Source organism: Rhinolophus sinicus, linkage group LG03, assembly GCF_036562045.2.
Source record: "Rhinolophus sinicus isolate RSC01 linkage group LG03, ASM3656204v1, whole genome shotgun sequence".
NCBI classification, from domain to species: Eukaryota; Metazoa; Chordata; class Mammalia; order Chiroptera; family Rhinolophidae; genus Rhinolophus; species Rhinolophus sinicus.
Window position 1 is genome coordinate 135,650,005 of NC_133753.1, and position 72,089 is coordinate 135,722,093.

Consider the following 72,089-nt stretch of genomic DNA (forward strand, 5'->3'; position numbering starts at 1 on the left):
CTCACTTGTACAAAACCATACGGGTAGGAACACTTGTGTTCACTTTGAAAGACAATGAATGCATAAATCAAAGGATTGGATTTGGCAAAGGAATAATTGAACGTAAAGTTGCAAACATGGTTAGAGGAGGGCTTAAGGAGAGCTAAAAGTTTGTATCTTATTTTGGAGGTCTAAAATTGAAAGGGAATTATCAGGAGCTTCACCTAATATATGGATGTTTTGTTTTGTCTATATAGTGTTTTTATATATTTGAACCAATCTGTCAAAATGCAGTTTCTCTTGAAAAAAAAATCAGAAGATCTGGCAACACTAGCCCAGTGTTGCTCTCACCTTAAAGAATATGAGTACCCCGGTTTTTCAGTTTCAAACTCTTCTTACTGACTTATGTCTGTCTCGTTTCATTTGTTTTTGCTACAGCAATATAGAAACTTCTCTCAGATCATTGAAGCCATCATGCTGTCATTCGTGTCTAGGCCTTCACACACACACACACACACACACACACACACACACACACACTCACACACTCATCATCCAACTACAGCCTGGCATCTCCTACCTATCCTTTAGGGATAACATTAAATATGCCCTCTTCCAAGTAGCCTTCCATGATGTGCCAAATTTGAATCAGACATTTCCATAGCATTCTGTACCTTCCTGGCATTTATCCATTAACAAACATTTATTGAGTATGTATAGTGCCAATTACTATCCTGGGTGCTGGGAATACAAAATTACGTCCCAGTTCTCTTGCAGCTTAAATTCTAATGGAGGGTGACAAATATTAAGTTAATAAACAAGTAAATAAGTCGTATGTAAGATAGTGACAAGTGTTATAGCGAAAAGTAAATCATGATAAGGGGGCTGAGTGCTACTTCTGTAAAGTGTTTAGGGCAGGCCTCAATGATAACGTCAAATTTGAGCAGAGACCTAGAGAAAGTAAGGGAGCAAGTCATGTGGACGTCTGGGAGAAGACTGCCAGGCAGAGAGGAGAACAGGGGCAAAGGCTCTGAGGTGGGCGTGTGTTTGGTGTCTGAGGTCAGGGTGGCTGGAGCAACGTAGGAAAGGTGGAATGTGGTCGCAGAAAAGGAGGAAAGGTGGTCAGATCTAGGCCTGGTGGGGCCATGTCAGAACTCCAGCTTTACCCTGAGTGACACGGAAAGTTACTGGCGAGTTACAAATGAGCGGAGTGCTGTGATCCGACTCATTTTTAATAGGATCATGTTGGCTGTTGTGTTGAGGGCAGACTGTGGCAGGCGATCAAAGGACAGAAAGAGGGAGATGCATTAGAATGTTGCTTTGGTATTTTAAATAAAAATTGTGTTGACTTGGGCTAGAGCAGTAGCAATGGGAATGAAGAAGAGGAATGGAGAGGTTTGAGAGGTCTGAGATAGAATTAATCAGATGGGACAGGTGACTTGGTGTGAGGAATAAGGAAGGAGAAGTCCAGGAGAGCACTAATAAGCTCTGGGTGGTAGCATCATAACTGCTGTCTATGTCTCTAAATCCTTCGTAAGACAGAAGCTCAAGGAAGCAAACACAATCTTTTTTTTTTTTAATTTATTGGGGTGACAATTGTTAGTAAAATTATATAGACTTCAGGTGTACAATTCTGTATTATATCATCTATAAATTCCATTGTGTGTTCACCACCCAGAGTCAGTTCTCCTTCCATCACCATATATTTGATCCCCCTTACCCTCATCTCCCACCCCCCCACCCCCCTTACCCTCTGGTAACCACTAAACTATTGTCTGTGTCTATGAGTTTCTGTTTCTCATTTGTTTGTCTTCTTCTTTTGTTGTTTTTGGTTTATATACCACATATCAGTGAAATCATATGGTTCTCTGCTTTATGTCTGACTTATTTCGCTCAGCATTACACTCTCAAGATCCATCCATGTTGTCACAAATGTTCCTATATCATCTTTTCTTACCGCCGAATAGTATTCCATTGTATATATATATACCACAACTTCTTTATCCATTCATCTATCGAAGGACATTTTGGTTGTTTCCATGTGCAAACACAATCTTGTTTACAATTTTATCCCTAGCACCTAGTGCCGAGTGGGCCCTCAAATGTCTGAGTAAATTAATAAATGAAATATTATTAAAAAAAGATTTTGGAACCAAGATGAATTTGGAAGACAGAATGCAGAACGATAGGCTTAATTATCTTGGAAAAGTTGAATGTTAAACCGTCTGGATTTTCAAGTGATGAGTGTGAGTGCTGGGGAGTTTTTACATATCACTACATACTTTAAGAGATTTTGCCTCCAGGAAAACCTGTAAGGAAATAAAGATTTTCATCAGAGCATGGATCACAAAATGGCAGTCCAGCTCAGTATGTTTGGCTCACTAGATACTGGTCCCCACAAAGCTTTAAAATGTTCAATTTAGTGACCAGCATTTAAATCACTAGAATTCTTGTAAATATGTATGTTTCTAGTTTCTTTTGAAAAAATCAAGGTCTGACCATATTGGCCTCTTATTCCTTCCTGGCAAATGCTGGCTGAGCTAAGTCCCATCCACCATGTGTAGTGGGACTGAGTTATCCTTTGTCCAGGTCATCAGATTTGCCCTCGCTCTCTGGTATCCTCCAAACACCATGAATGTGGGAAGGTTCCCTTCTGTCATCGTATGCTTGCTCTTTTCACTCATTTAGTTATGTTTTCTGTTTTGGACCCAGAGGGAATTGTTGTTGTCAGTTGTATCTGCTCAGTGAGCTTGCTCTGTACTCAATGTCACTTCCCCACCTGCCTCCCTTTCCTCAGCCTTCGGAAGCCAGTGGCCTCAGCCTTCCTTTCTTTCATCAGTAATGGAGACGTGACGACCTCCAACCAGACAGAGGCTTTGCCATCATGGGCCTTAAAGTAGCAGAAGAAGAAAATAACAAATCAACAAATAAATGATTACAATTATGGTCAAAGCTATGGAGACAAAGAGAGTTTTCAACAAGAGAGCAGATATGAAGGGAAGATACAATTTAAGTAAATTGTTCAAAGGAGGCCTCTCTGAGGAGGTGACAGTTTAGCTTTGTGAAAAGCCAGGGAGGGAGGGTTGTGAGCTAAGGGAAGAGCATGACAGACCTCCTGAAGCAGAGAGGAACCTGGTATTTTTGAAGCATTAATAAAAGGAGGCCAGGGCTGCTGGGAGACTCTCGGGGGAGAGAGCCTGAGAAGATTAGAAGGGAGGCAGGCAAATCAAATCCTGTAGGACGTTATGGGCTATGGGAAGAGTTTTTGCTTTATTTTCAGTGTCATTTATTTTCAGGTACCCACCTGATCTATAATCGGTCCATAATAACCATCAACAGTTGTTTTCAAGAAAGGATCTGTTAAGGAACAGAGTTAGTGGAACTGTAACAGCTGTATAAGATGGCAGAGGGGCAGTAGAGTGGGGGAGGGGAGTTATCACTTTGTGAGGGGTATAAATGTCTAACTATTACATTGTTTTGTCCACCTGAAACAAATAATAATAAAAAAAAATAAAGAAAGAAAAGAAAAGAAAAGAAAGGATGTGGAATGTTTTCGTATTTAACTAAACTCACTGGTGGGAGTGAACATGTTACCTCTCTTGGTGGAGGTGAAATTTTAATCAAAACTTTTAATTAAAAGAATAAATTAACTATGGCAAAATGAAATGAATCAGCAGAACTCACAGAGATTGAAACATGAAGACTGATAATCCCTGAAATGATATATTTGGATAAAAGAGGTTTGACCTTGGAAAATGTTTGGCACAGGATTAAATTCAAACAGTAAAAAGTGAGCTTGAAAATATCATCAGGCTATACTTATTTATTATTTACACCAGCACCCCACTTATTCAGAGGTCATTTATTGGGAAAATTTTGACAAAACTCATCAAACTGGGAATGAAAAAGAAAATGGCTCAGAAATTTTAAAGGAAGCTGCTAAAATCAGGTACTTTGACAGGGAACAAGAATGATAGCTGACAGTCTTGCAACAAGGGTAGAGAAAGGAAAATATTAAAAGTAGTGGCAGGAGTTTCGCAGGTTTATCCACCTGGAGCCATAAGAAGTGGGCAGACAGCTTCAAGGGGCTCCCTCGCTCCTGAGGAGGTCAGTGTCTGGATAGCTGTGCTTTATTTATTTATTTTTCATAGTGACAACCCTGACAGGAGGAGGTAATACTGAGACATGCTATAGAAAGTCAGTTTTAGAAATTGGAGAAGGGTGAAAACTATGAAAGAAGGACTCCTTTCTGGAATGATTATATAGAATCAGTAGCGTAAGTGGCAGGCTTTGTTAATTCCATCCGCAAATAGTCAGAACTGCTTTCCACATGTTCCAGTAGCAGAGAGACAGAAACCCCCGCCTCACAGAGCTAACATCGGCATGTCACCTGTAGAAGGCGTTGAAAGCCATATGACGGGACGAAAACCTCAAGCTTCAGATCTGGGATGTTTGTTTACGTGGCATGTACATTTTCAGCGGATGCTGGGCAGGAGGGCCACCAATCAGGTGTCTGTATTTGCATCTAAAAGTTTGCATAGAGAGGCAAGACGCTCCTTAATTTTTACAACCAAGTAGAAGATGTATTACCTTCTTATTCTGGTATCATCGCCTCAAATGAAACGCTTTTAATTACTAGAACAATGGTGTCAAGGTTTATTATCTGTATCTCTGTATAAACAACTCGATCTTATTTCCAGAGGTTATTTATAGTTTGCCTTAAATGAAAGTCACCTATTGGCCACTCTGATTATTTCTGATAGCACCTAATCACTGAGAATGAGGCTTCCATGATTCATTTTTTAATGCACAATTTCTCTTCTATAAAAAAGAAATTTCCTCTTCTGTTTATTCTTTACAGAAGTTGGAGACAGCGTTGCCTGTACGCGAGCCAGGACAGCGCTTACTCAAGGACATGCTGCAGGACAGGAGGCCTAAAGCCCTGCTGGCTGTGTTTGGTCATATTTCAGTCGTTCAGGTTCCAGGGGTGGCTTTCTTGCCATATTCTTGGATTCTTGTTTAACATGTATTATTGTCATGTGCCTGTCTTATTCTTTTCTTATATCTTTATTTCAATTGACTCACTTTTTCAGCCTAAAATCATTTAGAAAGGACAATTTATATGACTATCACAAATGGAAACTTAGCATCAATGATCACTAATACAGGATACCAATAAAATAAATGCTCTGTTGCTTGCCAAAGCCTCTGAGTCAAATGCCCGCTTTCACTTTATTGGCAAACGAGATTAGCAGGAGTTTTAAAAGCATACTAGCACCAAACTGAGCCATTCTTGATGGTATCACAAGGCTAAAACAGAAACTACATCTCTTTAAGATTCAATATTCTTTAATTCGGGGATTGGTGAATCACCTAAAACCATTTCAATTGCCACTGGTAAAACACTTGAGAAATAGGGAGATTTTTCTAAGAAACAATGTCTATTTAGTTTACCATGGAAAGGGACTGATCTCCCAGTGTTTTGTGTGTTCCATCAGGCTCAACACAGAACTAGGTATAGGACAGACACCTCGTAATTACCAGCTTGATGTGGAGAACGATGACTCCACCCCTGCCTCTGCCAGACATCCACAACATTGCTTCTTATGGTTACAAGGATTTGGACATGGTGAGATGGCTGAATTCCTGGGTAATTAACTCATAGTGCTAGAATATTTGACAGTGAATCACCAACACCACTTTTGTATGATGATGACACAAAAGTAGCAATATAGTATTTGCAAAGGAAAATTCACTTTGGACCTAGGTTCAAATCTAAGCTTAGGAGCTGACTAGTTTCAGACCTCGGCCAGGTTATTTCATCTCTCTGGCTTTGGTTTCCTTGTCTGTAATATGGATCTGGTAATACCTTTCTCATAGGGATGTTATCAGGAAATGAGGTAACATGGCATATGGCTGTAATTTATAACACAGAGATAGGCTACACTAGCTCTAAGGCCTTATATTGCAGTTGAGAAAGAAGTAAGATATCTATTAGGAGAGGTAGGCAAACTTTAAAAAAAATCATTTCTATAGATACAAATTAAAGAGAAATGTTGAGAAAATTGTGCAGGCATTCCAGATCAAAACTCCAGCTCATTAGAACTAACCAAGGCCAGTTTATGTTAGTTTGTTTTTGTCTTGATTCATCTCGATGGTTTTCTAAATTCTTCTCTCTTTTGAAGCATGGATACATCTGTAGTATGAAGCAACAGATGTGCCACTTTACCCATCCGTGTTTTAAGGATGTTCTGCAAATTGCAGGATTATTTTTAGATTTAAGGTTTTCACTTGATGCCAAAGCATTTCTTCTGATTAGATCAATATACCAAAACTTGTGACTGAGTCTAGTTACCTGAAAGGCCAATGAATCACACCCCATGTACACTTGGGAAACAGTTACTCACGCAGACATCAACTGCATATTGCCAACCCGGAGTGGCTCAGACTATCATGGTCGATAGAAAACCACACTTGAGTCTCCTCTAACGGCGCTTTACAGCGATCCCCAAAATACCTCCTGTAGCTACTTTAACACATTATTGTGATATAGTCACAATTTCCATTTTCCTTTTTACTCTGTTTCACTCTTGATTTCATGAAGAAATTCAATTCCCTTAAATGGAATTCAAATTCACAGTTTCCTTTACTTACAGACCTCTCTAAAAGCAATCTGTTAAGCTTCACTGTACATAGGTAGTAGTGAAATAAAGTTAATCTGGAAAATAACTTTGTAGACCAATTGTAAATCATATTGTTTACATATTTTCCTCAAGGGCAATTAATGACTCTGCCTGAGTCAGAACCAGTAGGATTCAAAATTGAATTTACCTATACACATTATGGTGAAAATTAACAGAAAAACAAATATTCCATTGACATTTTCTAAATAGCTGATTCTGATGTGTTTTGAGGTTCAGAAACAATGACTTTGAGGAACTGCTTTTCATCATACCATGCAAGCTCATTTTTCTGTATTCATTCTCCCTTAACAGAAATAAACAGGATTGTCTGGGTTTTTTGTTTTTTGTTTTCTTTATAATTGTTGGGGGTCATGTTTCTTGATTGGCTGAAGTCATTCCTTAGCTACTTGGAATTTCTGTGACAGGATTTCTAAAGAGGCATCAATTGCCTTACTTTCTTTCATTTAGTCATTCATTTAACATTTATTAAGAACTTGGTAGTGCTCAGCACTGAGTTAGATCCTTGGAGGTGATACATGGGCGGCAGGTGGTACACAAGGGTGTATGAGACTAGGTCCCCGGCTTCCAGGGGTTTACAATCTAAGATTATATAGAATTGATATAAGTAATTAAAACTATATGACAGAAGGAAATGAGAGATGCCCTATAGTGCTGTAGAGAAATTGTGGAATAATCGGAGGAGAGGACATAGGTCAGATTTTGGAGGATGGGCAGAACGTCAGCAAAGGAAGATGGTATAGAAGGAGGGCCTCAGAAGAGAACTTGCTTAGTATTAACTCATTCATTTTAGTCTGATGATATCCTTTACTGAGCAACTGCTAAGGGCAAGACACCTAAAACACTGAGAGATAAAAGTATGAATATGAAATAATCCCTGCCTATAAGCATGACGTCCACGAGGTCCAGCATCCAAATTATAGAACTTCCAAGAATAGAGAACACGCAATACTGGTTAAACAAATGAGTTTCTGGATTGTCCTTCAGATTTCCTGAACGTGAGTTTCCAGATTGAAAGACACACTAAGTGTCCGACACAATGAATGAAGCAGACTGAAGTACACCACTGTGAAATTTTGGAACACTGTGGGAAATTTAAGATCTCCAGAAAGAAAATCAAGAAAACAGGATTCGTGGTAACTTTGAACTTCTCGACAAAACTTCTGGCAACAGTTAAGACTTCAGAGCGATGTTTACAATATACCAAGAAAAATTATTTTTCCAACATGGAATGCACATCCTACTAAATTTTTGATTAAATATGAGGGTAGATTTAAGACATTTTCAGATATGTGCCCTTTCTCAGGATTCTATTAAAAGGTGTGCTTTATGAAAGGGAAAAATAGCAAGAGGGTAAAAAATATAGGATCCAGGAAATTGGCTCAAACTCAAAAGGGTGGTGAAGAGAATCCCTGATGACGGAGCACAAAAGTGTATGAAGAGGGTCCTGTCCAGACAGGACAAGCCAGAAGCCTCTGGGAGAATGTCCTGAGGAAGACGAGAATGATGGATCTGATTGGATGGATCAGTATGGATACATTTGAATTAACAGGAGATTCAGACAAATGGGTGAGAATTCAGAGATGAATTGGTGATAAATATACAGAAAACTAAGAACACACATGACTAAGTGTATAAAAGGAGGGAAGTAGTCATAGTAGACAATATGCCTCAGGAGTGAATAGATGTTACATGGTCTAATCATAGAAAACACTGACTATATGTTTGAGTAGCTTAGTGATATAACTGTATGAAGAGACAGAAGTTACTATGTATGGCTAGAGCACAATGGTGGTTAAAGAGAGTGAGATGCTGTTAGGTTAGACAACGCCTAAAGCTGAAAAACATCAAGGAGAGGGAAATATTTAGAGATATAGAAATAAAATGAAGGTAGAATACTGAAAGCTAAGAAAGTAGACAGGGTTGTGTTAGAAGAGCTGGAAATAGGAGAGACGAAGGAAGGCAGAGGACTGTTGCTTTTCATAATACGCCTATCAGAAGTGGGTTATCTAATTATGTATATAGCGATACAAATAAAACACCAGGTGTTTTTAAAGGTACTCTTTTTCTTTACCATTTACCCAGGGAGTCTAGGTTTAGGGAATAGTTGTACTTTTTAATGGCATATGATCCAACTAAGCAGCAACCAGAAATGCCTTTGAAGTTCTCTGCTGGCCTACCTTTTCTGATCTGTGATGATGCGATCTTTGTGTCCCAATGTCTTAGACCAGAGTCCTCCCTCACGTGACTGTGACTATTTGAACTAGCTCTTGATATTTAGAGGTTTTGGGTTGATCTTCCTGACAGGAAGTAAACCCACAAAGAGCTTCGAGAGTTTAAACACTGACAGAGACACATCCAACCATGCACAGCTTGTTCTGATCTGAAAAGGCAGCAAACAGCAGAAGCATCTTATAGTTCCAAGCATCTGTAACAGTCAATAGAGGGCAGAGAAACTGTTCTCCTAGCAGCTGGCACAGTGCTTGATACTTGGTAAAAGCATAATAACATTTACTGAATGAACGAATGAATGAATGAATGAATGAAATATAGAAAATTACTTTTTGAACAGCTGATAGGACAGTCTGTATATGCCAGTGTAAAACATTTGGTTACTTGCTTTCCCGTCTCCTTTAAATCCAGCAAGGCAAGGATTTAGAAAAAGTCAAAAGCCCAAAGGGACATTATTAGAAACATTTTATGCACAAATTTCCTGTTCCTGGAGTTAATCCTAGGCCTTTAAGATTTATAGCCCACATACCGGTTAATACATTTTCTGTAACACACCCAGTGTGGCAATGAGTAGAGCAATAGCTTTCAAAATGGTTTTCTTTATAAGGACACTTCAATTCTGTGAAAATCCTCGAGACAGATGTCCTGCGCTGATTCCTGGTCCCTCATCTCTGCTCAGACAGAATGGCCCTGGTTTTATCTTTTTTTACATATGAGAATTCCATCCAGAATGACATCTCTACCACTTACAATGTTTAAAAATCACCGATGTAGGAATGTGCTGTGTGTCTAGCAGAGCTGGGTTCTACTTCTTGTTGCCTATTTTCTGGAGATATTGGGAAGGATATTGGGTCTCACCACACAGTGGACAACATTTGAGCCAATTTAATTAGAATCTCAAAGGACAGGGCCCCTCAGCTGACATCTAAGTTTTATATACATGTGTGCATGTGTGTGCAGCATGTGTGCTACACACATGCTACACACACACACACACACAACTGAGTAAGCATCCACTGGGTAAAATATGCTTTTATTGTTCTATAAATGTAATTCATAACATAAATCACATTTCCTTCTATAAACAGAAAACTTGATCAAGTTTTCTCAAGTAAGCTCAGTAAAATTATTGCTCAGTTATTTTAATTTCAAACTTAGGCAATGTTAAGGTTTTGCCCTTCTTTATTTTTTCCCCCAATGACATTTAAATTCCAAAGAGGGTTTGTGCAGGTGTGTGCCTGTTGGGTATATGTGATCAACAGGCATTCTTCGTTCTCTGCTGCTATTTAAGTTGTCTTTCCTAACCTTTGAAAACTGGCTTTTATGCCCCCTACTTCTGAGGTCCTCACATGGGTTCAAGCTTCTCAGAGTCCACTGGTGTCCTCAGCCACTTCCAAGCCCCGTTAAGGCTGCACAGTTTCAGCTATCACCACACTACTGGAAGCCTGAGAGAAACTCAAAGGGGTGTTTCATGCTTTCTCATGCCCTGACTCATATTATTCCTCCCTTGCCACTGTCCTGGGAAACATGTATGCAAGGCTGCCAGCACTCTGAATTCTCATATGGGAATCAGGCATCTCTCTCCAGGCCTGTTAATCAGCCAAAATGGACTAGAATGATCATTTAGATTGATTGGGAATCTCTTCTAATTGGTCAATACTTGTGCTGTTCTGGTTGTTACATATTTAGAATGATGACTCTATTCTCAATCCCCCAAATGACAGAAAGCTCAGTCACCCCTTCTCTCTCCTAGATGTTGGTCTGATGGGCACAGGAGCTAAAGTTCCGTGCACATAATCCACTGGTGCTTTGGCTTCGCGGTAACTCTTTTCCCTTAGCGTAGGCAACCTTGAGCTAGTCTCCAGAATAGGAAACCATGGCTCTTCACCTATTCTCTTTCAATTCTACTGTTTATAGCACAAACGTTATGCCTGACTTCCTTTGGGGCTTGGCCTCTTGTAGCTTAAAAGAAACTGGATCTTGAATATCAATACTCTTGACTTTATAGATTACCTTCGCTTCGTGAGGTTTAAATTTTATTTTCAGAGATACAAAAGCTGAGCACTGACTGCTTGTTTTCTTTTTGAATTCTTGGTATAAAACCCCACATCTTCTCTGAAGTAATGCTTGCTACTGACTAAATAGGAGAGGAGGTTGGGAGCCCTGGCTAATATCTCAAAATTCCCTCCTGCCATACTCATAAGGTGATGTGCCTGTCCAATCCCTCCTTTTTTCAAACCCAGAAGAAAGCCCAGAAATTACAGAGAAGCAACTGGCCATCGTACTCTTCAAAGTCATGTTAGCAGTAAAACAGTTTGTAATGCAACCCAGGGTCATGAACAAACAATTTTTGTACCAAAATAAGTCAAGTTAACAGTAGGAAGATGGGTTTCTTAGGTAGACTGAATGAGGGGTTCGGTCAGGGAGGTAATCCTATAAGTTCTTGGATGTTCTTTTGTACACAAAATTGCAATTCCAAACAGAGTCCCAGAATCCCTCACCTCTGCCCCGGCTGCACACACAGCAATGGGACCTGGGCACATCTTTCCTCATAACCCAGCATCAAAAGGGCAGAAATAAGAACGCGAGATCTGCAGAAAAAGCAGAAGGCTGAGGACACTTATAACACAAAGACCAAACTGGGAACTTGAGAATTCCAGAGTATGGAGATGACATGTTCCCAAAATAGAGAGAATGGAAATTTGGGTAAAGAGATAGAATTTAAAAGAGGGATGGACAATAAAAAGTAGAGAGGAAAGGTAAAGTTAAAGAAATAGAGATGATTATAAGTGACAGCCCTTAGAGGTCTAGTGAGAATTCAAAGGGACCCACTGATTGTCTGGGCACTAAGGCCAGTTCTCTCCTGCAAGTTAAGGTAGCTACACAGTCTTTGTTTTTCAATTCTCCACCAACCTCACTCTGCATGTTTTGAATTTATCACCAGAAACCTGTATATGTGCTCAGTCTAGGGACCCAGTGGCCAAGGCAGTTGTATCCACAGGAAAGGAAGAGTTTCCTCCTCCACGGACAACAGTAAATGTTTTCATAGTGGAGTTTAGGCCTATAGAGGATAATCCACAGGAATGGGGAAACTGATAATATTGTGTCCAGGACACCAATGCAATCCCTAAGGAGAGTCAGAGACACGCTCCTTGAGATTTCAAAACAGAGAATTTCATGCGGGTTATGGATACATGTGTCTTCTTATTTTACAGAAATTGAATCATATAGTATAAACTTTGCTTGTTAATCCTATAAAATGCTGTAGCCAGACCTGCTTATGGAGAGAGCTATTAAATGCACATAAATGGAAGGTTCCCATAATTCAGTTGTAAAATAAAGTACATCACACAAGTATGTCACATTAAGCATCTCTTGACCCAGAACCTGGAGAAAACTAGGTGTCAGGATTGTTGTGTTGCAAAATTATTACCTTACCAGCTAGAATAGGTTGTTTCTGGGCAATGAAACAAAACACTCTTTGACTGATCACTCTTTGCCCTGGGCCTCTCAGATGTGTCAGATTTATGGCCTGCTCAAGCTGCTGACCACGGATGTGTCCCTGGGGGAAGAAGAGGAGGCTATTCTTGGTCAGGGGCATCCCTGCCAATATTGTTCTCACACCCTTTTGCTGCTTCATACAGCTGGTGAAGAGAACTCATCAGTGCCTATAAGTTCTATTTCCGTCATTTTTGAACCCAATTACAGTTTTCTCAAATCCAGGCCAAAGACAGTGTGGCCTTGGACAAATTGCTTAATCTCTCTAAATCTCAGTTTCCTGGTGTATAAAATGGATACTAACAGTAGCTTCCTTGTAGAACTTTTGTTGTGTGATATTATATGAAAAAATCCATGAGGGTACTTAGCAGACGGGTGGGGACAGAGAAAGTACTTAGTCAGCTACTATCATTAATGTTATTAACCTGTCATTTTCCACATGGAAATTGATGTATTGCCATGTGGAAAAACTATTGATTTGCATAATTTTAAATAATTGAATAGTTTTCCATTGTATGAGTGCTCTATGGTTTATTTAACTAATCAAATATTGGGGTCATTCAGATTGTGTCTATTTGTTTGTCTATTATACTTTCAGGTAAAATTAGTTGATGAAGTATATGGTCTATGTTACTCCCTCCCAAATCCCCTCAAAAATTACAGTGAAGGGATTTTTTTAAAAGGCATAACCTCATAGAATGGGGAGGACAGGAGTGGAAGCACTAGCCATAAAATTGTGGAAGCAGAAAAACATCATTTAGCAGAATCAAAAAAATTGAATCTTAAGCCAGCAGCAGGGAAAGCAAAGAACTAATCCTTTCTACATCTCAGAATTCCCTTGAGCCATAGGAACTGGAAGCACCACATAGCTCTGGAAGCTGGGATGAAAAGAGATACCAAAACAAACAAACAAAAAGATTACTTGAAAATCTGCTTCAGAAGCAACCACACCCTAAATCCCCTCATCACTCTCCACTGACAGGAAACCACTTGTTTGTCACCCTAGCCAAAGACTGAAAGTTTCTTCCCTGGAGAGAGTAAAACAGGGACACCGGAACAGTTAAAGGTGGAGTTTTCATATGGAATGAAGTGAGGCATACTAGAGGCCGATTTCCCCAGGGTTCTTTTCCCTCTGGCAGCTAACCCTTCTCCAGCCAGATTGGAAGTTGGGGAGTCTTCTCTGTGAGACTTGACCAACCCAAGAGGAAAGACTTAATGAGTCTGGCATCAGAGTTTTCAACTCAACTATCCAGCTACACCATCCTACAGCAAAGCTGGCAGTTGTCAACCCCATTGAAGTGATCACAAGCTCCAATCAGCCTTTCCTTGCCTCACTCTTAATTAGGTGCAGAAACAAGGATCACGGGAGATTTTGGGAATGCCTTTATCAGGACAGATGAAACTGAAACCAAACAGGAAAAAACAACTGGTGGGAAACTTCAAAAAAGTGAAAATACTGGCATGAATACTCTCAAAGACATGAAAAAAGTATTTCAACCATGAGAGAAGAACAAGGACAAATACAAAGGAACATTCATAAAACAAAAAAAGATCTCTTGGAAATTAAAATTCTAATGGCAAAAATGAAAAATTCAGTAGAACGGCTGGAATATAAATTAAGAAAAATTTCCCAGAAATAACAGCAAAAATGCAAAAGGATTGTAAATGAGAGAGGTAAAGATCATTTTTATCTATTAAAGACAACGATTTGGTGGAAATATTTGAAATAGAAGATTTAAATTACATAAGCCAGCAGATTTTGCAGCATGAGATAAAATCAGAAAATAATTCTATTTCTAAAAGATGTTGAAACTTTAAAATATAGAAAACAGGAAAAATTTATTCCCAAGTGCCGGAACATCTAGGCAGACAGCAAGTACTTGAACTCTATTAGTGATCTTTCTAAACTAAGTGAGTTTTATGCCTAGCACCAACAACGTAAAAAGCTGGTTACACAAGGCTTCCTGGTAAATGACGATGTTAATGTACCTATTTTCCAGGAGAACTGAAAAGGCCTAAGCCAGAGATGCAGACCAGTGCAGAGAACATCCTCTTTATGCAAATCTCTCCAGCTAGTCTTCACAAGCTCCAGCAAGGGTGAGGTAGGATGAATGAACTCTCAACTCACGTGGCTGCTTCTCTGACTACTCTGATTCAGCCAAGAGAAATTACTGAACAGCAGACTTCTTACCTTTATTTCTTATATTACTAAGATCTACTTGGAATGTCCTGGAGGTTCTATATGCTAGTTAGTACTGAGAGAATTTTGACAAGATCAAGGATACCCTAGCAAAGTGAAATGGAGAATTGAGACAACTAAAAAGAAATCCTAGACCTAATATGTCACTTTCTCCGAAACAGGCATGAATTGAGAGGAAAATCTGAAAATTTTCTGCTTCATTTTACATCTGGTCTTAATCTATGCTTATGCCTTGCAGAGGGGTGCAGAGAATTGTCACATAAATCTGATCCATGGATATTAACAGTCATTCCCTGCCCTCGTGCTCAGTAGAAACACCTAAGCATACTCCACTCTACACCAATGCAACCATAATCTCTGGCTGTAGGTCCACGGCTTCACTGTTGTTTAAAAGCTACTCAAATGATTCTAACTTGCAGCAAAAAATTGACAACCACTCATAATCAAGTCTATAATTTGGGCTAACTAACACTTTAAATTGACTATATTTCTTTAAAGGTTAGTAATTGCAAAATGCCTACTTTCTTTAAAGCTGTGTAGATATCATTCTTAAATAGACAACTGTGCTTTTTTAGTTTAAGTGGTTTCATATTTGGCACTTGGCTCTCTTCCCTAGTTTCCCAGCATTTAAATGAAGTAAGTTGGGAGTTCGGGTGGGTAGTGGGGACGGATAACATCTTAGAACTACCTAGATGACCTGCAAAAGACCAGTATCAGTCAGATTTCTACTAGATTGTATGAATAATGATCCTATATGTAGTTATACATCTTTACAGGAAAGATTTTAAAACTTACTGTCAGGGCATTAAATTTGGGTCCAACATTAATAAGCTCTGGAAATAAACATGGGTTATTTTACTCTTTGTGAGAGGGTCAGAGCCCTACAGCAATGTGTGAGCAAATTATCACTTCCCGACTAATGACTGTCTTCCTAATTGGCTCCAGGGAACTTACATATACTTTTTCTTTCAGTAATTACTCTGTATTTTTCCTCCAGGCTCAGTGGCATTTTCTCTAAAGAGATAATAATAGAGCTAGCCTAACAGTGGAAAATAACCTCAGGCAGTCTATTTGAAATGCTAAAAAAAAAAAAAAAGAAAGGAAAAAAAACAAGGAGAGGAAGAGAAGAAGGAGGAGGAAGAAGTGAAAGAAAAAGAGGAAGAGGAAGGAGAAATGAGAAGACAGAGAAGTCCAAAGGATGATGATGATGACGAGGACAACAAAAGAGGAAGGAAAAGGAGCAGGAGGATGGGGAGAGAGAGGAGGAGAAGCAGCGGCAGCAGGCAGGCAGGAGAAATATTAGTGAAAGGGCTTTCATAGTTTCTTATGAACTCCAAGGGTATTTGCCAAAATTTGCTGATTCCAAAGCCCCATTCTATCCAGAATCATAATGGGAAGAGGGATGTTCAGACATATAAATTTTAAACAGGCAACCCCAGTGAGATTTATGTATAATCAACCATTTGAAAATCATTGGCCTACGATATGCTAGGTGCCAGAGGTGCTGTCCGATTTAACTCATTTATTTTTCAAGCTTCCAGTCTTACCAAGGCAACAAAGGGTAATAATAGTTTAAGATAACATAAGCTCAGGGACATACTGCTTCTGGGATTAATCTGAAACCATGGACAGTTCTCTTTGATGCAAAGCCAAGAAAGTGACAAAGGAAGACAGACCAATAATCATGACAGGTAGCCTTTCCTGAGCACTTCTGTGTGACCAGCCCTGTTCTAACTGATTTACATGATTCAGTCACCTTCAGTTCTCATAAATAGTCAATATTATTTCCCCTACTTCACAGATGAGAAAGCCGAAGCTTCAGGTTAAGTAAATTACGCTAATTAGCTACGCTAGTAAGGGCAGCAAAGACTCACTCCCTCAACTGCTGGAACTATTAAGCACCAACTATCCCATGCAGATAGGGACAGATGCACTGAAGCCCTGGGTTCTAGTTTTAGCTCTGTCAGAATAACTATGCAAACTCTGGTGGCCTCACCGGCCTTGGACTTAGGTTAGCTGTCTGTGAGATGGGATTGGTAATAGCAGCGCAGTGAGAAGCCAGTAGATATGAAATCCTTGTGAAAAGTATAAAGTACCACGTAAATGTCAGGTATCGTTATTGCCCTATAGTCATGGTACCCATGGGCTGGATCTAAACATTCCCACATGAAGTTAGGAAATAGAAATGAAATAATTGTGTTACTATTCAATTACATTGGTAGAATCACAGGCTGGAGGACAAGGTGGGGGAGTAAACAAAATTTTTAAAAAGGTGGCCCCTTTGACTATTTTCTATGTGCCTCAAGCTCTGACCACCACTCCTGATATTGCCAGTTGAACACTGACTCATGCCGTCACACAATACATTTCCAGCGTACTTAATAATATAGAGTCAACATAGTACCTTATTTTTTTAAGGTGCCATTTTTAGAGAATGTGTTTGAGGGAGCAACCCTCTAGGGCTTCCCATTACCCTTAACTCAGTCATGGTTTATCCCCTGCCATGAAATCAAATCCCAGCTGCTAAAAGAAGGCTCTGGCACCAAAGTCAAATGTGTGAAGTCAGCTGTGTGAGCTGTGGGTAAATTTCTTTACTATTCTGCATTTCAGTGAACTAAAGCTAATCACATCTGTCCACTTCTCTCAGCAGACTTACAGGAAAAATCAACCAAGAATATGCAAGACTATGATAGAAATAAAAAAGGAAGGGGGAAGCATGTTGGAAACTAGTGAGTAGGAAAAGAGAATAAAGATATGAGAACTGAATGCCAGAGCTAAGCATCCAGTTAAGCTCTGAAAACATCTCCCCATCCAACAACCTTCTGCCCACTTGAAAACACTTTTATTGTAACAAACTGTGGTGTATCCAGGGAGCTATTTTCTCAATAAAAATAATGATCATTTACTGGCACTAGACAATGTTGTAGGTATGCTATATATATTAACTGCATCAGGCAATTTACTATCACAGCCCCATTTTACAAATGAGGAAACTAAAGCAAAGAAGGGTCAGAAATACGTCCAAAGCCCCCAGCTAATAAGTGGCCGAACTGGGATTCAAACCCAGCAGTCTCGTTCCAGAGTCTGCCCTTATCTCTGTGCTTACTGCTTTTTGACATAGTGTCTATCTAGTGTTTGGGCCAGTTTGTCACACGATGTCAGTTTTCCAGTCAACTCTCAACTCAACTTGCAAATAAAATTAAAGCCTCTGCTTCTGCTTTGTCCAACAACAGAGCACCAGGAAAGGAGAAACTAGATCACCAGCCACTGCACTTTCTCACATCCATTTTCCCCCCAGGTTTCCCAGTGTCAACCCCCCATATTTCCCATGTGTAGGTGGGGCTCCACCCTAGATTTCTAATTAATCTGGCCTGGAGAGTTAGAAAAATGTGAATAGTCTTAAGTTGACCCCATTGCCTTGCTGACATCCCTCCCAACCCCCATCAACAAGTCCATCTCTTTCCCAAGTTCATGAGCTGGGAATGAACTGCTGCTGCCAGTTAGGCTTCTCCCTGGGATGTAACACAAGTTTGCACAAGACACTGGACTCACTGGTCTTTGCTTCTTTCTTGCTGTGAGTAACGAGCTATGGCTGCAGCGTGGCCAGGTCTGAGCACTATGGGAAAGAGTCTGCAGGGGGTTGTAGGGGCAGGATTGCTGACACAAATGCTCAGAAGAGACAGGCAGATACCTAATGGCATGGAGTAAGTCAGGCCTGAGAGAAAATGGTCTTCAAGCACCTGATTCTATGTTTTGTTTCCCCACTTTTGATAGAGTTCAAGATACCTGAACTCTACCATAAGAAAAAAGAAAGTGGGAGAATGCATAATTGCAGAATTCACACTGTCTCAGGGTCTGAGAATGGTGTGATGACTGTTGCTGTAAGGCAATTCAGACCCATATTTTCCAGTTTTTAAAAGAAGCCAGGAAACCAGATTTTTACTAGACTTCTCCTGAGTTTAAGTGTCAGAAACTAAATAACTTCTGGTTTAATTACAGACTAATTAATTACAGACTTTTTCTTAATAATAGTGACTATTACCCAAAGGAAACAGGTAAGTCTATATAGCAACCGGAAAAAAGTTAAACCTATTTCCTCACTCCTCCTATATTTCGTGAAAATCTTGGAATATTATTTTGAAGGGCTAGAAACGTTCTTTTCCTTGACCTCAATGGTTACACAGTGTTCACTTCGTGATAAATCATTGAACACCTTATTGTGCACTTTAGTGGAGATTCTTTATTTCGCAGTAACAAACGTTTTTAAAAATTTGTTTTCTAAGACTAAAGAGATATGGTGATCTAAAGATCTCTGAACATATTCTTACTTCCTGCTCATACTAGCTTTGCTTCTATTACTCTCCAAGTAAACTTAATATATGATTAATTGTATCACTGAGCAGTTGGGAGCAGTCATGAAAGGCATCTCATTCACATGATAATTCAGAATAGAAATATAGTCCTTTTCAGTTTCCGAATTATCCTATTTTCTGTATAATCAGACAAATCCAATGCTATTAAAATGAACGTAAGAGTGATGATTTGCTCTTTTAATTGATGATATAAAATATAACACTGATGAGCCTGAAGGTTATTCCTCTGACCCACACAGCAGAATAGGGCTAGCCCTTTATATGATGATATTAAGATGGACTATACATATATTTGCACCGTTAGCCTTAGTGAGCATTCATTTCTTCTGCAGCCCAGAACATTGTAGCAAATAGGGTCCATCAGATAAAATTCAGATAATTTCAGAATAAATTACTGATATATATTGTTTGGATGGGAATATTACTTTCTTTCTTTGAGAATGTAGTTTGTCCTAATAAGTACACCAACCGAATGTTTATTCCAGGCTTGCACGATGCTCCATTTAAGACAAATGTCTCATTAATGAGACACTGGCCTTGTTGCCAACAGTCTGCCAAACTGATTTGCTTGAACAATAATAAGAAAGGAGCAAGCATATTCCTGCTCTCATCATACCTACCACTATTAAACATTTGCCACAAGTTTCTTTTGCCTTGCTAGCACTCAGTATCTGTCTGCTGCGAGAATGAAACACCCTAGAGACCTTGAGGCCACAACTCAGGCTGAGGCATGAAGGGAAAAGAAGACAGCTCACCCAGCGTTCAACACTCACGTGATGTGAATTTACAGAGCTGACAGAAGAGCTCTGAATCTGAGCCCACTCCACAACATCTCATGTGAGAGTTACATGGCTGTAGTACACTTAACTGCATCACAAGGCTTATTAACATTTACATTTGTTTTTGTTAAGAAGCTTTCTGCTTAAAGAAATTATTAATGTAGTTCTCAGGTCTGCAAACATGGAGGCAAACGAAGAATTAGCCCTCGGCTTCCTCCTCCAAGTGTAGTTTCATTTGGCTTCCTGTAAAGGCTATCCTTTGCTTTCTTTCTCCACAAACTCATATACCTTCTTCCCAATCTTATTCCCTTTCTCCTCTTTCTGTAGAAGAGTCTGCGCCCCCAGGTGGTTGGGAGCTTAGAAAAAGAAAAAAGAAAACCTTTCGCAGATGAGACTTTTAATCCCCTGCAATTTTACTTTTGGGCTGTGTCCAACACGTTTCCCGAGAGCTCTAGATACGTAGTCACGAACCTAACCACACTTCTCCTTTGCGGTCAATTTCCTATTTTCTGTTTTAAAAAGGCGCAAGGTACAGGACAAAAGAAAAACAGCTTGGTGCTGGCCAGTTGCCGGAGAGCGGCGGTCCTTGGGGCTCGGAAGGAAGGGCAGCTCCCACCACAAGCGTGTGTGGCGCTGTCCATTCCCCGGTGCTGAATACTACACCCCCCGGGCATCGCCCGCCAGCTTCAACCCTCAGGATCCGAACACCCTCCGCTACCATAGACTAAACTCATTTCCCTCGAAGAGGGGAGAGGGGAAAAGGTATCATCTGCTTATTCTCTTCCCACGGAAAAGCATTCTTCCACAAAGAGACATTGTGCGTTTTAAGGGAAAGTAATAGCACAGTTTCAGTTCAACACCAAAGTGAAGAGAGCTCTACTGAGGGAAAAATGGAAAGTTCAGAGTTAATGAAAACTGCTCTTTCTCTCCGCGAATCAACACAATAGCATTTGAGTCCTTAGACCCTCTTGTTGATGAATAAAGAAAATATATTTCTGTTTAAAAAAATCATGTGATTAATCGTGTTTCTGATAAGCACTGTAAAGTGGGAGGTCTCGGGCGCTGCAATATGTGGAACAGAATTTTAGACCCTGTTTGACAGGTTGAGACTCAGAGGGAAGAAGGAAATCAACTTGCTAACTAAGGGTTTGGATGGTTAAAAATACATTTTTTAAAAGTATGGCTTTAACGTTGTATTCCAGACGTATTCCTTAGGCAATTTAATTCAGTTTCTGGGGAGTAGAAGCTTTTCTCCTCTGCCCTCGCAGCCTGTCAGATCCGAAAGACTTAAGAGCCCTGCTCTTCACAGCCGGTGCTGATACCCACAGAGCCATTACACACGCGAGAGAGAGAAAGAAAACGGAAAGAAAGGAGGGAAAGTGTGCTGCACTGCCAGCCTTTGGTTCTTGGTGGTTCTATTCCAATGGGGCACTTCCCTCTGAGAAGTGAAGGTGTTTATCACAGCGGCAGCATTTACGATCCGACAGGAACACAGGTAACTGATCCCAGCCATCGGTGCCTTCCTTTCTTAATCCCTCCCTGCTTATTTTACCCGCCTCTCCACCCCGCCGGGAATACCATCCAGATCTTAGTCCAGGTAGATCTGACGTCAAGAGATGGCTTTCGTCGATTTGACGTGTAAACACTCATTTCCATTCGGGCTGGGAAGGGCTGGGGCTCCACTCCGCCGGGCGACCGAAGCGCTGCACTCAGCGCTCGCCGCCGCCCAGCCTCTCCTCGCTGTGCCTCCTCTCTCCTCGCTGAGAAACCAGAAGCGAGAAGCGGTCCAGAGCTCGAGGGTGAAAAGGGCGAGTCCTTCTGGCTTTTCTCCTGTCTTGCTTCTTTTCCCCCTCTCCTTCCCACTTCTGTGCAAGCGAGTGTGTGAGCCATGGAGCGAAGAGCCTGGACTCTGCAATGTACTGCTTTCGCTCTCTTTTGCACTTGGTGTGCATTGAACACTGTAAAAGCGAAGAGGCAGTTTGTGAACGAATGGGCGGCGGAGATCCCCGGGGGACCAGAGGCGGCCTCGGCCATCGCCGAGGAGCTGGGCTATGACCTTTTGGGTCAGGTAAGAGTTTGCACTTTCAAGAAACTTTGTGGGGCCCAAGGGGACTGGCGGGAATGGAGCGCGATCTCCCAAATGTGAGCCCCAGGTTGCGTTCTCCTGAGCTCGGTGGTAAAGGACAGGAGCTTCTCCAGCTCTTGCCCCTGACGCGCTTGGAGAGAGAAGCCTTGCATTATTTATTGTTTGGGCTGGGCGCAGCCAGGCAGAACGGAGCCGCTGCAGCTGGGTAGAGCTTATTCTTGCTGTTGTCCGCTCTGGAATTGAAATCCGTTCCCGCGCGGTTTGGAAGAAAAATCCTTCCACGCTTATTCACCGAACTTGAGATGCACGCAGGCTCTTACCAACCAAGCGCCCCCGGGAGAGGCAGTGAGCTCCGTCCCCTGGGATTCAGCCAGTCTGCGTCAAGAGCCGGCTGTTTCCTTCTTTTCAATATGGCAGCATCCGATCCAAGTCCTGATGCAAGGGTCTAAGCAGGCTTGGGGGGTGTCCCTGGGCAACCTTTGGGGGCACGCCCAGGGTGTTGGGAGAGTGCCAGCGGCTGGGACTAAGGACTCGGAGGCTGGGGGTCTGCCGAGTGGCCTGGGGTGCCGGCGGGACAATAGGCGGGTAAAAGACATAAACCAACTATCCACTCCTCTACCGCGAGCCCCAAGTCTGAGCTTCCTAACTTTTCTTGGTCAGACCCCCCTGAAGGGTCAAACTGCAGAACTGACTGGGGAAAGGATTTCTTTCTTTCTTGTTCCTCAGCCAAATGCGTAATAGCTTCCCTTAGGGTTTCAGTTTGTAATGGAAATTGTTGCTTGTTCAAGTGAGAGCTGGGTTAATAGATAGCTGGGGCCGGGGAGGGGGCTTTAAGGCCTTGCGAGGGGGCGGGGTGGGGGTGGGGCGGCGCTGCCTAGCGGTGCCATTCGGGGGAACTCCAGGGCGTGTGAGTTCTGATCTAAGCTTTCCTTTTCCTTGACTTAGAATCAAGCCCTCACCCCTTGCCTTGGAAGTTGGTGTGCATTGAAGCGGGGCAGGAGGGAGTTGTGAAACATTTTGGCGCGCGTTTTTTCGGGAGGTGGTGGTAGAGACGCGCGGCTGAAGTCACAGATGAGTAATCAGCGTGGGCGTTGGCGATTCCGTAGATATAATACGCTGGGGAATACGTCTTCCTTTACCAGAGGCTTCATTTTCCAACTTTATGCGCCAAACTGTCTTTGAAATTCCAAGCAGGAAAGTCAGTACAGATTGACTTCTCCGTGTCCCAGTAGCAGACCAAGACTTGCTTTTGCTCAGACCTTGTTCTGTGCCAGGCTCCATGTTAGCGGGCTGAGGACTAATAGGAGGGAAAGACATTTCCCAAGAATCAAAAATCTGGAGGAGACTGGTTTAGAAACGAATGATTGCAATTGCATGCCTTTGGTCGTAATAGAAATTGTATCCGGTGTCTCAATATTTGTTGATGGAAGGACTGAAGATGGAAGGAAATTTGGGGAGGGGTGAAAGAAGACAGCACAAAGGAGGAAATATTTGCACAGAGTTTAGGAAAAGAGTCAAAGGTTGCCAGGAGAACATGATGAGATTTGAAAAGGCACTCCAGGCATAGAAAACAGCTTGTGGGAAACCAGGGAGATACAAAGAAAGCTGCTTAGTATAGTAGGTTGGACACTGCAAGTATTTGTTGGGATCTAAAGAAAGAGGGAGTAGTGGGGGGAATTGTACTGGTGTATACTGTTGACATCATGGAAATCTTGTGTGTACTATGGTGGGAGAGGAAAACTGGGAGCTGATCTGTATGCTTTGGACTGCTAATTAGCACATGGAAGGGGATTGGAGGAAGGAGCAAAAACATCCCTCTTCCTCTTCTCACCTGTTAGCCCCAGGCATACATCCAAAACTGGATCGCTCATTATGGGAATTGCCTTTCAAAATCATAAATCCCAAAACTGAAAAACAATGTGTCAGTATTCTTGGTAGGATCTCTGTGGAAGGATGACATAGTCACAAGAAGCTTTTAAAAATAGTGGAGAAAGCCATCTATATTTACACATGATTTGCATAGGCTATATTTTCTGTAGCCATTTCTAGTTAAAATGGCATTACTGACAAACAGTTTTAAAATAACAATTCTTTGTAAAAGACGAATAATGCTTTTCTGGTTCTGCTTCTCCCTTGCTTACACTAGTTTAGCATCACTATCCTGAGCTCCTTAAAGCCTCAGGGTAAAGCTAGGATTGGGGTTGGGCAACCAAAAGCAAAACCAGTTGACAGTACAAAAAGAGCTAAGCGTTGGTGATCTTTTCTTGTGGCTAAGATTCTTTCTTCCCAACTCCATCTAAAGCTTCTAACAGATCTACTACTCCCTGAGGTTCAGTCTTTGAGCAGGGCCTAAGCATCTCTATTTAAAAAGGCTCCAGATGATGATAACTATACAATTCTTCTGAAACAACCCACGGTCAATTGTTTCTCTTAATTTAAAAAGAAAAAAAAATACAGGATATTTACAGAACCTGGTAGCTTCAAATTAAGTACTATTTTGGATAAAGGGACACTAGCTTAAAAGAATAACCAACATAGTTCTAAATGGACCAAAAGTGTTGCCAGTCACCCAGAGAAGTTTACACCCTCTATGGTAGAACACCTGTCTGAAATGTGGTATGCTGAGATTTACCCCAAAGCCTTAAAGAGGAAAGTCAAGTGGTCACTACTAGCTTATAACAATCATCAGAATGGATTCAATGCTTACATTTTATAACAACAACAAATTGTTTTATCTGGATGTGGCACTGACCCTACATTGTCCCCAAAGGGTTTGCCAGCTTTCCACAAGTTATTGTCCCACAGTTGTAAATTTGATAAAATAGGTTTTAAAAAAAATAATGTCTACCAACACAATATTGTCACATAGAAAAACAAATGTAGTTCCTCTGAAATGTGTGAAACAGAAGCATCAGCAGCCCCCAAGTAGACTGGGAGCCCAAGCAATGATTTCATAAGGCTCATCTCACTCAACACAGACAAGAAAGGGAAGTCTGTAGCAGTACCTACCTCATGAAGAAAAAAATCAACTTCAAGTACAGGGAATGGAATTAATAAATGTTGTCTGTCTCTAATTTAGTTGGGTTTCAATCCAACCCATATATACTTGTTTTGGAAAGTGGATTGTTATTTTATTTATTTTTCTCTTATAGATTGGATCACTCGAAAATCACTACTTATTCAAACATAAAAGCCATCCTCGAAGGTCTCGAAGGAGTGCCCTTCATATCACTAAGAGATTATCTGATGATGATCGTGTAAGTATTGTGCCTCAGTCTTCACACCAGTAACTGACTTACCTGCTTTCTTTGTGATTGCCAACAAGAGCCAAAGCACATGCACATGTGAGTCTTCTATACCATGAACACATTTATCTGGAGTGTTTCTTGTTAGTTCCATAGGGTTATAAGTGCACATAATAATGCACATAATAATATAACTGGATTGGATTGGTACTGGACAAACAGTTAACCAAGTGTTTGGAAGTGCTGAAAAGGCTGCATGAAAAGATTAGACAACCTGAACTTTTCGCCAACAATTCATGGTTTTTGTATCACAACAATGCACCAGCTCACATAGCACTGTCTGTGAGGGAGTTTTAGCCAGTAAACAAATAACTGTACTGGAACAGTTGATCTGGCCCCCAATGACTTCCTTCTTTACACAAAGATAGAGGAAATATTGAAAGGAAGACATTTTGATGACATTCAGGACATCGAGGGTAATACGATGACAGGTCTGATGGCCATTCCAGAAAAAGTTTCAAAATTGCTTTGAAGAGTGGACTAGGTGCTGGTGTTGGTGCATAGCTTCCCAAGGGGAGTACTTCGAAGGTGACCGTAGTGATATTCAGCAATGAGGTATGTAGCACTTTTTCTAGGATGAATTCGAGAACTTAATTGTCAGACCTCATATGTAATAGTAGCTCAGAAATTTGGTCTAAGAGCATGAAAGTGAATATTGAAAATAAAGTGACAGCGCTAATGAAAATGTTTGACAATACAATCAACAGCCTTTTATTTTATGCCTATTATGTACCAAGCATTATAATATCTGATGTAGGGATGCCAAAGAAATATAATATATGAACCTTGCTTTTAATAACATTTCAATCTAATTGAAAAAATAACAAAACATTCTGCCATTTCTATTTAGTTTGGTTATATAGGAAACTAGTGTTTATGAGGGAGCTTTAAATCCATGTCTTTATGAGGCAAATGTTTTCATTAGTATTGTATTGTTTTGATCTAAAACATTTGATCTCTTTTTTATCCTGGTTTGTATACATATTCAATGGTGAGGCGATGGCAGGAAATGTCTTGAATAAATACAGACAAATAGTGTGGGGACGATTTGAAAGTATATATAATGTACCTATTGATTTTTGAAGTCTGTTTTCAAGGTCAGCAAACATATCTATAGAAATGTTGAGTATTTTGGGAGTATGGCAGTTTGTATACACAATGTTGCCTTTCCTTGAAAATGTGCCATACTGGTGGAAATTTACCCTGGCTGCCCTGATATTTGTATATATGATTTCTGTTGCCTAGGACAATCTAGAGAATTCTGGAAGCTTTGTGAGAACTAGAACACATCCTTTCAACTTCCCAGAAAGAAAAGTTAAGTGAGAGAAAGGTGATAGAACTGTTGAAAGTACATGGACTTCATAAACTTGTGAAATAATTTTCTATTTCATTTGTTCTGCCACTAATAACATTTTTAAAAAGAACAAAACAGATTATGAGGATAGCGAATGACTGGGCCTGATGGTTACTAGTGTTCAAATGTAAAAAAAGCAACCACACTCAGACAAAGAATGCTGTGTCAGGACCACTGACGGTAACCCAGAGCTCATACATACCCATCGTTCGCTTTTACTCAAATTAATAGTGAGGTGTGGGAGATCAAATCAGGGGCCCTGAACACTACTTTAAAAGTTTCTTGCCAGTGAAGTCTTCCCTTCTTCATCCCAAGGCAGATGGCTTATTGTCTGTGGGCTCTGAAAAGCAGGACCACTTTCCAGACTCTGGCTAGGCTTAGTCCTTTGACAAAACAAGAGAGCGATTTCCTTGTTGACTAAATGCATGCCTGACCTTAAGGCACAAGGAAGTCAAACTGATGTCCCTTCTCATCTTCATAGCAGAAAGTTGGACAGAGTGGATTATACTGAACTGTTATTATTACTCAAAGAATCTCACTAAAATGAACAGATGCCCCAATACCATTCTTTAGGTATTTCCTCAATAGTTGATTTGAAAGAGAAATCTCAAGGAATAATGAAGAAGAGCTAAGAATTTCCTCTCTGACATAACTTCATAAAAAAAGAAATCTGTATGATCCTATAAAAATTATCCCCAGAATAATTTAATTATAGGAAAAATTATAGAACCCAGAGAAGCTTGCAGTGGAAGGTTGGATTAGGTAATCTTGAATGCTCTTTCCAAATCAAAAGGATTATTTACAATTAAGTACATGATACCTATTCTATACATAATAGAAAGGTACCACCAATTTGTTCCATTCCATTTGGTCTGCTTTTGTACAGATTACGATGGGATTTGGAGTCAATGACACTGATCGTAACACTGTTTCCAACAATTGGATGTTTATCTGATCAGATGGCAGAGTGCCTCTTCTTATATTCCATTTTTTTCATTGTTTTTGATTGCCATTTTCCGGCTTTCTTTTTAATGGGGAATAATATCCTTTCAAATTAGCCCTCTGAATGCAGCAATCCGCTATAAGACTATTAATGAAATCTCCAACTGTAAGTTACTCTCTCCCTCAAAAATTAGTACTTTCTCCCAGCAGCCAGCTTTCAAAGACCTACTCAGATGCAGGCAATATATTCCAAGCATTGAGGTATTTTAAGCCAAAACAATTAAGCTTGAAAACACAGGCACTTTAAAAATAAATTATAGTGACTAATTTCTAGCTCTCAAGTCCTTCCCAATATTTATAATAGGTTAGCAGTAGATTTTCCAATTGAAAAATTCACGACAGTCTTAGTGGATGGTTTTATCCTTTAGCTGCAAATTATTTTTCAGTTTTTATTTTTGGGTCTGACTCATAAGTATTCTCACAGTAACAATATCCCACCACGTACTCGACTATCACGTGTACAACAGAGAGGATATGTTTTGGGTAGGAAACAGTCATGTTGCCCAGCAAAATAAGAGCAGGGTGTTCTTTCATAATGACTGTAACCACAAGGCAGCCCCTCACCCTCTCAGGGCCCCCAGTGTGGCAATAGCATTATGCCATAAATGTGGGGCAGGTAATTTTTGTACTGTCAAATCTCTCTGCATAATACATGAGACCAAATTAATGGTAAGTGTTCATGGTCAGTAGTGCTCATCCGTCCCCCTGGACCTGTTTCTCAGATGAAATACTCTTAAGCAAGAGACTGAAGCACAGGGGAGCCAGAGTTTCAGATTAGCAAAGACATTGCTCCTTTCTTGTCTGGTGTAACATTCACAGTTTCTGCCTTTTATGTGTAAAGAAAGAGGAATTAAGCTGCAAGAGCACCACAGCAGCAGTCTCTGGGATCCCTTAGCTTGTTGACTCAGCCCATGAAAAAGGACAAGTTTTCAGCTACAAAGCCCTGGAACCTCAATGTAAAACTGGGTATTATGGTCCGTTTGCTGATGAGAGCAGGCTGAATTTTTACTTCCACTGTGATTACTGTGTAAATAATTTGAGGGAATCATCCCTTCACTGACTGCTTCTCCTCCCCCCAAAAGTACATTTTACTGTAATGCAGGAAATGGTCATCTCCCCAGTGGGCAGTCCCTTCTTCTCACAGAGCTGCCGGTTTGATCTGTAGTCAAAGGAAAACACGGTGGAGCTGCTTGAACTCTGAGGGGGAGGGGACTGGAGCTAGCTGGAGGGAAAGTGATTACACAGCAGTGGCTGTTTGTTGATTTTCTTGCTGTACAACTCTTTGTAGGTGATATGGGCTGAACAGCAGTATGAAAAAGAGAGAAGGAAACGTTCAAGTCGAGGAGACTCAGCACTAAATCTCTTCAATGATCCAATGTGGAATCAGCAGTGGTACTTGGTGAGTACTTACAGAAGGACTGTGTGGGAACTTGGTTATTTATTTTGTTACAGCTGCACAATGGATTTTTTTTTTTTTTAAATGAGGGAGAATTCGGCGGAGAGCTAGTTACCTAGAGACTAGGGCTGATGCGACCTTCCAAGATCTGGATCTTCTGTTTTACTAGGTAAGAGTGAAACACAGATCTTTAGCTGCTGTGAGAGGAGGGCCTGTTGCCTTTCCATCTTCTGAAGCTTATCTGGAGTAAGTGCAGAAGAGCCATGTCTTGCAAGTTAGAGCTTCCAAAACAGTACTCATGGCAAACGCTTGGGAATATGCTCGTGTCTGTGTTTCTTGCTGTCCAGCTCTTCGCCCCTACACTGTAATGATCAGAAAAGTTATCTGGAAAAGAAAACCCCAAATCTCCTCTCTCAGATACTTGCTCCCTAAATCACTCACATTTGTAAATAGGCAATTAAATTGCAAGTCCTGGTGAGACCACAGCCTCCTGGGCATTCCAGGTTCTGCTTTTTCTTTCAGAAAACTTATGAAAATATCCACAAATGACTGAACCAGACGATATAAAGTAGGTTCACTGTGGCAACTGAGGCTTGGGATCTGGGGGAAGATGGAAACACAGGACAGCAAACAAAGCTCAGGTAGATAGAAAGCTCGAGCATGTCATTATAAGTGAAAGAAACTCAGGGACGAGTTTCTTCTTCAAAGCCGTGTAGCCCAAAGAGAAGGGGCACAGGATGATTCATCCTTTTGAGTGATCTTCCACTGGAACAATTGGGAAAAGAACAGCACTCTTACATTTCACTTGGCCTTACCCTCAACTTTGTTTATTTCACATACTCGCCTTCTTCTAAAGCGTACAGTGACCCCAGGAAAAGGAAAGATGGCTCTCCAGACGGTAGAGGCAGTTCTCATTGTGCAACACTCAAGCCCTGATTGCCCCAATTCTTCTTTGTTTTTCCTTACCAGCGAGACACGAGGACGACCGCCTCCCTGCCCAAGCTGGATCTCCATGTGATACCTGTTTGGCAAAAAGGCATCACGGGCAAAGGAGTTGTTATCACTGTACTGGATGATGGCTTGGAGTGGAATCACACGGACATCTACGCCAATTACGTGAGTCTGGGCCTTCTCCTGACTTACAGCTTTGGGAGCTGTCTACACAGACACATAGTTAGGACACGTAGATGCTGGCCCTGGGAAGGGTGGGCCAAGACTTTGCCAATTCCCTCACCCCTCTGCCAGCCCCTAGGAACTATTTTGGATCAGTTGGCATTGAAAGAATCTCGTGGAACCAAGGATTGTCCAAAAGTATGTGCACTGGGGTTGGGGAAAGGCACCTACACCAACTCCTTTATTAAAAGCCATTCAGATCCTGGGCTCCACGACACTGGCGGTATTAAAGCCATCAGATCCAGCCTGATGGCTGAGATCATTCTCACCGCCTTCCTCCTCACATCCCTGATAGGTCAGTATCTATCACATGAAGTTATGTGAATGTGATTCCTTTCATGCCAATTCAAAGCGTACACTACACAGTGCAACAATAACCAGCTGAGGAAAGAAAAGCTTATTCGAAATGGGAAATAAGTAAATGAAAACTATTTACTTAATTGTTTATGAAGCTTTCCATAGTATCTTAGGCCTTTGGATCAGTGTTTCACCTTTAAAAGTGTCCCTTTTTTTACTCTCATCCTGTCCATTCACCCAACATTCCTCAGCTAAAGTGCAAAGGAAAAGGAAAGAAGAGATAAAAAAGATGATTGGAAAGTAGGAATTATTAAAAGACATGGAAAATGTAGAGAAGTGGCAGCAGTGGAGATAGAATTCTTGTGTGGAAGATGTTTAAGTGTAGTGATCTGGTTGGAAAAGGGGATCGGACCTGGAAGCTTACCTTGAATTTCAAGTACCGTCTCTTTAACTAAATTCCATGTTTATTTAGTGTAACTGGGGAGGCTGAAGGAGATCACTATGGACTTAGCCCCACCCCACAGCCACTTCTTTGCACCTATATTCATTAGAGAGATGAATGTCAAAGTGTCACTAACTAGCTCTATATCGCTTAGTCAAATTATTCAATTTCTCTGGGCCTCAATTTTCTCATCTGAAAAATGAGGTGGTTGAACTAACTAAACTGATTCCTCATGGTTCTGATATTCCATGAGCTTCTATGAGCTATCAGTTTTGTAACATTCACTGAGAATTTGATGCTGGCTCCCTTTTCTGACTCTGCCTGGTTTATGGGTTTAATAAATAATCAGCTTCTGGCCCAGAAACTCTGAAATGCAGACTTTCGAGCTATCGGCCAGGATAGGAATGGGACAGGGGTAGAAAGCTTAGGAAGTGCTGCTTTTTTAATAATGCTAAGTGTTATTTCTGTTGTCTCTTTAGGATCCAGAGGCTAGCTATGATTTTAACGATAATGACCATGATCCATTTCCCCGATATGATCCCACAAATGAGAACAAGTAAGTAAATGCAGATTCTGGCTGGGGGGGGGGGAATAAATACTTTAAAATGCTTTTATCTTGTTTGAGTTCTCAGATAATGTTCAGGCACACCATCCATATATACCACAATATTTTGTTGCTTTTAAAACAAAAACCGAAGCGTCTATTTTTATATTCCCTTTGGCTTATAGAACCATATTTCAATTAAACTTTCTTTTATAAGAATGTTACTGCATAGCTATAGCTTTAGAAAGAATATTTGGGACACAAAGAATAAAAACCTTGAGGCCAACCCTCCCACCCCCAATTCTTCTATGAATCTTTGACTCTTAGCAGCATGCTTGACGTTAGCATGAGAAATAGAGACAACCAAGATAGCATATCCTCATAGCTTCCTATGGGGGCTGCAGCTGTGCTCCCCAGTTCCTTCAGAAGAGCATGACCAGACATCACACAAGAGAAAGGTACTCTGAGGCCAGTGCTCAAATTCAGCACAGTCTCTGGGGCATTGGACTGTTAGTAGCATGTTCCAGAGTTCTTGATGGATATTCTAAAGTGAAAGGGAAGAGAAAGAGGAAATCGTGTGATCCCTAAATTAACTCTCTATAGCAGCCATAGGGTGATGAAGGAGGCCAAGAGCCAGACCTGCCAAAGCAAGAAGCCAAGTAAAGACCCAGAGGCAATGGACAGTTTAACCCTCTTTCCTAACCCCAAAGAAACTTCACTCTCTAGGCACATAGCCTCAAGGGTCTGTGCCCATATGAGAACTCCTGTGTGCATAATGATATCTCTTGTAGGCTTCAAGGAGACATTCACACTTTTCCTCTTTATTTATTCCACCCAGTAGAGCTTGCACCAAAATAGATCAAAGCCAAGGCAAAATTAGGGCTTGCTGCTAGCCCTAGTGGGGATGGAAAGAGCAAGCAACGAAAATCTCTTTGTGGCTGCCACATAAAGTGCTTCCCTTTTCTCTGTATGGCTTTCTCTCTCTTGGACTATTAGCAATTAACTTAGGTCAATTAAGTTCTCTCTCTCTCCCTCTTTCCTTCTCTCTCTCATTCTCACTGTCCTGCTCCCTTTCTCCCTTATTCTCGTTCAGAATTCCCATGTGGTTGATACAGTAATATTGACCTAAAGTTTTTTCTTTGCATGGTGCCCCTCCAGAAGACCAACATACCCTAGGAAGGGGTATGGACTTGGCCTCAATTTCTGGGTGTATATTTATTTCTTAAGGAGACGGGAGGCTTAGGGAGACTTCCAAGGTACTGCTTTTTTCAATACCACTTACTTCTTCTAGGGTTTATTTCTTAAAGGGGTTAACTGTAAACATCCCCTAAAAAGTAGAATATTCCAGTAACAATGCAACAGGAAATATGAGGGAGTGCCCTTGAAGGAAAGTGGGATGTCCCAGGAATTTACAGCAGGGTCCCCCAGATAAACTTTCAGCCATATTTTTTAGTCAGGGCTGTGGGGGGCCAGGAACTTCTGCACTTTTAGAGCATGACCTTGTGATGTTAACCTGGCTGGTAGTCATGGCTTTGCTGATTACCAGTATAGAGGGTGACCTTGAGGCAATCACCTCTCTCTGCCTCTGTTTTTCATTTTGTTTCCTAAAATGGGTGACAAGGCACCTGCTCCCTACCCTCCTGAAAGGAACTTCCTAAGGAAATGGCAATAAGTGCTTGGAAGAAAGGGGCCTTCATTCCTTCTTGGAATTAAATAAAAATGACAACTCTCATCTCACTCCCTTGGCCCAGAGTAAGAGGAAAATCTGCTGCCAGCAACATGAGGAGACTGTTAGCCTGAGGTATCAGCCTCTGTCCTAGGAGGTGCACCCGGAGCCTGGCCCCAGGATCCAATATAGGTTATCGTGTATGTGGTGGCAGCGTGACTGATAGGTGAATCCTTGGTGAAATGACACTCTCTCGAGTTTTTCTACTCATGAAAATGGGGCTAAGATTTCCCTCTTTTTTCCCCTAAAAAGGGGATTCTCACATCGCTGTATTTATAATATAATTCTCCCAAATCACAGATCTCCAAAGGCCCCCCAGGAAGCCACCCATGTCATCCTGCTTATTTTGTGCCTGAAAACTCTGAGCTTCAGAGCACAGCCTACCATGGACCTTCCACATACCACAGAGCTAGTGTGGCAGAGCCAAACAGTTCGGAGTATAGACTTTGCAGCTGGATTTAGATCACATATGAGATCGGCCACTTAGTAGCTGAGTTACCTTGACTAAATCATTTAACTTCTTTGTGCTTCAGTTTGATCACCTATTAAAAAGGGATAATAGTAGATTCTACTTCATTGGGTTATTATGGGGACTAAATGAGTGTGTATATATAACTGGCTTGGAGAGTGCCTGGTACATTGAAAAACTTAAGTGCTTGCTGTGATGATGATGACGACGACAATGAAAATGACGTGAATGATGATGATGACGATCAAGGGCTTGTCATTTAGTGACTCAGGTAGACCTCTGTCAGCGAGAAATCGGCATGACAAGGATAATATCATGTGATAGGAGCAGAGGCAGAGACAAGTCCATTTTCTGAGCTGGTTCAGAATCTGCTATTTAAAAATTACACAATAAGCAGCTATCTGTCAGGGTCCTCTAGACTATCAACCAAAAAGTGGCATCCCTCTCATATGTCAAAGTTATAATAAGAAATAGAGTTACCCTTCAACCATGTTGTCAATAATAAATCCCTCAACTTTGGAAAACGAGTGGTCCCCTTTTATTTTGGCCTTCTAGCAATTAGAGACCTGTTTTCTCCCAACTCCAGGGCATTTTGGCTCCAAACGATCTGTGTTTCTACTGTTCTTTATTACTATGTAAATGAGATTAATAGAAGCTACACTTGAATTCTCATCTGCAAATCAAAAGAAGAATCACTAAATAATAAAGCCTTAAAAGTGCAGGTAACTCACTATTAAGCTGGCATGCATCTCTAGTCAGTATTTCAATACCAATTACAGATTATTTTTCAAGTTAAATAACGTGTGTGACAAGGATGTTTTAGCCAGTATAATAGAAGTCTTTAAACTATCTTGTGGAATAATTTTTTAAAAATCAATTTGTTTAAATGCCAGTTACTACCATTGTTCTAAGATAATAGAAGGTTATTTTATCTCAGAGCCTGATTTAAGGGAAGAAAAAAGCTACAGGTCTATAAAAAAAATGACACAGAACCACTTTGATGAAGTCTTTCCTTTTTCTCAAGACATGGAGGTGGGAAGTGAGGATAAGAGGAGGAAAATATATCAACCCCAATTTGTAGTATGATCCTGCTGTACCTTTCAAGAAAACAGTCCTCATTATAGAAGGAGATAAATAATAGGTCGTGTCATGTTGCATCATTTTTAGGACAGAAGTACAATGCTGGAGATGTTTTCCAGTGGGTTGATTCTGTTGGCTGAGGCTGAAGATTTTGCTCTCTGGGGCCCTGTCTCCCATCCTGTGTAAATGGAAATACAGGCATTGCTGACCTGGGGATGGGAGGTATGGGCGGGGGAGGGAAGTACATTTCCCAGAGAATGACACGGAATTTCTCCTTCAAGAATGGCAAAGAGGGTTAATCCATCAAAGATGCTGCCTTCTATGTGTTTAATGTACATACAGTTCTCAGAAAATGGTCAGGATAGCTTCAGTTCCAAGTGAGAGAATCCTAACTCAAAGATTAAGTAAAATGGGGATTTGAAAAAAAAAAAAACGTCCCCCAAGGGATGGTCTAGCTTCAAGCATTGCAAGATCCAGTAGCTCAAATAATACGCCATCAAGATACCCATCCCTCTATCTCCAGCTACCAGTGCTGCTCGCTCAACTTCCCTTCATTCTCAGTAGAATCTTGCCTGTCAGCAAAATCCACATGGCTCACATGGAGCTTGAAGCTCAACACTCTGGAGATAGAACATAATTCTCATCCCCAGAATCTTCATTAATCCTTGCAAGCTGCCTGGAAGAAAGTGCCTCGTGACCGAGAGAATCACAAGGAGTGAGGGAGGGCCACTTCCCAAAAGGGGAAAATTCTAGGAAGCAAAAAAGAATCAGATGTCTGCTACTCTGGGGAAGACCTTGAATTAAAGATAATTATAGTGTTCTGACTTTGGATTCCTATCCAATAGGTGGAAGAAGCAGGAACATTGTTTAGTGGAAGGAGACCAGGAAACCATCTTTGGTACTTTAGGAAACAGAATAAGTGAAACAGAATTATTTTGGGTGACCCAGTCAATTCTGGATTTTTATATTCCTTACCAGGCTAAATTAATAGAAGTCTAGTGCGGTAGTGTCTAAAAGAAGCTGGTTGACAGTTGCTCAGTGCTAATCAGTTCTGTCTTTTCTTCTATGTCAGTACATCTGGTCCACAGCTCCTCCAACAGCCTTCATAATGCTCCAGATGCTTCCATAATGGAATAAAGTTATGAGATAAACACATTTACATTAAAGTTTTCTTACTTACAGGCCCTCTGGAGGTCAGGTGGTGGTGGGAAAAGACAATTGTTATCCCCAGAATTTCAGAATTGATGCTTTGGGGGTGGACTTTGATCTGTTTTAGAGCTGGATCCCACCCCCCCAATACTCTGAAATCACACATTACCTGACTGCAAAAGCAATCTTGTTCAGACTGCTGACCCCAGTCAGAGTTGCAGAGAACCCTGTTTTCCCAATTAGCCTGTAGTGTCTTCTTAAAAGCTCCAACTCTTCTCGGCACCAGAAACCCTTCAGGTGTTTTAGTTTGGTGAACGGTCAGAGGAGGAGAGGAGTTCATGAAAAGGGACTCTGTTCTGTTGTGTCCTACTATGACTGGTCCAGGATAACTAACTCCAAGGAAGTCACTGGGGGAGAGGAGGAGGGTGGGGAATGAGGAGCCACTTCACTATCAGAAAATATGGAGCAAAAGCCATTTATTTGGAAACAATTTCTGAAAGATTCTGAGTTGCTCATAATTATGTCCATACCTAACACGTACTGGGTGCTTACGACATACCAACCACTGTTCTAAGTACTCGATACACAATATCGTATGTGATGTCAGAACCCTTTGAGGACAACTAACTTACCCAAGGTTCTACTACTGATTAGTGGAAGAAGCTAGAATCTGAACTCACGTACTCTGGCTCCTGTACCTGTGTCCTTCAGCTGATACCTACAACTTTATCTAATGCTGATGGGAAGAAAACCAACAACAAGGCCAGCAAAAAGTTAATACATCCATGTACCATGGATTTATGCACAAAACAAATGTTTGTCCTCATTTATGTTTTATAATTTCTGTTTTTCAATCCTCAGACATGGGACCCGATGTGCAGGAGAAATTGCCATGCAAGCAAACAATCACAAGTGTGGGGTCGGAATTGCATACAATTCCAAAGTCGGAGGTAAAGCAGGGGGTGCTGTTCCTGTGGTTTTGCACTTTTGATAGGAGTTTTGCATCACCTGGTATAAAGGAGGTGGGGTGTGGGGCTCTTCAACAACCACTGGAAGAAATGAACTCCTTGTAAAATTTGCAGCAGGACTTGAGTGTGATTTGTGAACAAATCAATGGACCTGGATTCCTAGAAAATGGTAGCTGAATATAGTCCATACATCTCTGTGGGGGGGAAATGGAAATGTTGAACAGCTTTGGAACCAAATCTAATTTTCTCTGTGTTCTGATTTAGAAAGGTTTGTTATTGAGTGCTCAGGAAGCAGAAGGAGGAGGTAAATTTAGGCAGTCTTTCCCTGCCTCTCAATCTCAATTCTGTAGTTCTGCATTTCATAGCAAGGAACAGTTTTTTAAAATAAAAAGAATATGCTTGTTATATAAAGAAGCCAAAGGTTGTCTTTAATAGCAGATATTTAGAATCTCTAGGTTTTTCAGTCAGGGGAAACATATGGTAAGTTCCATCACAGCTATTTAATAAAGGAACTATTTACAAGAGTTAAAAGGAAACCAACAAGGGATAACAAACGGGGACAGATGTTACCACCTTTAGGCATAAAGGATCAAGAGGAAGGAGTCAGTGGAAACTGGAGAGAGGACGCTGTGGCCATAGGCGAGAACCACTGGACAGGTGCTATGGCCTGGAGTACAGCAACAGAACTGTTTCTAGACAGGGACGATCCAGCGGAATGAGTGCCTCACTTTCCCCTCATCCCCAACCTCCTGCTCCTATCCTCAGTTGGCTGAGCCCAGTGGGAAGAAAGAGAACCCACTGATACAGTCCATGTTCCTGTGGAGAGTGGATTTGTAGGGGCTCACAGAGACGATATTCCCTTTTCTAAATCAAATAACTACATCCTAGCACATAAAATGCCTCTCATTAGTATAGCACTCTCTTAGATTTTGTCTTTCCTGTTTCCTCTGATACTAGCATCAGCAAAGTGCCATGTTAATTTAAAGAAAATGAAGGCAGAAGCACAAATCACCTAGAAAAAGAATTCACTTTTTAAGTCATGATGAACTAAGTAGCTAGTTTGTGGGAGAATCATCTGATCCTTTCATTTTATAACGGAGACATCAGAAGCAAGATTCTCAAGGAAAGGGGGGCAGTGTAGAACTAAAACACAAGGCGTCTGATTCCAAGTCTACCTGTTTTTTTAATTCGTTATGCCACTCTTTGATAGTCTAGCCTCAAGTGCATTTTTTAATAATAACCTTCATTTTTAACACCTACGGTATGTTCATCACTCACCCTACAACACATTATAGGCAGTGTATCCATTTGGGTATCAGATCTGGGATTCAAGTGCTGGCTCCCCAATTTCAAGCTATATGGCCTTGGGCAAGTCACTGTCCCTCTCCGGCCTCAGTCTCCCCATCTGTAAAATAGGGAGAATTACAGTACCCACCTCATATGGTTGTCCTAAGGATAGATGAGTTCATAAGTTTAAGGCATATAGAATGGAAGCTGCATGTATTATCTCCTCAATGCATGTGAGCTGTTATCCCCATTTTATAGATGAAAAAACTGAAGCACAGAGAGGTTAAGTGATTTGCCCACGACCATGCACCTAGTAAGTTAAGAAGCTGGGATTTTTTTTCTCAAATGCATTTTTTAAACAAATATGACTTTCACTAATCATGTCAATTACATGTTCTTTTACCTATAATCCACGGTAAATAGTAGTGTGGAAATCTAAGACTGTGCACTCCATTGCATTATGAGCCTGAAGCCAGGAATAACCAGGTAACTGCCGGCTTCTGTCTAAACTGCTTTTGCCTTCCTGGCTCTTGAGTACATGAGTCTGATGATGGGTGACAGCCTATTGGAAAGCACAAAGAACTACCGCGTCTGCCTCCTCCCGATGAAAAATGATTCCCCCTCAGGAGTGAAATCCATGGCAATGATTTCATCCTTGAGATTATTGAGAAGAAAAGGAAGCATGTTCCTTGAAAATGTTTCTTAGCAAACACATAATAGAATGGCCTCTGGGTTATTTTTAATCAGTGCTTAGAAACAAGAATTCTTTCCTTATTTGTTAGTTTCCTATTGTGAGTAGACCTTTTCAAGCTGCATGGTTTCCCATACAGAGTCTTCTGCATGGCACGGGTTGGGCCACAGCCATTCATGGTAGAGTCATAAGCAGGTGTGTCAGGGGAGGGCTGTTTGATGCCTCTCTCTAAAAGCTCTCCTGTCAATTTCAGGTTATTGCTATAGTGGAAAGAAGGGAGACATTTTGTAATCCACAACAACCATGGCCACTGCACAGCGCATACAGTTATCTCTAAAGGGCAGAAATGAAAGCTTAAAGAGGCAGTGACTTGTACCTTCCTTTGTGCTGCTAGCAGCTGGGTCATGGGATATCCAATGATTACCCTGCTTTTGACTCTTTTGATGGTCCTTTTAAGAAATGAATATTAAAAGCATTGTGCCATCCTACATGTACATACTGACATCAACTTATGTGTTTGTTTGTTTTGCTGTTCAGGCATAAGAATGTTGGATGGCATTGTGACCGATGCTATTGAAGCGAGTTCAATTGGATTCAATCCTGGACATGTGGATATTTACAGTGCGAGCTGGGGCCCGAATGATGATGGGAAAACTGTGGAGGGGCCTGGCCGACTAGCCCAGAAGGCTTTTGAATATGGTGTTAAACAGGTAAGATGCTTAACATGGATCCACCTGAAATGGAACCTGACCTTTTGGATATGAGGAGAAGGGAAGAAAATTTAGCTCATATGGAAAGAAATGGTTGTGAATTTCTTGTATCGTCTTTACCCGAAAATAAAACCTAGCTGGACCATCAGCTCTAATGTGTCTTTTGTAGCAAAAATTAATATAAGACCCAGTCTTATTGTCATATAATATGACCAGGTATAATATAATATAATATAATATAATATAATATAATATAATATAATATAATATAATATAATACTGGGTATAATATAATATGATATAATATAATGTAATACCAGATCTTATATAATATAATATATCATATAATATCATATCGTATAACACCAGGTGTAATATAATATAATACCGGGTCTTATACAATATAACACCAGGTATTATATTAATTTTTGCTCCAAAAGATGCATTAGAGTTGATGGTCTGGCTAGGTATTATGTTTGGGGAAACATGGTAGTTGGTTATGACTTAAAATGCATTTAGAGAGCCAAGTCATTCTTCAGATGGATGGAAGTTAAAGGTTTAGAGATTTCTTTTCCCATTTGGATCTGACATTCAACAAAAAGATTCATTACTCTTAGGATATTTACTTACAAAACACTTGGATGTGTCCTTTCTCATTTTCCTGCCGTTTTTGAATTTTTACACTAGGTAAACTAGTACCTAGACTTCTTGCAAGTGCTCTGAAAATGTACTCTTAAATATAACTCTGCACATGCCTGGTGAATACATGTGCTTTGGTCGTGCTGTTCTGTCACTTGGGTTTACTGCATTGTTGCCAAGATTCTAAGGCCTTGTTCTACACAGGGTGAAACAAAAGAAGAAACTTTGGAGAACACACATTGAAAAATCATAGAAAGAGTGGCCTTGACGAGTTCCATTCAATGGAATAGTCCCTTTTAATGCAGCTGCAAAGCAGATCTGAATAATGCCTGATTTTGTCATTCTATCAGTCAGCCAGAAGATTCAAGCAGAAAGAAAGAGATGAAGTTCAAAAATTCAAGGGTAGTGATATAAGCCAAGGGAAGAGTGAAAAAATAGGAGCGAGAGCTGAAGGCCAGACTATGAATCCGCATATTAAAGCAAAAAAAGGAAAGAAAAGCAGTCTCTCCATCCCAGCGAGGGTCCAGATAAAAGAGGGCTGGCAGAGCCAGAACCCAGTGGCTTATAATATGAAGTCTCGTGAGATTTCCAATACTGATGCTGGAGGACCTGGAGTTGAAACAGACTACAGATAACTGTCTCCATGAACTTCATGCATGTATTTGTTGGAGATTTCATTGGGGTGTGACTGTGACTACAATAGATGTTAATTGATGTGATATATTCTGGCTTTTCCTTTAGGGGAGACAAGGAAAGGGCTCCATCTTTGTCTGGGCTTCTGGCAATGGGGGGCGTCAGGGAGATAACTGTGACTGTGATGGGTACACGGACAGCATCTACACCATCTCCATCAGCAGCGCCTCGCAGCAGGGCCTGTCCCCCTGGTACGCTGAGAAGTGCTCCTCCACACTGGCCACCTCATACAGCAGTGGGGATTACACCGACCAGAGAATCGTATGTTGCTTTTGTCTAACGCTCTCTGCTTGGGGAGAAGAGCATGGCTTGCATTCCAAAGTATCCTTTGGTCAGTATCTTTGGTAAAATCGATTTGTTGAAGCTTCATGTCTCAGTTGGGGAGACTCATGCTTTACTCACTAGAAAGGCTGGCACATACTGGGAGGTTTTCTCTCAAAGGGACAATGACGCCTCTGCCAAGAGGATGTTGCCTCTCGGTCATTTTTAAACTCAGCGCTGAGAAGCCACCAATCTGTCATTACAAATGGGCCGAGATTCCAAATGTCTCTTCAGCTTGTGTGATGCCTCCCTGAAAAGAGCCTTAAAGGAGATTTCAGGGTTGTAGGGGCTTTATCACCCTCTCCTTATTAATCCTGTAATAGCAGGGTTATGGTCTGACTTGCCCTCCAGCAGATGATAAAAATACAGTGTGTACACCAGCTATGTCTCCTAAGAACAAATGACCTACAGGAAAATAACAGTCTAAATTTCCCCTGAGGTGAACTTCTCAGCATCCAAATAAGCAGTTCAGGAAAGTTACATGCTCAGAGAGCATCTTCAGCCCACGCTTGGCTGTGCCTTCACTTCCATGAGTCAGACTGCCAAGGGCAATTACTGGATTTCCCTTCAAGGGCACGACAAGGGAGGACCATTCTGAGGCCTTGAGAACAGAGAGGCACTTTTAATTTAAAATTTTAAAGCCCCCAATTTAACTCCTGACACAAAAAGAACCAAGAAGCTAAAGTATGTAGATCCTAATCTCAGTGAAATAACAGGTCACGATCCAATCAGACTATGGGTGAACCCCATAATAATTAGACCTTGAAATGTTTGTAAAATTCATATTACTAGCATCTCAACAAAATTCTTAGAACTCCTGTCTTCCTCAAACAGGATCCCTATTCTGGAACTCGGCCTGCTTTTCCCATCTACTCCAGTTTAGACACTACAACTGTGGTCTTCACTTAAAAGCACTGGCCTCCCTCCCACGCCCATATCTTCGATTATACAAATAATAGACAGTGACATTCTATCCAGGGCTTCTTTATGGTGGGCATATTTTATAGCTTTTGCATGTGGCACATCAGCATGTTTTCCACTTGTGTTCAGAGCCCCTGGCTGTCGTCCACAGTTGCTTGTGAGAAAATGGCCTGTTATGCATTTCACAGTCACCATTTCATATAGGCTGTCCCTCATCTGAACTTCTCTGTGCTAAAGTAGGAGGAAGAATTTCCATCTTTGTAAAGATTCGTCCTTAGGTAAATCAGCCCTAGGAGAGACAGCTGGTGAATTCTATTTGCGATGGCTGTACTAACATAGCCCTCTCTTACGCAAACCTCTTCGTCAGCACTGTTATCTCTGGGGGCTCACTTACGTCAACAGGTAAAAAGGGCAACCTTTCTTCCGCAACCCTCTGACGAGCAGAGCCACCATAATTTGAGAAGTTCAGCAACTCCAAGTGGGAAGCCAAAGGAGGTGATAATAGATCAAATTATTTTTTTACACCTCCCTCCCACACCTTGAAATCTCTAGCTTAAAACCACAGTGTGGGAGCCTGGGTGGGTGTCTTGTTAGTAATCCTTTGGCCCAACTACGTGTTCAACCAGCAGCACTGTGGTCCTTATGGCAGACTGATTGGAAGTCTTTTAGGGTTCTTCCCTTCATCTTGGCAATGTCTTCAATTAAGCTACAATGATTCTGGGTAATTCTCTACGTGTGATAATATTGTGTAAAAGTGCTTTCACGGACAGGATCTCATTTCAGCCTCAGAATATGAGTCAGGAAATGTCAACTTCGTTTTACAGATGGGGAAACAAAGTGACTTGCCCATGGGATACATCTACTGAATTGCAGTTTTAGAATTGCGACCCAGGTCTAAGTCTAGCACATTTTCCACTTGGAAAACTCATCATTTTCATCAACATGCACTCACTCATGTACATCAAATTACATCAACAGTGAGTGCAGACCACACCCTAGACACATTTTGGGCAGGTAGTTCGAGTGGCCAAAATCAGAATTGCTTTACATTCTTGTGCTGGAGAGAGTCAAATGTCAGTCTGAAGGCAAAAGGGAATTTTGCATGAGGCAGAATTTCTAAATCTGCCTGACCCAACACAATGGGCCTGATGATTAATGGGCCAGCTTGATTCACAGTGATTCTGAAACAGTCCCTTTTTCCAGACAGCATTTCATTTGGGAGTCTCAGAGGAGAAAATATTCATAGTGGGAGTACTGCATCCCCAGAAAAGGCATCCTGATGCCAGAATTATAGACAAGTTGCATATAGAGGAGAGGGAACTAAAATATGAGCAGATGGCACACATCCGCCTATGGTTTAGAGGAGGAAGTAGGGAATCGAATCAGCTGAGTTTCCTGATCACAGCAGATGCAGCGCTCGGTGCGGTGAACCCCCCGGGACAGGATCGCACTCTTCACATGTTCTCCCACGTTTCTTTCCTTCCTGATGCCACGCAGACGAGCGCGGACCTGCACAATGACTGCACAGAGACTCACACCGGCACCTCGGCCTCGGCACCCCTGGCCGCTGGCATCTTCGCTCTGGCCCTGGAAGCAAAGTAAGGCCCAGAAAGCTTCTCATCACCTTTACTAAGGCTGCTTCTCCTTGATAGTAATGTATATCGTTTGCTGAATACGTGGTGACGGTAGAAAACCACAAAAAAATAATAAAAGTAAGCTCTCTTCCTGTTAGCATCTCAGTGTAGATTTAATGTACACGTATCTCACAAAATCTCAATACACGCATTATGTTGTCATTTTTAATCCACCCTACGTTAATAACTATATTAACATATGTTAATAATATAATACTTTCTCATGTCTCCATCAGTATTCCTTGACCTTTAAAAACTCATGCTTTCCTCCCAGTTCTCCTCTGACTCAGCTGCAAGGCCTTCTCACTTCTGTTTATTCCCACCAGGAAATACTTTGTTCAGATAATTTCCTGTGGGTGGTATTAGGAAAGATAAGTTTATAAAACATCCTTTGTCAGGTTATATAAGCCCAACATGTCAGGGGACGTGAGAATGAAAAACAGGATTTTTATCTTTTCATAGTATTCCGTTATATAAATGAAAATTTTATTTATACCTAATCATGCTTAAATACCCTTGTCCATAAATATTGGTTGTCATCTCTGATAATTTCTTTGGGATAAACATTCAGAATTGAATTTTTGGGTCAAAGGGCAAGCATGTTGCAATGGTTTTGATATACATATTGCCAGGTTACTGTCTAGAAAGACTGTAACATTTTATATTTCCACTAGTAGTATATGTGTGAAAGGGCCAGTTTCCTAAACCCTTATTAAAGCTACTTTTATTACCTTTTAAAATGTTTGCTATTTTAATACATGAAAATGGTATCTCATCTTCATATGCTTTTATTTCATTACTAATGAAGCTCAACACTTTATATTCTTTGGCCATTTATCACGTGTGATTGCTTGTTTATGACCTTGATTTTGTTTTATGGCCTTAGTTCAGAAAAGTTATTAATGCCTGGTTAGTTTGACATTTACCTTTTCATTTTATTTACACATAATTTTTAATGTAATGAGGTTAATATGTATGCAATTATATTTGTCAGTCTTTTTTCTTTAAGGCTTTTTCCTTAGTTTTTACACTCAGAAAAATCTTTACAACCCCAAAATTAGATAAACATTTATTTATATGTCTTTTATGATGCTTCCTTTCCTATATTTAGGTCCTAAATTCCCCTGGAATTTATTTTTGTGTCTAATGTTAAAAATGGATGTAACATTTTTCCTCATAATAGGTACCTAATAGTCCAATACTTAATACAGAGGAAAAGCATCTAATTGGTTCACATTGTATGTCCACAACTTTTATTCGTCCTCATTTCTAGTTTCTAATGTTGTGTGGAAAGAAATATTTAAATGTCAAGTCAGGCGCTATGGTTGCATGATAGAGGAAGTGATTAAACTTGTAAACTTCTATCCTACCTAATAAGGACGATACCCTAGAAGAACAGCCATGTTCTCTAGAGAGGGAACAAAGCAGTGTCCTCATGTCATATTCAGTACACAAGGTTTGCAGTAATGGAAGAGTGGAAAACCATGGTTCCTGCCACAGCTGGAAGAGTCCTGAAGTGGCTGAGTCTTTGTCCAAGAGAGTTCAGAGTGGCTCCAAGAGCCCCCAGGGCAACCTGTGGAGGTATGATTCAGCCCCTGGTATCTCAGCTGTGAGATGGCCACAGTGGCTAAGCAAGCTAGGCCTCACAAGGCTCATACCAAGAGTCTACCTCCTTGGACAAGCTGGGATGTCTGGTAAGGGAAGAGTCAAGCCAGGTGCTCAACTGGCAACAGAGGGGCCCTTGAAACTCTTGGGCCCAACAGAAGAACTATGTTTAGAATCTGAGTTCACTTGTAACAGGAAGGGAGTAGACAGAGGGCAAAGTCTATGGGCACGAGCTAAGATTGGCATCAGCAAATCCAAACCCAATACAAGGAAAAATAATCTAAGCAGTGAAAAGTACAAGGAACACCTGGCTTCCGGTTCTAGGTATATGACTAACTCTGTGAGTTTACACAGGCAAGTTACTCCCAATTGAGGGCTCAATTTGCCATCTATAAAACGGAGGGGTCAGAGCAGATGATTTTTTTCGAACTTCTTCCCTGAGATTCTCCAAATGGAAATGGAAGGTGTCAGCGTGTATATTAGGTTGGTGCAAAAGTAATTACTGTTTTTGCAATGACTTTTAACCTTTTAAACTGCAATTACTTTTGTACCAACCTAATAGATCATCCAACATGAATTGTTGAGATTGGTGGTGAGAGGTCCAGAGTGGAAGAAAAGTAAGGTCCTATGAAGGCAAGCAGTTACATACAGCTGGTGAAACAGGCTTATGATATTTATGATTTCAAGATATAGCTCCAGGGAGCTGTTAAAACAAATATTCTCTTTTCTACCCAACATGTCACTATAACTAGCCAGGCCCATCCTTGTCTAGTGATCACTACATAGAAATACTCATCTAGCTGAACAGATGTAATGTTAATTTTATAGAAAAACTGAAATCTTAACATTGCAATCTCTGATTTCTAAAATTTCAAACCTTCTTTGTCTGTACCCGGAGAAAATGATCTAAGAATAATCTAGCTTCATTAATCTCATTTAATTTCTCATGGACCATTTATAAAGTAGTGGGCCATGTGTTGCTATGAAACACACCCATGAGTTTCCAGGAGTCCCTGTACGTCTTTGAAACTAGATGCAGAGTTGTTTGTGTGTGTATTGTTCTGGGGAATGGTTTCTAGGTTCCATCAGATTCGCACACTGTTCATAATTTAAGAGACATTAAGAGTCTATGATCTCCCTGGTGCATATAATAAGAATTTAATTCCTTTGATTTTGATTCAGTCATCAGTAAAATGGACATAATCTGTCTTAACATTTATATATATCCTGCCAAAGTACATACAGGTTTTTGAGATGTCTTTTCTCAAATGGACAGCTGTCTGAACTCCATACCAAAACAATTATTTCAGAAAATCAGAATGCCAGAATTTCTAGAAGTTTCCCGATCAAGATTGGGAAAATCATTTAATCATGTGCCGGTCCTCAAGGAACAACTATGGAAACCAAAGAACTCTGGGCTAAATTTATCAAGAATAGTAACAATCAGTATTTATCAAGCTCTTACTATGAGCCAGACACTGTGCTAACCTCTTTATGTACAATATTAATTCTAATCCTTACAACATCTTTGTGGCATAGCAACTATTAGTTGCATTTTATAAATGAAGAAACAGACTTAGAGAGGTTGAAATGTGTAACCAAGATCCCACGAAGAGATTCAAACAAAAGTCTGACCCCAAAGCCTGTGCTATCAGCAACTACGCTACACTGTCTGCCATGGCACTGTGAGGGAGAGCAACAGTTGAGTGGCAGCCTGCCATCCCCTCGAAAAAAGGGGGGTTAATAAGATTAAGGCTGATAAAGGAACATCCTAACTCGCCTGTGTTTATGAGTGTCTCATAAAAGGCTCCTTGTCACAAGCTACCTACTTACTATGCTGCATTAAATATAATGTAGCTGGAGCACTGGGGAATGGGAAGAGGAGAGGGAAAGAGAGAGTGGTTTCTGGCTCAAATGTGATAGAGGAACTTCTTTACCAAGAAGAGTGTTTCTCAAATACCAGCATCCGTAATAATCACCTTGGGAGTTTATCTAGTATGCAGAGTCCCAGGCCCTATTGCCAGCAACTCAGATGCAGATGTTTCTGGGGTTTAGCCTAGGAATTCCCATTTTTAACAAGTATCCTAGGCAGTTTTAATGCTAATAGTTACCTTAACCCAATTTTGAGAAATAACTGCTATAGAGTTAATTTACAACTGTTTTTTCCTGCAACCTCATCCAGCTATGATTGTGAAGACGCCCATCCAGGTACTTAATAGACATTAAACAGAGAGGCATTCCTTGGATAAATGCCTATGGCACCATTATTATGTATTAATAATTAGTATACAAGAAAGATGGCAGACAGTAACCTCAGTGTCCTATGGAGAGAGCAAAGGAATCAGGATAATTTTTAATAGAGAGCAAAAATTCTGTAGTGAAACATTGAATCCCTTTACATCTTTGGAGATATTAAACAAACAGATGAACCAATCTTCTGTTTTCATTAAAGGCTGGAGAAAGGGAAATAAACTTTCAATGATGCATGAAACCTTTGGATAAATAACATGAAAAAAATCCTTGACTCAGTGGGTTGTGAAATGTTGGAAAGTCTCCAGGTTAGAAAATCTACAACATGCTTGGCTTATATAGGTGTGATTAGAGGCTGAACTAGATAGCCTCTAAGACTTTTTCACTTTAGAGTTTTATGTGTAGATGACTTTACCTACTCTCTTCTAATTAGAAGCAATGCTTAATATCAATGTTTAATTGCACAACCCTTATTTTCTATAAACATAGGCTTGATTAGCAACCCAATGCAGTTTTAGAGTTTTTAATTATTGTGGATGCTATTGAGCACTAATTAACAAAGGAAGGCTGTCAGGAATGAGATGCACTATTATGAGCAGCCCTTTTTCATTTATGAAATGCAATCACATAAATGAAGAATAAATCTGTTAGGAAAATAGGCTTAATTTTCCAAATTGCATGACAATGAAGCCCCCTTGAATATTTTGCAAAGAAGAGGTAAAAAAAATAAAATAAAAAACAAGAAAACCGGGAACTAAATGTAAAATAAATGCTCTGCTATAGAAAGAGAGGAAGCCTATGTTTGATTCCCATGATTATCAGGCCCCTGCCTTATGCCTCCTTAGTCCACTTCCTGATTCCAACTTCCATACGCCTCACACTCATAGTCCAAATAGGAAGGTGGTGTGTTGCCCATTGACCATCTTGATAAGAAGCCTTTACCCAAAACTTCCTTTAAAACTCTGGAAGGAAGCAAGAATTCCAATAAAATGCTTTATAGGACAGAATGTTTCCACCTTAAGAAAATAGCCACTGCTCCTCAGCTAGTTAATTATTCCTGAATGTGGGATGGCCATTGTGGAAACAAAATCTACAATGAGGTATTTATGATATTGGGCAGATAGGAGGTCTGAATAGTAAGGAATTCTGGAGATGATTATACTCAACCCTCAATTCTTACAGGTAAATCAACTCAGGCCAAGGGAGCTAAATGACTTGCTTAAGGTCACACAGGTCTTTGGTGGTAGAATATAGTTTAATATGCCTTCTAGTATTCCCTATTCTGACTCCCATAATTTGAAATGACTTCTAATTGTCTTAGTTGTATGCTTGTATTCTTTTTTCCAATTCATTATCTTAGCTATAACATAGAACTAGCCAGACAGTTTTCTTCAAATATAAATAATGGGGGTGCCAAAAAAATGTATATACATTTTAAGAGATGTTATCTATGCTCAAGCAGTAGTTCGCTGTAATCAGAAGGGTCTGGATGCTGATGGTAACCACTCTGAGCACCTCTGGTAATTGCAGAAGTCAAATGTGACTTGTATTCATCTTTTGCTATCGGTATATATTGAGTGTTACAATTAGTATTAAATATTAATACACACTTCTTAAAATGTGTATATGTTTTTTTGGCAGCCTCTGTATAAAATCACGCCCTGCACTGAGATATTTTCATTCAGTAGATTTAGGACGGACAAGAAGAATTTTCACTATTTACAAGTGTGCAAGGTGGTTATGGTGCAAGCACTTTGGAACCCAATTAAAGCAACAAACCAAGAATGAAAGAGTTAAGCTTTTAATTGCTTATTGTGATGGCATAAGCCAGAGTCTAAACCCAGAGAAAAAAATAACTCCTCAGTCCATTTTCCCCCATGGAAAGGTGCCCCAGTCAAGGGTCAGGTGGAGCAGCACATTCATGGGGGCCATCTCACTGTTGAGGAAGCCCCAACAAAGGGCTCTGGTCATTTCCTGAACTCTGGGGTAGGGGTAGAGCTTGAGTTAAGGTTAGGAGTGGAGAAATACTGGGTACTGAGTCAGAATGGGGATAAAATGTCTTCAAGGCTTACCCCACTCCCCCATAGGGAAGCCTCAGCAGAAGCGCCTGAAGGCCTCTGCCCAAGTTCTCAGATAAGGAGACTTAAGAATGAAGGCATGGGGGGCTAGGAATGTAAATATGGGAAGAGCTTGACCAAGGAGTCCTGTGTCCTGGACTCCAACTCCCTGGAGAGGCCGTGATGCGCGGGCTGTGCACCCAGGCTGGTGTGGGGAGGGAGCTTCCCGGTCAGGCCTGCTGGGTAGCCTTCGCAATACCTGTAAGGAGACCTGGGCTATGAACCAGGAGCCAGACTCCTCGGTGTTTAGCAATGTATATTGCCTCTTTCTTGTCACCCGGGACAATTGAACCAGTTTATTATTGAGTCTAAGGAGAAAATAGCAAATTGAGTCAGATTCCTCTAAAGGCTGTTTCACAACCTAAGATAGAAACATTGAGGATGAAACACTCGGGCACGTATGTATTAAATAATGCTTGATTGGCTTGACAGAAACAATGCAGGTCTTAAAGCTGAGGAAAAACTTGAGATCTTGAAAGAATCCAATGACTAATAGCAATAAGTTTTAAAACTCTATTAGGGCTATTTAACACTTAGGCACATTCAATCATTCAACCAACCAGTATTTACTCAGCATATACTCTGTGCCTAGAATATTTCTGAGTGCTAGGTACACATCAGAGAACAAGATTGATTAAAATCTCATAGCTAATTCAGCAGGGGAGACAGATGTTATTAATATACAAAACAAATGAGTTGCCCAGTGTGCTAAAAGTTGGTAAGTGCTATAAAAGGAAAAGGTAGGCCGATAGAAGGAAAAGAGAGCCCAGCAGTATGTGGGGAGAATTGAAATTTTAAATAGTAATCAGGAAAGGCTTCATCAGCATTATAGTACTAAACCCGACAACCCCACACATCTCTAACTTATCTTTATATTGTTGCTAAATTAGTTTTATTAAGACTTGTGATTATACCATTTCCTTGCTCAAAAATCCTCTGTGATTCCCCGTTGCCCAAAGGAGAAAGTGTAAGCTCCTCTCCCTGGCAGTCAAGGTTCTCACCGTCGGGTTCAATACTCCCCATCAGCTCTCCCTGCTCCAGCAAACCCGACCACTCTCTATACTTTGGCCACATCCTGTATTTTCCTCCCTCGCAGGTTTTGCCCCACTGCCTCGTCCTCTTTTCCCTCACTCCATTTCTCCACTTTCTACCCACTCTTCAAAGTTCTGTTCAAACACGTCCTCCCAGCAAAGCCCTCTAGATTTTCCCATCCCCAAAGAATTCTCTCTCCTCCAAACTCCTACAATGCATTATGTCATGAACACGGCATTCGACAGATATATTATAGTTATAAAAAGACTTAGCTCTGATACTGGATTGTAAGCTTCTGAAAAGCAAGAACCACCTCCTTGAATATCCCCACAATGTTCAGCATAGTGCCTTGCAAGAGTGAGCTCAAGCAGCTCAGAATTTCTCAACACTTTTGATATATAAAGAAAAGAGGCAGAAAGTATGAGTAGGCGGCCAGCCCATGTCTTTACGATCTGAGTCTTCTTAAGAAGGAAGTCAAGGCCTTATCTGTGGGTTCATAAAGCCAAAAGGGCCAAGGCTGTTCATGGGCAGCAGGAGACTGGAAGACACAAAGGATTCGCTGTCATTTTTAATTTTGGTTCCACTTAAATTTAAGTGATTAGAAACCATGCACCAAGTTGTACACTTCTACGATCCTGAGGACAAAGTTTTACTCGTACTAGGAAGCGCTTAACTTGCATGGTATGGGGAGAAGTTTTCAGTGCTGTATTTGGAATTTTGAATGGCAGACATACCAATAGTAAGTACCCCAGAATTATATAAGTATAGTTACAAAAGGCACTTCCTAATCTCTGAAAAGAGATGCTTGTTTTTAGCACTTGGTTTTGCAAGGCAACTTTATTTTGTCCCTGAAAGATATTTTGGGTCACTTTCCCTCTAGTCCAAATCTCACCTGGCGAGATATGCAGCACTTGGTTGTCTGGACCTCTGAGTATGACCCGTTGGCCAATAACCCTGGATGGAAAAAGAATGGAGCAGGCTTGATGGTGAACAGCCGATTTGGATTCGGATTGCTAAATGCCAAAGCTCTGGTGGATTTAGCTGATCCAAGAACCTGGAAGAGTGTGCCTGAGAAGAAAGAGTGTGTTGTCAAGGACAAAGACTTTGAGCCCAGGTGAGTTTCTCAGGAATTAATGTGCGCCCATGGCACTATGGGATATGATGTTTGTCACTTTGCTTAATTCTTTTCTCACCTACCCTTCTGAAGTAGATGAAGGTAGCATTTACCATGTTCCCTGTGCGTCCGTGGGGGAATCATTGAGAGATCAAAGATCTGAAAATAATATGAGCATATTTGCATTTTCCTCTCATAGCTTACTTACCATCTAGCAGTGAGTTTAAGTTGCACTGTTGACTCATATACCACTAAGAAAAAACATTGCTAATTAAACTATTATCACTCATCAATTTTAAGAGTCATCTCAAATTCAAAGATGTTAAAGCATTAAAAAAAATGCATTTTAGAATTGATGAAATACTGTTTGGCCAACCAGTATTATCCAAAATCTCTTTCCTCAAGAGCCTCACTTCATGCCACAGTGCTATGTGATTCATGACCTTTCTCCCATGAAATATCCTTTATCATACTGCTTTTACATAGACCATTATCTGGCCCACTACATCTAGCCACAGAAGCAGAATCTGCTATGACTCTTTTGTTGATTCTATCATGGCAACTATGATTATACTGAAGATCCATTCACATAAAATACCCAAGTGTGGGAGTCTTGGGGGGCATACATTAGGAAGATAAAAATCATTTCTTCAGAAGGTCTTCTTAAGAGGGTCTATTGCAGTAATAGACCACTTCTGATGAGTCCCAGGCAAACCTGCCTGAATCTGATTCGATATAAAATAGCATTATATTCAAGTATCTGTGCTCTTAACTATTTTCTTTTCTTTTTCTTGTGCTAAGAACACTTAACTGGGTTCTCTATTCTGTTCCATTTGTCTATATGTCTGTCTTTATGCCAGTAACTTATGTTTTGATTACTGTAGCTTTCTAATAGATTTTGAAATCAGGAATGATGATGCCCCCAGTTTCGTTCTTTCTCAAGATCGATTTGGCTATTTGTAGTCTTTTGTGCTTTCATAAAAACTGTAGAATTTTTTTTTTCTGTTTCTGTAAAAAGCTTTCCATTCTCTATGCATTAAAAATCATTTCTAGCTAATCCTGAATTGGGTTCTACTCATAATAGGGAGACACAACAGTTTAGTTGCGTATCCAGTCAAGACTGATATGTACATATTTGCATAAACTGCAAGGCAGAAGAGATACATTTTATTTATTGATGATTCTTTAATATATTTAGAGCCCTGAAAGCAAATGGGGAAGTTATCATTGAAATTCCAACAAGAGCTTGTGAGGACCAGGAAAATGCTATCAAGTCCCTGGAACATGTACAATTTGAAGCAACAATTGAATATTCCCGAAGAGGAGACCTTCATGTCACACTCACTTCTGCTGCTGGTAAAATTGTTTTTAAACTTCAAAAATTTCTTCTTAACCATTTACTTAAAATTGTAAGCATAAATTGAATTATTTCAGATCAATTAGTGTTTTTGTTTATTTATAGGACTAAATCTCCCAAAAGATGTTTTTGGATCTTAAAAAAAGATATGCTTCTTTGTTTTTGTTTTTTGTTTTCATCAGAACACTGCTCTGCTCATTCTCACTGGTCCTTTAATAAGCAGAGAATGAGGTCCATTTAAATAATATCAATTAATACATCTTTCTGGAGTTACACATTTTCAAACTGTGTTCATTTTCCCAGGTCATTACTGATCTATCATTCTTTTCTCTCAGGTAACACATTAGTGAAAATTACTCTGATAATTAATTAAGCTAAGAGATTAATCAGACACATCCAAATGATTAAAAAACTGAGAATTCTGATCCATGAAAGAGGATTGAAAAGACTAACAAATTTTCCATAATGATCTGATTAAGGCAATATGATACGATATGTGGACATTTGCTCTTTCCTGAGAGGGTACTAATTCGGATAAGACCTTGGATGGGAAAGAGATTGTAAACACAAACCATAATCCAACCAGGAGAAGTTGCCCCAAAACTCTTTCATGTTTTGGTAGGATTCAATCTCTGACTAAATGCAATCTCTGCAGGTGATGTTATGAGGAAAGATGTGCTATCTCTAAATTACCTTCTAAGATATGAACTTCTTAGAGGCTTGGATCAGGCTCTGTGAATTATGCTTTTCAGATATCTTAGAATTGGCCTGAAATATTGGTGGAATGCTTTTTCATCGATGGCCTTGTAGTTAATTTGACCTTGTCACTTAGAAAAATTATTTATTGATCTATAGAGAGCTTGGATTTGAAGATTTAGAGTTACTCCCACTACCAGTTTTGTTTTTTTTATGACAAGAGATTATTAAATTAATACAGCTTAATTTTTTTATGTCTACACTAGATTATAGACTCAGGCACCTTTTAAATTTTCAGGATTTCCTCTTAAATTTCAAAATGATAGCTCCTTTAAAATGTATTTTAGGTCTTTGACTCTTCTTTAATGTAGTTTGTGAATGTCATTTTCTGAGTTCTCCTTATTCAAATAAACCTTAATCAATATATTCATTCATTATTTATTTTTCCACAATATTTATTAAGAACTTATTATATGCCTGGCAATGTGTGAAGTACTGTGGATAAATTTTTTTTTTTCCTTGTGAATGTCTCTATCCTGGTCTTATGCTCAAATGGGAAATTTGGAGGACTAATCTCTCCTAGCTTTCATCTTTATTTTCAGATACTAGAGTGTGTCCTACTGTCATAGCTGTTAGAACTTTCATTAACTTGTGTTTGTTGCATGAAAATAGGAACCAACACTGTTCTATTGGCTGAAAGAGAGCGGGATACATCTCCAAATGGCTTTAAAAATTGGGACTTCATGTCTGTTCACACATGGGGAGAGAATCCAGTAGGCACCTGGACTTTGCGAATTACAGACATGGTAAGTATGAATGAAAGGCTGCAGAGACACAAGCTCACTTTTAAACACTTTGAAGGAGTTTGAATGTTGTTGTCATCATTAATCAGGGCCCTAAGGAACTTTGAGTATGCCTTAGTAGAAGTAAGGAAAAGGTGTCCTGCCCACTTGGCTGCAAAGGTTAAAAAAATAAAAAACGTTAGGCACTGGCCATAGAATAAGGAAGAGAACATAGTCTCATACACAACATGATAGACTGGGACAAATCCAAGTGTTCCCATGTCAGAACGTAGCCAGCCACGTGACCTACTCAGCCACCAGAATGAGCTTTATTCACAAATAGAGTTAAATGCTCAACCAGCTTTGCTATCACACTCTGCTGGGGTACATGAAGGAACTCTTACAAATACTTACTGCTATTTAGAAGTAGCTTTCTATTTTATATCAAGTCTACCAAATTTTATTTACACTTTTAGATTTCATTTTTAGATATTTTAGATTTCAGCACATTAATTTTAACACAGTTGCTGAGCCTCTGCAAAGTATTACTCTTCCCATAAATGTACAGTGTTTAACAGGCTGATTAATGCTGAAGGCTATTTATAATGCTCCATAGAAGCTGACTTTTTTTTCCCCAATGGAATGTGTCTACGAGTTGATAATTGGTAAATATAATTCTGTTTATAGAAGTTACAGTCAACTTTTCAAGAACACACCCAATATAGAAAAGGATGTTCATCTAGAGAGTTCTTTTTTAATTACATGAAGCAATTAATCAGTGTTTAAATCCTTCAGCCTGTAAACTGTCAATTCTCCTAGAAAGAGTGAATCCAGTGAGTTACTCCTTTGTACACAAAGCTCTACACATGGAATGCACAGACTTTTTAAATTGCATTTTCACTATGAAATCCTTTTCAGATATTTTGAAGGAGCTTGTTGTAATGTTACTCAGAACACACCCTAAAATTATGTATGCTTGTTCACCAGTCCGGAAGAATGCAAAATGAGGGAAGAATCGTGAACTGGAAGTTGATTTTGCATGGGACCTCTTCTCAGCCAGAACACATGAAGCAGCCTCGTGTGTACACATCCTACAACACCGTGCAGAATGACAGAAGAGGGGTGGAGAAGACGGAGTTGGGGGAGGTCTGTGCAGCTATGTTCTTCTGGGCATGCTCTCTTGTGAATTGTAGTAGACAGCGTAGTGAGGGAAGCTGCCGCTGACTTGAAGGCAGGGAGTGAGATAAACATGGATGGGGAAGAAAGGGACTGGGAGTGGTACATTGTTTCTCATAGGATGAAGCCTATTGTTTTATCCATTTATTCTATTCTTTCATCTAGAATTTAGATATTGAAATTAATGAATTCAAAGTTATTAAATTCCCTAACATGGATTCTACTTCATTTGTCATAGTGAAGGAGACCACTGCTATGAGTACGCACACTCGTATATCCATCATCTCAGTCAGTCTTCAAAACCACCAGAAATGGAGGGATTCTCATTCCCATTGTATAGGTGAAGTCAGGGAGATTAGAAAGGTGCCAAGGGCACATCAGTAAATGGAAAGCTGAGGACTGAAACCTGAGTTAGTGTGACTCCAAGCAAAGTGCTCTCTGCCTCCCAAACTGCCTCTTGGGCAGGCAGAGGGCATGCGCGGCGGCTGGCCTGCCAGGCACTGCATACTGAGCCTATTTCCCTTTGTTGGTGGCATTCTGTGTTTTAGGATGAGACCACGGAAGAGACCCTGAATGAGAACCCCCTGACGGCCAAAAGCCTCAGCAGGAGCGGTAGCGTGGGAAACAGAAGGGATGAGCTGGGAGAGGAGAGAGCCCCGTCAGAGGCCATGCTGCGACTCCTACAAAGTGCGTTCAGCAAGAACTCACCAGCAAAGCAATTGGCAAACAAGTCTTCAAGTACAAAGCTCAGCATCCCTTATGAAAATTTCTACAAAGCCCTGGAAAAGCTGAACAAACCTTCCCAGCGTAAAGACACCGAGGACAGTTTGTACAGTGACTATGTCGATGTTTTCTACAACACGAAACCTTACAAGCACAGAGACGACCGGCTGCTGCAAGCTCTGGTGGACATTCTGAGGGAGGAAAAGTAAAACAAGTCTGTGGTCCTGAGTTGGGAATATTCATGCTTCTTCCTTCCCCTTAGATTTTGCCTGTGTCTGAAGTGCTTGTTTTGGTCATTGATTCTTATGCTTATAATATCCTTTGTGATACTTTTTCTTTTTCTCCCCAAACTGGACATTTGTAAAGGATGAGCTCAAATAGTACGTCCAGCTTCCTGAATGGATCATAGATCTTTTAAAGCACGTCTTCCCTGCGTACACCGGTAAAATGGTTGTTCTTTCCGGAGCCACAGTTCACACGTGGTCCTGGTACCACATTAAAATGCCTCTGTGAGCCTTCCCATTTCATTTCTTACAATAACCTGGGCAATAGATGAATTTGAAAAAGTAACCTGCTAAGGATGATAGGAAGGAACACTGTTCTGATAGCTCGTCCCCTGCCTTTGTCCTGTAGTTCTTTGAATTTTGATGCCAAAGAAAGCTTTGGAAAGTCTCTGATGAAAAGAGTTCACAATTAGACGCATACCCTATCTTTTCTATTCCAAAGCAGTACTTATTCAGGGAATGATTATCTGGTCATTTGGGGAAAAGCTGATTTATTTAGATCTAGAAACAGACCTTAAAATCTGCATTATCTGGTTGGAGCAGTTTTAGAACATTCATCTTTGCTTAGTGTGCCATGTATAGGCTTCTATGGCTCTAAAGGTGACGAGACACATGCATTGTGCCCTGGTCTTCCTCAATTTCGCCTTCTGAAGGTTTTCCTCACCTGTCTCCTTTCTCAGACACAAATTAAATACTGAGAGAACTAATTTATACTACTTTCTTAGAACAAACTTACACTTGGGACTTGCCAAATTGCTAGTCATAATTTTTTTTAGCAATAATTACTGAAAACCACTCATAACTTAGAGAACCAACGTAATAACAGGAAAATATTCATGAGAGGAAAGCCAATGGAAGATTTTGCTTGTTTTCAAAATTGTATTCATTAGAACAGATTTTACAAGATCTTTGAGACTTAGTGGTCATTCCTTGACACTAAAGGCTCTTCTTCCCCAATCTGAGAGCTGATAGTATCCAAATTCTCACCAAACTGCTTCCAAGCTTCAACTCAGAGGACACAAGCTGGCAGCCCACAGGCCACATTTGTCCCTCGGGTAGATTTTATTTGGCATGTCAAATGTTTTTAAAAATGTGAGTGAATCAGTTCATCTGAATAGTCAGATTTCACATAAAATCTGATTCTCAGACTCATGTTCCGTCATGGCAACAGTGGCTGGAGCCAGCTAGACCTGAGTGCCAGGTCCCCAAGGCACCCTGCTCCATGCTGCTTACGATGGGCACCTTACTGGTCAGCACTCGGTAAGCATTTGATTTGGCCCACTCCTCCACTAAATGAACACGCACAAAGTGTAAATGCATTCGGAAAACAGATTCTCAACTTCTTTCAGGCAGGGTCTGTGTGATAATCAATAATTATGAGAATTTTCCATTATTTAATTATTGGCCCCCAAAATGTTATTTCAGACTCCTGAAAATACCTCTGATATCTATCAGGTTGGCGCAAAAGTAATTGCAGTTTAAAAGGTTAAAAATAATTGCAAAAACTACAATTACCTTTGCACCAACCTAATAGTTTGATGTATTCATTCAATCTCACCTCACATGGATGCTCATTTATACTAATTCATTAACCGCCAACCCCCTAGCTTCCCATTCTCTATATGTTCATAAAGGCTCTGGTCACCCATAATGCTGGCATTCTCCCTTTGGGTTTGCTATTTGCAATTCTTCCATGAAGTTTGAACGTCATCAGGCCACACATGAACTGTACCAGGAAAAGAACTACATCAAACAAGACCAGGAAGAGAACACTAGTCTGTCGCTTTGATTTGAAGTGTGCTTGGTAAGACAAAATCTCATCCCCTAGACTACCATATGAATTTGTGCAGAACAAATTTATTTCTAGAACAATACCCATGATGCTTTGAGGATGTTCTCCTAAAAGAATTGCAGTATCACTCTGTCCTTGGAAGTTTCACATGTTGTTTGATATAGAGTGTTGGATAGAATTTTGGAAATTGCAACACATCAAAAAGTATTAAAGTTGAAAAGGACCAGTGAGTTATTAGATAAATTTTCAACTAAAAAGCAAAGCTAAGGTCCACAGAGGCCAATAAATAGTAATAAAAGAAAACTCTCCTTTTCTCCATTCCTAGCCTAGTGCTAATTGCATGAAGCTTTCTTTTTCATACTTGTAATAGTTTCTCTTCCTGGTTAAAATCCCAACCAACTCATTGGATTGTAGCCGAAGGTTCATTCTAGAGAAGCTTTAATATTTAAAGAAAGTCATGTTTGAATGTTTCCAACCTGGAATGTATTGTTCAGACATAAAATATTTTTGTTAGTCTTTCTTAGTGCCTGTGTGAATTTTTGTGAAAATGTAAAAGAAGAACCTTATATAATATTTCCCTCGAAATTTTAAACTATATTTTCTTTACAGGTATTTATAATGTACCAATGCTTTTATCAAACAGAATTTTAAAAGGCATCATATATTAAAGAACCAAAATTTTCCTGAGAATAAGAAAGTTTCATCCAATAAAATATTTTTTGAAAGGAATGTTCCTCTGTCAGTAAAAAAAAAAAAAAAAGTATAATATGTATGTGTTGTGATATTAAAAGTGACATTTGTCTAGTAGCCTAATGGAATGTGTAGCTGAGTTTAACATGTGTGATCTTAGTATTCTTAAGGGAACTCCCACATTATACACTTGATGTATTAACCAGAATATGTAAAATATGCTTATAAATCAGAAGAATAAATGATTTCTCATTAAGTCAAAAACAAAAAAAGCTCATGTTTCCAACAAAACTAGGATCTCCTCTTACTGTGTTTTCGAAATAAACTGCAAAAAAGAAAAATTGAAGGTTTGTAGTAAGACATTAATTCCTTTTTAGAAAAATGGGCTTTCTCAAAGGCAATTTAAGAATTTACTTGAATAGGTATATTTCATATTTGTTTATAACTCAGTCTTTCACTTTCTGACAACATAAAAAGTTGTATGAGTGAGCCTTAGCTGAAGTGTTGAAGAAAAAAATCCTAAAGGGACTTACTGCATGTGAGAGAAATGATTTGCAACAGTTCACTAAACATGACTTTGTTTATAGGCCGTATTATAGCAGCTAAGCATTAAATCTTTCCCAACTTTGATAGCCTGCCCTCAGGCCCACTTATCTCTCTTGATTCAAACCTCCATCCCTGGGATTTCTACCCACCATTTCTGAATCTGACCTTCCTACAGGAGTGTTGGTTTTCCTTCACACGCCATTCCTTTCTCCTAAGTCATAATTATTCAATCAAACTAAAATACTTGTATTTTTTTCAAGAATTCCAGAAGGATTGTTCTAACCAGCTTTTGTCCTCCACATCCAGCCATCTTTAAAGTTTTCCCACTTCAAAAGAAGAATGTTTTCCTAAACGCCTCATAATTTTGCAAGTCGATAGCACTAACACACATGACAATGATGGTTATTCATGCCATTCCCTCTGCCTTTGTGGATAGAGTGTATTTTCTTGGCCCATTAATGTTGAGCTTGACCATGTGATTTGCTTTGGTCAGTAGAATATTGACGGATGTGATGCAAGCAAGGACCTTAAATGTGCTTGAATGGTTTGACTTGGCTCTTGCTTTTCAGTGAGCCAGTGCTATGAGCAAAAGTATGCCCCAAAGAAATACTGCCCCTTCAGCCTGCTTCCAGAACAAACATACATGCAGCACATCCACATTCTGGAACCAAATCTAGCCAACTCACAGCATGAAACAGAGTTGTCCAGATGAAAGCTGCTTAAATAAGCTGAACTTGTTATCTTGGCAACTTGTGAGTACACGAATAAATGCTTGTAAGCAACTACGTTTTGGGGCAGTTTGTTACATAGTCTCCCTATGTCAACAAAACTCACTAATAAAATAAAAGTTCCATTTGTTCATTCCACTACCAATACCACCCCTTTCAAATTGTGCTTTGTTGAACCTAGAATACAAAAAAAAAAAAAAAAAGAGCCAGTATTAAACCATACATCTTTAAATACTGATCCCACAGCTAAACAAAGACCCTGCCCAAGCTTTGCAACTTTCATTTTGAAAGGTTTGTCTTAACTTAGCTCCTCCAGAAAGCAGAGCCTCAGATAACAAACGACAGGTAGTTTATTTAGAGATAATAGCAGACAGCAGAAATGATGTACATGTACCCACGGGGAGTATGGAATGGCATTGATCAGCGCAGGACTTCCCAAAGACTAGAATGGTTATTTAACCAGACAATGTATTGGTAGAAGATAACTCAATAGACACCTACAGTTCCGTCAGTTTCCCATTCTCACCCCATCCAATGCCTTGAAACTCCATTCACCTCTCTCAGAACTTAGATGCAATGACTAGGATAAAGGAAGAAAACCTAATTGGCTAAGATCAAGTTCACACCACTCATTAGAAAGGCAACTCTTAACAAAAACAAAGTTCTGTTATAAAAAAAAATGAAGTAAGTTTTGCTCACCTGGGTTTTGGCTTGCAATTTTTACATTTGTAAAATTCATATTGCCTGTATTCTTGCTACATACAGATACTACATAAGCATTGCTCTAGCATCCACGTGTGGACAGGGAGGTGACTGTGGTCATTATGAAATGCTTCTTGGATATCTAAAGTTTGAAGCAAAAATTTTAAGAGGGATTTGTAATGAAAGAGAAATGTGTGGGTTGTTTCAAGTTCTCTTGCCAAAGAGAACCAGAATGAAGAAAAGCCACCTGTGAGATCTTACCCATCCTAACAGAGCTCTCACAGGTGGATCAAGCCTGTCTCGTTTATCGGAACATCTGCTCCCTGGCTCTGGTCATTCTTCACCAGCACTCACTAAGCTTTCACGACGTGAATGAATGGCCCAGAATCTGCTGCCATCTTGTTATGATGCTATTTTTACTTAGAAACCAAAAAGCCACAAGATTTAAGTTATCAACTAGTTGATGTAAATCATATTGTTCCAATCATTAAAAGGGGGGGGAAGTCTGAAAAAAAAAGTCTTTGTGTTGGCTAGTGGTGTGGGCTCTTGGATCAGACACAAGTGAATTTGAGTCCTGGCTCTACCATCTCCTAGCTGTGTGCCCTTGAGCAGGTTACTTCACTTCTCTGGGCCTTATTTCCTCATCTACAACAATGTTGTCTACCATTAATAGCTTTGCTGGTACAATTAAATAAGACAATGTAGATAAATAATTTATGGTTATGGTAATTTATGGTACAGTTCCTGTACCCACTAAATAATCAATACAGGTTGGTTTTTATTACTAGTGAGAGCATTGTTCTTATTATTGTGGTGTTGGGAAAAAAAAAAAAAAAAAGGAATTTAGAGCCAAACAGATTTGAATCTGTAGCTCTTATCTACAAATTCCATAAAGGAGAAAATATTAGAATCAATGAAGAAGCAAATAAGATAAATTGTCACTAGTCAAGATTGTGTTGCCTTGGGAATTGTCATTCCAAAGTGAACTACACTGGAAATCATTTAATTGTATCCAGTGTAGACAAGGCTGCAATGAGACAGGAATGCTCAAAGTGACAGGTGAGACTCAAAGAGCAGTTACGAAAGGCCACGGAAAGCCAGAGGTGATAAGTGAAGAGAAAAAAGATTATAAGAAAGGAAATCATTTGTATAATTTTGTCTTACGTCTGATCATATTTTGTGTAATAAGTTGGAGTACCAATTTTCAAATACAAACATTTTATCAAGCATTGAAAAGTGTTGATATTAACAGTGAAAAACAATAAGTTCCATGTATACTCACAGCACAGTGCACAGTTTAAATGACTTCTCACAAGAATTGTAAAACAAATAGGAAATAAATAATATTATTGTCCCAACTTGTAGATTAGTAAGTTGAAGTGGTGACAGGCAATATGGTTTGTTCAAGGTCACACAGATAGCAATCAGTAGAGGTGAGATTTTTAACCTGGCAGTTATTCTAGAATCTAAGCTTATGCCTTATATTAACAAGACAAAAAGATGACGTAACATGTTAAAAGGTATTTATAGTATGGGAATCAAATGAGTACTGTGTGTCTTATACAATCAATTCTTTTCTGCTTGTTGAAATAATAGAAATGTCTTTTATTAGTTGAATATTTACTATATGTTAATATATTCTATATTTATAGAATATATTCTATAGAGAATATATATATTCTATATTTTTTAAATGATGAGAATAATTCATGAGAATAAGATATATTATTTCTAATGCTTGAATAAGTCTACAAGTGAAGTATTTTTACAGATAAAAACTGAGGTTCAGAGAGGTTAAGTCAGTTGCCCAAGGTCACACAGCTCAGTCAGGATTTTAATACTGGTCTATCTGACCCTATCTTTTCACTATGCCACGGTTTCACTTTTTAGCTTTACTTCCAAATTTTTCGACCTGATGCCTTACTAGGCAATCTCATACTTCGAGGAACAACAAGATAGATTTTATAATGCTTCTTAACTTCCAATTTTAGAAACCACAATAAACTTAAAAGTGAAAAGGGCAGTTATCCTCATTGGTCACGATTCCTTGACTTATCTTGAAATAACCAAAGTTCTTCTTTTAGGGGAACAACAGGCCAACCTGATAGCTCAGCCATCTTTTGGATCAAGCATCAACCCCATATAAATTTATGTGTGTGCAGACCCAGGGCTGCCAAAACATACTGAGAATCAGGACATGGAGTCTGGGCACCGACTCTAGGAGTTTTCTTCTGTGCTGGGCCATTTTATTTCTCTCCCCATTCCTTGGCTTTCCTGCCTGATGCGAATGTGTCTTTTTTTTTTTAATTTCCCAAAGTATGTTCTTCAGCATATTCATCAATGCTGTTTGTGTGTTGAAAAGTGAGTCCCTGGTCATGTACATTTGTGAAACACTGAATGAAAAACTGAGCTTTTCATATTTTTTTTCATTGTAGTTCTTAAAACTCCCTTTAATATACCGGTGTGCATTGTGACACTTCAGGATAGGGATGCATTTCTACAGACAGAGTCCCCTTTTCCTGGACCATCTTCCAGAACCAGTGTTCTCTCAGCTCACCTGAGAAGATATTGTCTTCCAGGTAACTATCTCCAGTTAATACTTTCTCAGCTTGACTCTGTGTTCTATTAGAAGTCAGGCTTACAATCGCCACGTGCATGATTAATTCTGAAAACGTACAGCTCATGCCTTCTCCTTGCCTCAGTACGAAATGCTGCAGTACCACGCAGCTGACAGAAAACAGGTACCAACTGCTATCAAACAGGAGATGAGTCAGAGCCCACCAACAGTGACACAGAGGGAGAGCTGGAACTCATCTTCAAGGGGAGACAGCTGAGATGTGGGAAAAAAGAGGCAACCCCCCCAGTCACTCATGTCCTTAATAGATAGAGCGGCTATTGTTTCAATTTGTTGAGTGCAGCTCAGTTTATCTCTGTTGTCCAAATTATTACTTCCAAAGTATCTTGTTGGACAATAATTATATCCTATTACTAGAGCAGAGGTATGAATTGCCTTCTTGACTTGCATATGATAATGCATTTGCCTAAGTTGTGTTCTTCCCAACACAATCAGAGAGTCTCAGAATTAGAACGGCTTATTTATTTTTCTACCCAAAGTTCCTATACTTGAGAGGAATGCTGGGAAGAATTCTGGGAAAAGCATTGCCCCTTTGTAAAGAGAGACACAGAGAAGAAAGCCCCTTCTCTTTGTTCTCCAGACTTCGCTGTGTTTGTATACAGTGTCTGGGACTTTGCCAGCTATCTTGGGAACTGTCTTTGTAAAGCAGATGCGTTTCTTGAAGAGCTCCACAATTGCATAAGCTTCAGGTCCCATAAAACCTAGATCTGCCTCCCCTGCTCATCTCCCTGATGTAAATCTCCAAGTCTATGAACTCTGTCTTTGAAATCTACCCATTCATCTCCACCTCCAATCCCACTGTCCTGGTCCCCACTGACCTCTTTCAACAGAGTTCCCATGGGTCTCTTTTCATGCTGTGATGTTCCTAAATTGTATAACTTGTTACACCACGCTCTTCTTTAAAACCCACTGTACTTAGGATAAGAACAAAATTCTCAACCTGTTTTGGAAGCCCTGGAAATCTTTGCACTCATCTGTCTCTAAAGCTTCTTGTCACCTTCCTGCTGTACTCTCTCTGAGTGTCACACGCTGGTTTCTTTCCTTTTACTGCAATGCCCCAAGTTCGTCTTGGAAACACACTATACTGCAAGAAATTCTGTTTCTCCGATTCTTTTCTACCTACTCTTCAGAGCTCAATTTTAAAATCCATTCCTCAGGGAAGCCTTTCTGACCAGTGTGCTGGATTAAGCCAGCACCTCTGACATATGCTCCCATACAGCATTCATCACAGGGGCGATCACATATATAATTAATTGTTTTGTGTCTCTTTTCCCTGGATGGAATACAAGTCCCATTAATATCTCTCGTGTTAACTGCTATATTCTCAAAGATTAGAACAGTATGTTGCATAAGAAGGTGAACATTCAATATATAGCTAGGGAATATTTTGTTGAGCATTTGGTTTATCTGCAGGGCAATGATCTGCTTTGGAAATTAGAAATGGGGTGGCTCAAACAACATGGATAGCTAAATCGAGCACTTCCTTCCTAGAGGGGCAGCATAAATACTGGCTCTAAACACAGAGAAGCCGAAGTGGTTTCAATTCTGACTCTGGGACTTACTACCTGGGTAACGTTGGATGAATTATTCTTCCATTCTCAGTCTCAGATTCTTCATCTGAAAAATGGAAAGAGTAATTATATTTATTTCCTATGTTTGCTTATTGGCACACATTTGTTAAACATCTGCTATAGGTCGGGCCTCTGATAAAGGCCAAAAATAATGTGCTACATGGATGTGGAATCCACCCTCACTATTTTTATTCATTTTTGCATCCCCAGCCATAGCGCAATGCCTGGTATATAATAGCTTATTATGTATGTGTTGAATTACATAATATAGCTCTTTATTTTCCTACCCATTTAATGTACTGTTAAAAGTGCCAATGAACAAAACTAGAGAAAAAGAATCACAGCTGATATTCATGGAGGACTCACGCGGTGGGGGTGGCAGGAAGAATGCTGAGCGTGGTACATGGATCATTCCGTTTAATTTACATTCAATGATGTCAATCCACCTATTATATCCCCATTTTATAGAAAGGGAAATAGAGCCCAAACAGCTGGAGTCACTTGATCAAGGTCACTTAGCCAGTAGCTGGTGAAAGAGCATTGAAACACAGGGAACTTCACTATACTGACAGCACCTTAAGTTACATCAAACTCTAGCTGAGAATCCAGAGTCCCAGGGAGAGGGGATATGAGGAAACATTCAAAACTCAGAAAAGGAAACATTGACATCAGAAAAGCCGCAGGAAAATGTCTTTCTTCCCTTTCTCTGGCTATTTTCATCTAGCTGCTTAGTTATCTATGACGATGCATTGCCCCTCCTCTGTTTCATGTTCCATATCAAGTAGAATAGGCTGCACTATGTCAGGCTGCATAGTCTTATTCAGCTCTACATTACAGGTCGTCAGTTGGAGCACTGAATCCTAAGAATGCTAATTAAGTCTATGTACTTTGATATGGAAAGGCACTTAAAACCCAGTTGTCGTCTATTGATTATTCCTCATACTGATTTCAAAGTACCTCAATGAAATAACACAATAAAAGGTAGATGAAAAACAAGCCATATGCCAGATGTATTAAACACAAGAAAACCGACAGTATCTGAGAGTAAGTAACTAAGTCAGTAAGTAAATAAATAAATAAAAGCGTGTGTGTGACCTGGCAAAGCAAACAGCTGCCCTAGGAGACCAAAAGCTGCACTCACTAGCACATCATATCAGTAACCAATTTCAGCAGTCTCCAGTGCACATGAAAATAGTACTAATAGTACTAAAGACGGAGGGCCGGGGGGAAAGGGGGAGGGTGCTTGTGGTAGATAAGGGTAAAGGGGGGTCAAATATATGGTGATGGAAGGAGAACTGACTCTGGGTGGTGAGCACACAATGTGATACATAGATGATGTGTTACAGAATTGTACACCTGAAATCTATGAAACTTTACTAACAGTTATCACCTAGTATTAAAGAGGCTTTTTAAAGCTTTGTTTACTTTTTACATCTCTTAAACAATTATTAATGTGACTGTTATTGGTCATTACACCCAATTTCATATTCAGATCAGGAGGTCATTCTAATCTATTGCTGAATACATTAACTTGCTTGGTATTCACATGCAAAATTCCCCAAGAATAATTTACTAGGGGAGCAGTTCGTAAGATTTTTGGAATCAAGTCCCCTTTACATTCAGTATTATTGAGGATACCAAAGAGCTTTCATTAATGTGGGTTATAGCTATTGAAACTTTTTAAAATTAAAATTGAAAACTATATATCTATTCATTAATTCAAAATTAATTCAAATAATAAACTCATTGTATATTAACATAAATAACAAACTTAGTAAGAAAAATGGCATTGTTTTATATTTGAGCAAATTTCTTTAATGTCTGGCTGCATAAAAGTAAGCTAGATTCTGTTATCTACTTCAGTATTCAACCTGCTACAGAATGATGTTTTAATTGAAGCATAAGAAAATGTAGCCTCACATAGATATAGCTGAAAAAGCAAGGAGTATACTTGTGGACATTCTTATTTGATATGACACTCAAGACTCAACAAGTAATTTCTTAAAGTGTAAACACAGTGTCGACTCTAAAACTATATCAGTAAATTTCATACACTCTCTTAAATTAAAATCTGTTGGTCTACCTTGAATTTTAAGTAGCACTTTTATCAACGTATAATTTTGTAACACCATGCATTGTTACTCGGAAAATATTGATTCAATGAGTTATGAAGATATTCCAAATCTTGACACATGTCATCATACAATATTTTTTAAAAGCACATTAGTTAATATCATCACCAATCTCATAAAAGTCTTTAAATATTAAGAAGTTGTCAAGCTCATGATGGTAGATATAAATTTTCCAAAATTTTAATTTCACCCAAAAGCTCAAATTTTATCACTGGCAACAAATACTCTCAGTTGTTTTCCTTGAAGTAACAGACTCACTTTATTTATTTATAAGAAAATTTCTACCAAATAGCCAGGTCAGAATAACCATAGTTTGATTGTCAGTTATTTTTTCAAGTAAAAATGGTGTGCCATGAAAAATAAAACAAAACAAACAAAACCCAGCTACTTCAACTTGCAACTCAAAGAACCGCACAGGTGCTTTTCCTTAAGACAACCATGATAACATGGTATACAGTGAAGTGCTTTATATATATTTCCCATTTTTGCCACATAACTTATTAAAAAGGTAAATATTCTAGAATCCATATTTAATTGTTAGTGCATCACCAAGGGTATTCTTGAGTGCCATTGGGTTATTTTATTTGTTTGTTTATTTGTTTAAACTTTGACTATGTGATGTTGAAGCATACAATGACCACTAATGTAGTTTGGTGCCACTTCCTTAATTCTTGATGATGTGCCATCATTGCTTTTGCACCATCATTGAAAATGTCAACAGAGTGAAAAGGGCAAATAATGTAAGGGTTATATTAAAATACGTTTGGTTTTGCAGACATCCTTACATGATGTCAAGGGCTTGGGGACTCCCAGTTGTCTTTGGCTTATATTTTGATAGGACTCCTAGGACCTCCAGGACTATATTAAATAGGAGTGGTGAGGATGGGCACCCTTGTCTTGTTCCTGATTAGAAGAAAAGCTTTCAACCTTTCAATGTTGAGTATGATGTTAGCTGGGGACTTGTCATATCTGGTCTTTATTATGTTGAGGTATATTCCTTCTGTACTCAATTTGTTGAGAGTTTTTATCATGAAAGGATGTTGAATTTTGTCAAATGCTTTTTCTGCCTCTATTGAGATGACTCTAGTTTTGAATTTTTGATCTTTCAGTTTATTAATGTGATGTACCATATTTATTGATTTGTGCATGTTTAACCATCCTTGTATACCAGGGATGTATCCTACTTGATCATGATGTATGATTGTTTTTGTGTACTATTGAATTTGCTTTGCTAGTATTTTGTTGAAATACTATCAGAAACAGAGTTGGGAAATCAGACTATTTCAAACTACACTACAAAGCTATAGTAATCAAAACAGTATGGTATTGGCATAAAAACATATAGTAACTTAATAAAACAGAATCAAGAGCCCAGAAATAAATCCACACATATATAGGCAACTAATATTAACAAGGGGGCTAAGAATACTCAATGGAGAAAAGACAGTCTCTTCAATAAATGGTGCTGGGAAAACTGGATATTCACATGCAGAAGAATGAAACTGGACTCCTATCTCATACCACTCACAAAAATTAACTTAAAATTGATTAAAGACTAAATGTAACACATGAAACCATAAAACTCCTAGAAAAATAATACAGGGAAAAAGCTCCTTTACATTGGTCTTGGCAATGATTTTTTGGACATGACACCAGAAGCACAACAAAAGTAAAAATCTGGAACTACATCTAACTAAAAAACTTCAGCACAGGAAAAGAAAGAGTCAATAAAATGAAATAGCAACCTACAGAATGGAAGAAAATATTTGCAAACATGTATCTGATAAGGGGTTTATATTACAAATATATAAAAAATTCATACAACTCAATGGCAAAAGGAAAACAAACAATCTTATTTTAAAATAGGCAAAAGAACTGAATAGACTTGTTTTTCCAAAGAAGATATACAAATGGCCAACAGGTACATGATAAGATGCTCAATATCACCAATCATCAAGGAAATTCAAATCAAAATCACTATAAGATAGCACCTCACATCTGTTAGAATACTTATTATCAGAATGATAAGCAATAACAAGTGCTAGTGAGGATGTGAAGAAAAGGGAACACTTGTGCACTGTTAGTGGGGATATAAACTAGTACAGCCACTATGAAAAACAATATGGTGGTTTCTCACAAATTAAAAATAGAACTACAATCTGAGCCATCAATTCTACCTCAGGGAATATATCTGAAGGAAATGAAATCACTATCTTGAAGAGGTACCTGTACCCTCAGTTTACTGTAGCATTATTCACAATAACCAAGACATAGAAACAACATAAGTATCCGCTGACAGAAGATAAAAAAAGGTGGTGGTGGTGGTGGTGGTGGTGGTGGTGGTGGTCGTGGTGGTGGTGGTGTGTGTGTTTGTACAATGAAATATTATTTAGGCATAAAAGGAAGGAAATTCTGCCAGTTGTGACAGTATGAACTTGGAGGGCATTGTTCTAAGTGAAATAAGTCAGACAGAGTCAGGAGGCTGGTAGAGGGAAAGGGGTGAAGGTGGTCTACAGGTACAAATGTCTAGTTACAAGATTAATAACTTCTGGGGATCCAATGTACAACATGGTGATGATAGTTAACAACACTGTATTTATATATTTGAAAATTGCTAAAACAGTAAATCTTAAATGTTCTCACCACACACTTACGCACATACACACAGATAACTGTGAAGTAATAACGGTGTTAACTAACCCTATTGTGGTAATCATCATTTCACAATACATACACATATCAAATCATCACATTGTACACCTTAAACAATGTTATATGTCAATTATACCTCAATAAAGCTGGGGGGGGGGACTAATAATAAGCTATCCCAGATGATGATTTGGGACCATTTTTATTTTTTTATGCTATTTTACAAACTCTTGAAAACATTCAAGGTTTTTCCCCTAGTGCCTTCCCTTATATAGCTACAGGGAAAGTTAAGGGGGAAAAAATCCCATATTTAGTAAAAAAAAAAAAAAAAAAATTCCAAATTTAAAGACCTCTGAAATCTATCAGATTCTTTTATTCTATTAACACTTTGCATCTCCCATTTCCAATGCCCCTCTTATTTTATTGTTCTGGAGTTTAGTTTTACACCACAGGTTGATTTCTAACTAAGCAGCATAGGATTTATTAAAACATATTAAGAAGTATATTAAGAACTTCATCAGAATCTCAAGGAGAGCCAGAGAACTAGACTTAAAATGCTAAGTATCTGGTAGGAAAGCACATAGGAAAAATACCAGTAACCTGTGGGGAAAGATCACATTGAAAACACCACTATAGCCATCCCCCACTGCTCGGAACTGAGCATACCTGGGACTGGGTGCCAGACATGCCACCACCACAAACTCTGAAGAATCAGAACCCCTCAGCCACTGCACTCGCCAAGAAATGGATCTGTGTAGAATCACATCCTAACATTTCTCACTGCCTCACCCACATCTTGTCCCGGTGCATCCAAATGGAGAAATCTCAGTCATGTGCTTTTGTACCTTAAGCAGAAAGGGATTCTGATGCAGTCTTTTGTATCATATCTTGACAAGGCAGGACTCACAGTGTGGAAACTATTAAGACATAAGAGAGTGTTTTCAAACATAAGTGGTATTTTCAGACATAAGTACCACTATACCCTTGGACACATGGATTAGAAGTAAATAATGTGTTGAGCCCCAAAGAAGGTTTGGGACAGTGTTCTCATTGTGTAGCATTTCTATCTCCCCTTACCTGGAGAGTGGAAATCAGAAATTATTTTAGTCTACAATGCTTTCCGTTACACTTTTTCTCTGTGAAAAGTTCCAGAATAGATTAAATATTCATGGGCATATACAGGTTTTTTGTTTGTTTTTGGGTTTTGGTGTTTTTTCCCTGGGATGTCCTATTTTAAAGAGCTGGCTTGTTTTCTGGACATGGATCTGTGTTATATGGTTCTAAATATTTCCTGCTGTTTTCTCACTTATCAGCAAAAATCAGATAAACAAAGAGGGAGAACATTTTGAGTCTCCCCCAAAAACACTGTATTTGGACTACAAAACATATGCTTTATGCAGACATTGCTTTGGTGCCATGGAAACTCATCTTTTCTCCACCAAATATATTTGAATAGCTGGCAATTATCCAATTTTGAGTGAGCGGAACAAGTACTCTACATAAGGTACCCAATCTTAATGTTTTTACACATTTTATGTCAACTTCATATGCTAACGGAACAGCAAATCCTCCTGCCCACACTCAGAATAAGCAAAATATCAACTCTTTTCAGCAAAACAAACCAGTTCCAGAAGACAGCATGCAAGGACAAAGTTTTTTGGAATCCTGGTAGATAGAGATTTCTCAGTCCAGGTTTTTGACTATTCTTTGAGTTAGGAAAATAATCTGTCAGGATAACTTCCTCCAGTGACTCAAAGAATGACAAGACTTTCCATTACTCCACCAACTCAGATTCTACTAATATGAAATCATATGCTCCACGTCCAGCGTCACAGATGAAAAAACTGCTCATGTCACGC

The 72,089-nt window shown here is 39.7% G+C and overlaps 1 protein-coding gene across 1 annotated transcript; it reads left to right on the forward strand.

Annotated features, from left to right (window-relative positions):
• The first annotated feature begins 21,437 nt into the window (after positions 1–21,437).
• Positions 21,438–59,613, forward strand: PCSK1 (proprotein convertase subtilisin/kexin type 1). The gene is made up of 14 exons (XM_019727905.2): positions 21,438–21,830; positions 25,001–25,105; positions 28,798–28,908; positions 29,875–30,021; positions 31,297–31,373; positions 36,647–36,735; positions 39,269–39,441; positions 40,822–41,034; positions 43,513–43,613; positions 51,534–51,767; positions 52,966–53,123; positions 54,493–54,626; positions 55,590–55,748; positions 56,327–59,613. Exons 1-14 carry the CDS (start codon positions 21,651–21,653, stop codon positions 56,708–56,710), a joined length of 2,265 nt encoding a protein of 754 aa, XP_019583464.2. The 5' UTR covers positions 21,438–21,650; the 3' UTR covers positions 56,711–59,613.
• Positions 59,614–72,089: the final 12,476 nt, after the last annotated feature.

What these genes read in the sequence shown, in the direction of transcription:
- PCSK1 (XM_019727905.2), top strand. Translation starts at nt 21,651, where the DNA reads ATGGAGCGAAGAGCCTGGACTCTGCAATGTACTGCTTTCGCTCTCTTT. An exon ending in GATCCCACAAATGAGAACAA is followed by an intron (nt 31,374 to 36,646) that starts GTAAGTAAATGC and finishes TTCAATCCTCAG; the next exon opens with ACATGGGACCCGATGTGCAG. An exon ending in ATTACACCGACCAGAGAATC is followed by an intron (nt 41,035 to 43,512) that starts GTATGTTGCTTT and finishes GATGCCACGCAG; the next exon opens with ACGAGCGCGGACCTGCACAA.